Source organism: Saccostrea echinata, unplaced genomic scaffold, assembly GCF_033153115.1.
Source record: "Saccostrea echinata isolate AGI-Se365-2 ecotype Australia unplaced genomic scaffold, CSIRO_AGI_Sech_v1 ptg000054l, whole genome shotgun sequence".
Classification (NCBI taxonomy): Eukaryota; Metazoa; Mollusca; class Bivalvia; order Ostreida; family Ostreidae; genus Saccostrea; species Saccostrea echinata.
In genome coordinates this window covers 7,526,260-7,578,600 of record NW_026889803.1, presented here as the reverse complement: position 1 = coordinate 7,578,600, position 52,341 = coordinate 7,526,260, and the positions used below count along the sequence as shown (strand labels likewise).

The window sequence follows — 52,341 nt, the reverse complement described above, 5'->3', positions numbered from 1 at the left end:
AACAAAGTTATACATAGGGATATAAAATAATTAGAAAAATCTTTAAAACTCTTCTTCTCAAGAACAGCAAAGCCACGATTAGTCATATTAATGTAGAATCATCCTCAGATGTGTAGATTAAAGTTTGTTCAAATCATGACCTTCTGGGGTAGAGTGGGGCCACAATAGGAGTTCATATTTGTACAAGGCAAATATGTAGGAAAGAAATTCCTCTGATAAACCAGAAAGCTATAATGACTCATAATGATATTCATTTGCAAGCATCCTCAGGTAGTTAAAATCCAAGTTTGTTCAGATCAGGGCCCCCGAGAATAGGTTGAGCCTACAATAGTGGATGGAAGTTTTACACAAGAGTATGTAGGAATGAAGCTTTTCAAGAGCAGCAAGACCACACTAAGTCAGACCTAAGTTTTGCTCAACGATACCAAGTCAAATTTTACGCAATGAAATTAAAGATGGGAATTTAAGCCAAAAAAATCTGATGAACAGCAGAGCCATACTGACTCAGGGGAGAGTCGTGACCTATGGGCGTCTTCATTTAAAAAAACAATTTGATAAGAATATAAAATTGCATTCACGCCATTTGTCGAATAAGAATTATTTTTAAAATAGTATTTATTCAAGGATGACATGACTATTTCAAAGTATCAAATGCAGAAATACCCAGACTTGACAAAATATATTTTCTTTAGATCAAGGCTTGTAACTGCATTTATTTTATTAATCTCTGAGAAATTAAAAAAAAAAGAAGAGATATAGATAAAAGTAAAATGAACGTTTTGTGTGATTTTGGTTTACGAAATGTATAAAAATGACTGCATTATCTTGAGTGTTTATCAGTTTCTTTTCTTGCGGATGTTGTTCTTCCCGGACATAGTAACATGTTATATTGTCATGATTGTGTTTATTTTAGTTATCAATTTCATTTGGATTTGCAGAAATATTGTTAATTATGGCATGTCTTTTTCATTAACATCGGGTAGGACATACAGTCTTTTTGTTATCCTCTCCAAACAACATTTGAAAAGCATTTCAAGCTTGAGCATGATCTTCAAGTTGTACCAAACTGTTTTACTCGTATGAAACACAATTAATTCATTTTGCCCAGGCATATGAAAAAAAATACCCATGAAGTTTTAAATCTGAACTACATATTTATAATAACATTTCAACAACATGTATAATTTATTTTATTCAGATACGAGGAAACTGACAATTATCTAGGCATTCATTTCCTACTTTATGCTTAAGATGAGCTTAAGGTAGTGTCGTTTGACTCCAATATTACTCCTCATCTGTTGAAGTTCATGAGTATTTTTTTTCAAAGGAATCTTACAGTTAGAGAAATAGAAATTATGTAATGAAATATGAAGATAACGACCTGTAGTCTATCATGGGAACAGAACAAACACGGACCTCTGAAAACATCAGAGGTGGGATAAGTTGCCATGGAGGAGTAAGCATCCCCTGTTGACCGGTCACACTTACCGTGAGCTCCTTGTCATGGTCGGGCAAACGGGAAAATCCGTATACATTAATTTATGGCCTGATAATTTGTATGAAAAACGTCAATCAACATCTACTTTACGATAGATTGTATTTGCTAACAAGGTCATTGCATCGACCATAGAATTTGCGAAATGTTGACTTTAAACAAGATTGTTGATATCCTTGTTTCATCGACTTATTTGTCAATTATAGCTTGCCTCCTTTTTGAAATTGTTCGTACATAGAACATTCTCTTATGTATCGAATCAACTGGAATACATAAACTCCATATGCAGGTGATACATAAACAGTATTGGTATACATAAATAAGTGAAGTTGACGACAGAAAAGTTGAAGTCATCACGTTTATCATTAAGTTTTGTTGTTAGTTGCCATTAATGTCTGTCTCTAGTAAAATATCCAAACATGAAACATATTTGTCAGACTCTGTGGTGTTTTTTTTTTACTTTGAGTTCAGAGAGATATATCGAATCAACGTAGGAATGAAAACGAATATTATTAATTGAAAAAAATGTCGTCGATACATGTGTATCTAAATGTTGAATTGAAGGCCATAACAAGTGAGTATTTCAATGTAGCCTAGATGTTGCTGAACAAGAAAAGTTACTCATTTTCAAAAAATGCAAAACGTGTATTCTAATATCCAATAACAAATCCAATGTATATAAAGGATATCCTGTGTTTTTTGATTGGACATAATTTTATCTAATGAAATGTATTTTGTACTCTAAAAACTTTTGGAAAGGGATTACATGCGATTAATAATATTATCAAATCACAAAACATGGAGAATCTATCCATCACATTTTTACCTTTTTTTTTATAATGGTTTTATGTCCTTTTAGCTTTATCAAGAACTCGCTAGATGTAATGAACCAATAAAAAATTATTTTAAGATTTTGATAGCATCTTATATTTCATTGTTTTTCTTAACTAAATTTTTTGATTCCATGTTTTAAAATGGTGACAAATTGCTTTGTCGCTGTTTGAGTTAAGAATTTTGGGTATAAAAAATAACATTGCGTAACTCACTGGATAAAGAAGTGAAAAGTTATGAAAATATGAAAAAAAAATTCAAATACTATAAATAATACGCTAGGCATAAATCAAATTTAATCCGCATTTCTTTCCTTACTTTCAATCATTTTAGCTGAAGCTATATGAAGCTGTTCAAAAGTCACCTATGTTGTTAAAAATCTTACCTTTTCTGCTCCTGGTTTCAACATCCCAAGGTAATTCCAGTTACATTGTTTGTTTTTTTTTGTTTTTTGTTTTTTGTTTTTTTGATATTTAAAACTGATACATTTTAATTATTTGTAACTACAAAGATGACTTGAAAATCCAAAAGGTTTTTTTTTTTAATTTGTTAATATTGTGTTCAACAGGAAGTAACAAGTGCACTTCCTGTCAAATATTTCAATTTTTAATATCATTTTATCCGTCTATATGGTTCATGTGACAACATTTAAAAACTTTTTTTTTTTTGCTTTTCTAGGATTTTGGTTTTTCAAAAGCAGAAAAGTTTGTTATACTCACATCGGGTGTTTCAGTAATGCAGCTCCATTTAATAATGTTATGGGACTCCTGCCCGACTCACCTAACAAGATTCAAACAACCTTTATGTTATACACGAGAGAAAACCGGGAAACCCCTCAGATTCTGAGCCCCTACAATTCAAATACCATCTCCCGATCAAATTTTGATGCAAGTCGATTAACAATATTTATCACCCACGGGTTTACTGACACTACGAAAACTGGATGGGCGCTGAAAATGAAAGATGCGCTTCTGGAAGTGGTGGGTTACCTCTATTAAGAATACTCAAATTTGATTGGCTTGTTAGAAGGCCTTTTAACTAAATAATGACTCCAAAAAGTACCGTTTACAGCAATAATGATCTAGGAATCATTGCACATGGGGTATAATGACCCGTTCATTATAAATAATGACCGCTAAAAATTACCTGTTAATCTAAATATTCCATTCAAATTAAAAAAAATTATGCATACAGTAATGATTGTTCATTACAAAAAATGCAGTTATAAAAATATGTATAGTCTTTTTATGATACCATTGCTTTAGATGCGTCATAAAATTTATCGTTTTCATTGAAATTTTCGTTAGACCTACGTCAAATTCAACGAATGCAGACTCGGCTCTTTTGTACAGTAAAAGTCTGCACCAGATTGTCATTGTACTCGGAAATGGTATTTGTGAATTTATAAAAATGTATGTTACTGACAATCACAGAGTGTTTTAATAAATCGGCGGTGCAAAAACTTACAAGACTTGCAGGCGAAAAGTAAACAACTTCACTAGTGAATCCCCATCCCGATGGAACACTGATAATAACAGTTCGTAGGTCTAATACACAATTGATTATTTTAGTAATTAAGCCTACAAAAATTGTCTTAACTTATATCGGTATAATAAAACAATTGATTACCTCTTAAATGAGTTCTACATGGTGAAATAAGGACCCTCGACCTGGCCCACTCGCTGACCTGACCGCTACGCGGCCTCGGTCAGGTCAGGTCACCTCGTGGGCCAGGCCTGGAGGTTATAAAATTTTTGGAGTACATGCTCCATGCTCAAACTCATACTCCGTTCTCCGATACCATAAACATACTCAAAATTTATATACAACTTAGAGTGGAAGTTTGGAGTATATGAGTATGGTTTTGGAGTACGGAGAATGAGTTTGAGCACGGAGTACGTACTCAAAAAGTTTTTATAACCTCCAGGCCAGGTCTCGGGTCCTTATTTCACCATGTTAACCTTATAAGGGGTAATTAATTGTACCCGTTATAATCATAATCTTAGACAAAGGAAGTTATACTGAACAATTTTCGTGATAATATTGTACATGGTTTTGTTTAGGAAATAGAAATTGTACAAGTTACTAATCCTTTTTCTAAACTAATTTTATTACATCAGATACACCTTTGCTTTCTCATCCAATCACCTGATCCGTAGTTTCCTAATAATAGAGTCATGTTTAAATTTGATCCAAATTGATCAATTCTAAATTTAAAAATTAATATTAGATAGTGTTAACTGACACTTTTAGGAAGATGTAAACGTGATACCTGTCGACTGGTCCCCAGGAACTAAGGGCTTCAATTACATGAAATCCAGTGCAAACACGCGCGTGGTTGGAGCTACCATTGGAAACATGCTAAAGGCTTTGTGGGACACAACTAATATACAGCTTAGTCGTGTTCATTTGATTGGTCAGAGTCTTGGGGCCCATATCATGGGGTACGCCGGTGACTGGACGCGTTCAAGCATTAATATTGGTAGTATAGGCAGAATAACAGGTAGCAAATGCTTACTAACGATTAATAGAGTTTTTGTGTATATGAAAAAGTTGATCGTCATTTTGCTAATAAATGACCATTTTCGATTCTAATATGTGTTTGAGTATAATAAGTTGAAAATCAAATGGAGCAGAATCATTCAGAGGAAAAGTCAGTTGACAAAAATAAAGTTTATGGTCAAACACCACTTTTATCGTTCTTGTATTTGTACAGTTGGTTTTAACTTTCCCTTAGTGGCATTGCTTTGGATTTTAGGTTTAGACCCAGCTGGATTACATTTTGAAGGTTTTGACGTCAAAGTGAAATTGGATGTCTCTGATGCCAGCTTTGTCGATGTCATTCACACGGATGCGGCCTCTATTATGAATTTTGGTAAATAAATTATCTTGAATGAATTCATCAAAACCTTTTTTTTTCTTTAATTGTATCAATAAATATATACCTTTTTTCCAGGACTTGGAATCAGCAGTCCTAATGGACACGTCGATTTTTATCCCAACGGAGGTAAAAGACAACCGGGGTGCAACGCTTTGTGGAAGGTAGTGTGTAGTCATATGAGAGTTATTGATTACTTCATAGAGTCCATCACTTCCTCCTGTGAATTTAAGGCGTTTCCATGCCTAGGCTATTGGGATTACTACTTTGGAGGGTGTAGATCGTGTCGCAATGGCTGCAATAGAATGAGTTACCATGTCGATAAAAATGTACACGGCAATTCTATCTGCAAACAAAAGCTGAATATCCCTTTTGTGAGGAATGATAAGTTTGCCTACGTTTTTACCGCAGGAAATATCTTCAGACCTTTGTTGTGGGAGAGAACACAGACGTAGGTCTGCTCAGCAGAGGGATTTGTAGAACTCTGAAATTTTGTAAGAATTCAAGTGTTCTGACTGTCAAAAAGATCTGGATGGTGACTGATTGAAAAGAATATACTTGTCCGAAAAAAGAGAAATCGTATATTCAGTGCAGAAAAAGCAGTGAAAACCCCATTTTAGGCTACTTCTTGCTCAAATGCAAACGTTATACTGTACATTATTTCCATTCGTAAAAATAACGAGAGAAGAATTTTTGGTGCTGATCAATTTGTAAAATTGCGCTGTATAATTATTGTATCATTCACTATTGGATTACTTTTTTATGAACTACATGTAGGGATGTGGGAAATCTTAATAAAAACAGAATTTTTTTTAATTTTATGGTAGGATATGCGTGCATTATAAAATACTCGGTATGTAATTTTCGTAATCAAGTGAATATGGCGATGTAGTCTAATATTTCTTTCCTTTAAATATCCTTATTATAAAAAGATTCAAATGTAAATTATTCTTGCTTTGAATTTTTAAATCAAAAAAAGAAGAAAAACAAACAAACAAACAAACAAACAAAACAGTAATTGACACTTGAACACCACCAATGGAAAAAAAAAAATTTTTTTATGTGTTTTTGTGATTCGATCGTAATGTATTTTAGGTAATCTTTGTCTATTAATAATTTTATTGTTTTAAACTGTAAAATTCATCTCCTTAAATATATGAAAAATAAAAGATGAACAAGGGAACAATATTTTGTTCTTCACTATAACTACTAATGACAGAAGTAAATGTTTGTAATTTTCATCGACGAATATAATTAATTAATTGTTACATAATTTTTTTTCTCATTATACATACTATACCGGATGCAACGGCATGTTATCATATTGTCCGCGTGCTTTGGTTTTCACTGGCTGTTGATACTACAGAAAAATGTAATTAATACCACCTCATCAACATTATCAGGTAGGTCACTTCGTCTGCTTACACATTTATCACTAAACATAATTATAACAATACCCTCAACTTTTATATTCTTTTTAATTTTACATTTCTCCTGTAATGAGCTGTGAACGATCATTTCAATCTGTGAAACTGTGATTTTGGAATTCAGTTCACGTGTTTATTCCCACAATTTTATAAATATTTCTGATCTAAAACTTTCCCTTAAAACATAAAATAAGAATTTATATATTAATATACAGTAATAGGGGATAGTAACAAGGATGTTTTGTTTTTGTCTTTTGTTAAAGAAAAGAAATAACAAAATCAAAACTGAATATGTAGATTGAACTTTAAAACACGGTAAGCATTCTGACACATAAATTATTTAAAGGAAAAAATAAAAAAAAATCACTATAAAAATCGTAAAGAATCTTTTGGGACATACATGTATATAAACATTAAATGTATATCAGAATACAAAAGCTGTTTTGCATTATATCAAAAAAGGTCGATACACAATATCGTAATGGGAGATGGACACGAGAAAGGAAGAAGGAAGGCATAATTATTTAATTGATATATTAATTATCTATCTTTAGAAAGCGAATGTGGTTTGCAAACTACTAATGCGTATATATGACATGGTAACGCACTTTAACTCTATTTTTTTTCAGGTTATAGATTGTTGATCATTGATGAGACCATGTCCATTACGTTAAAAACCTCACTGATTCTGCTCCTGATCTCATTAAATCAAGGTAACAACCATGAAATATATATACTTACTGCAGTAATCAGGACTTCTTTTTTCATGATCAATGCTTTAGAAATTGTTTTTAGTTTTTAATCTTCTTTAGAATTTTTCTTCTTTTTTTTTTTTGTTTTTTTTTTTTTTTTTTTTTTCTTTGTTTTTTTGTTTGTTTGTTTGTTTGTTTTTTTTTTTTTTTTGTTTTTTGTTTTTTGTTTTTGTTTTTGTTTTTTTTTTTTGTTTTTTTTTTTTTTGTTTTTTTTGATATATTGATTATTTTAAATTCTGATGCTTAAAGTTTTGAAATTACAAACTCAATCCTTTGAGGAAATGTATATGAACAAAAGTAAGTCAAAATGCTGCTAATATCTGCATATATTGTCTTTCCGTTTCATTTCCATTTCAAAGATTGATAATCTCTGATTAATTCCCCAGGTTTTTGGTTTTTAAAACCCAAAATTCGACAAGTTTGTTATTCAAACGTCGGATGTTTCAGCAATGCCAAGCCTTTCAATAATGCTAGAGGGATACTGCCCGATTCGCCGGAGAGGATTCGGACGACCTTTAGACTTTACACCAGACAAAGCAAGAAAACTGCCAAGATTCTGAACCCTTATGATTCAAGTACAATTTTAAAGTCCAATCTTGCTGCAAGTCGACTAACCATTTTCATTACCCACGGGTTCAGAAGCACCGCCAAATCTGGATGGGTACTCAAAATGAAAGACAAATTTCTCTGAGAGGTGGGTTAATCAGTTATGTATGCTGTCCATTTTGAACCAAGTTTAATTATAAATATAACACATGTAGATCGATCTATATGTATATATTTTATGAATTTACTATAACGTCTCCTACTTAAATTTTTACCATCCAAGTATATTTATCTCTAGCAATTGGTACATACTGTTCTACTAGTGCCGGTGTCTTTTAATATGTTTATCTTCCTTGTGTTTTACTGCAAATTGGTTATAATTAACTCAAATAATTTTATGTAATTCATATTTTCCCGGAATTTCCCCTAATCTATGATAGACTGTGTTGACAAACTTGTAGGATGATCTCAATATAATAACCGTTGACTGGTCTTATGGTACCAAAGGTCTTATCTATCGGAAATCTGCTGCCAATACTCGCGTGGTAGGGGCCACCATAGGGAACATGGTAAGGGCTTTGTGGGACACAGCCAAAGTAAAACTCGACAGGATTCACTTGGTTGGTCATAGTCTAGGGGCCCATATCATGGGATACGCCGGGGATTGGATACGTCACAAAATCAAAATTGGGAATATTGGCAGAATCAGCGGTACTTAACTTTCAATAAAGGAAACTTTCCGGAAAATAATGACATGATAATGTTTGCATAGTTTACTTTTAAAACTTTTGCTACAATTTATTCCTTAATTTAAAATATAGTCATAGTTGAATTGCTACTAAATTAAATTAAAATGTCTGTAAATTACCTGTCAATTATCTTATGTATTGAATTCTCTTTGGAATATTAGGTCTAGATCCAGCTGGCTTGTATTTTGAAAGCTTTAACATCAAAGTGAAACTGGATCCTTCTGATGCTAACTTTGTGGATGTAATTCACACGAACGCAGATTCTCTTCTCCGACTGGGTATGTAATCTCTTTGATAGCTATTTATTTTGAAAAAATGTTCTCGCGTGAATTGTATTCCAGTTGTTTATGGCCTTTTCAGGGTTTGGAATCGGGACACCCAATGGACACGTTGATTTCTATCCAAACGGAGGTAAACAACAGCCAGGATGTCGCTCGTTAAAAGTAGGTTGCAGTCATAAGAGGGCAGTCCAGTACTTTACAGAGTCTATTAATTCCTCCTGCAAATTCAAAGCGTTTCCGTGTAAGGACTATAAGGCATTTTCTAGTGGAAGGTGTAAGCCGTGTCACAATGGCTGCAACAGAATAGGATATCACGCCAGTAAGGAGATGCCAGGAACATTTTATCTGAAAACGAATTCTTATCATCCCTTCTGTAAAAAAAGTAAAAAATCTCCCCTATCCCCAAAAAATAACACACTCACTCACAGGCATTAAACGAGCAAAGAGGAATTGTATTAACTTGTGCTATCGCATACCATATGTCAAGCAAGCACATTGGATTGAGCGTAACTTAAGTAGTGATTCCTCGACCATTTCTCTTTGAAATTCTAAATTATAAAAATTATCAATCAAGCTAGATATAACTTAATTTTGAAATAGTAATTTATATTTATCAAAATATTAGAATTCCTCAAATGAGTTGTCGTATATCAGTCTGTAGATTCAAATTATTTTGAAAATTAGGATAAAATTTTTTAGATAAAAACTATATTTTGCAATGGAAATCAAGGAAAAAATCATATTAAATGGCCATGGTTATTCACTCTACTTCAACATATTCATTTTCTTTAAAGTGTGAATAAAATGAGTTGAGAGTTACATTCCGAATTTATTCCTCTAACCACTTTACGAACATTTCAAGTGGATTGAAATCCAATTCAGCCAAGGGGTAAATGGGCAACAAGGCTAGCCACAATCACATTGGCACTGCATATCCTGAGAGGTTTTTAGGAAACCTGAGCCGAAGGCTCAAGTGAGCTTTTCTGATCAAAAGAGTGCCCGGTGTCTATCTGTCACCCTCGTCTGTCGTTTGTAAACTTTTCACATATTCGACTTCTTTTCATGAACCACTGGGCCAATTTCAACCAAACTTGCCAGAAAGCATCTTTGGGTGAAGGGAATTTAAGTTTGTTGAGAGGAAGTGCCACACCCTCTTTCAAGGGTATATATTTAAGAATTCATGAAAATTTCGTGGCATCTTTTAAAAATCTTCTTCTCAAGAACCAGTTTTACATAGGAATGTATAGGAAATGTCTTTAAAAATCTTCTCGAGAACAGCAAAGCCATGCATATGATTAGTCTTATTATTATTGAAATATTCTCAGGTAGTGTAGTACCTCTCAGGTAATGTAGATCCAAGTTTGTTCAAATCATGACCACTGGGGGTAGGGTAGGGCCACAACAGTTTACCGTAGGGATATATAGAAAATATTTTTAAAAACCTTCTTCTCAAGAACAGCAAAGTCATTATTAGTCATATTAAAAAAGAAGTATCAAGTAGTATAGATTCAAATTTGTTCAAGTCATGACCCCCGGGGGTAGGACGGGGCCACAACAGTGGGTCAAAGTTTTACATAGGAATATGTAATGGTTAAGGGGCATTTGTGTAAAACGCATTGAAGACTTCAAATAGTGGAATGACCAGACAATCATTGGAATGGACAGGCCAAAGGGTATACAGTGTATAAGGCAAAGCTTTGGGAAAGTCAGGTATTCAGAAGCTAGGAGGAGAATTTGGCAGTTAAATCAGCAATAAAGAAGGGTAAGAGCAAAATAAAAGAATAAAAGTTATAAGCACCAGTGCAAATGTCCTAGGGAAATGATGTTCTGGTTGTAGTAAATCTGAAGAAGATTGAGACACCCGGTTCTTTTCTATCAATAGGAACTTAGGGCAGACACATGGTGCTAGCAGTACATTACCCAGTCCCCATCACTAGATACTAGTAAGAATAAAATTTTTGTACTGTGTGATTTGCCCTCAGACATAGCAGTCTTAATAATCATTCCAGTCATTAACTCAGAAAGAGTAAAAGGAAAACCTGTATATCCCTTTTAAGAATTAACCTGATCATACACGTTACATAGGAAATATATTTGAAAAATAACTAAGCAATTATTTTAGTCATAGTTATACAGAAGCAACCTTAGGTATTGCAAATCAAGTTTGTTCAAATTTTGACCCCCAAGGGGTTAGGGGTACAACGGAAGGCCAAAGTTTTACATAATATATATATATGAATCATCTTGAAAAAATCTTCTGCTCAAGAACAGCAATGCCATGATTAGTCATATTATTATAGAAGCATCCTCATGTCGGACTTTGCCATTGTAATCATATGTAATCATATGGGAGGCGGGGGTATCATTTTGTGAGCTCAGTGCTCACAGTACTTCTAGTTTGTGTCAGGCTTGGTTATGCATAACACAGCTGCTCATTGGTTCTGGTAAATGAAATAACTCGATTAGGTGATACATTAGCTATCAGTTAAAATAAAAATTGATCATTGAACTCACCCAACCTGATTATTCAGTGTGGACAAAATATCTTGGCCACGCAAGCAAGAAAGATAATAAACAGGTATCATTTTAGTAAATATGCTTTCAAGTTACTTCCCTTCGGATTTTGTTGTCATAAATACGGAAAAATAAATAATTATATATGTAACTGGATGTTGAATTTTATTTGAAATATCCATCTACGATCTGACTGACCATGATCGGGAGTGTATGCACTAACTCCCTATTGTGGCTAAGTCAATGGGGTTTCAGACCCATTTTCATGATTTTTCTGTTAAGTCTAAGTTTAAATTTTATATAAATCTGTAAAAATTATATGTCATTGTTAATAATGCTTTTGAGAATTTCAAATTATTAAACGTCACAAAGGTGGCAACACACGACAAACTGTTTTACAGACTTTTTACTCATTGAAGGAGGATGAGACAAGGTATTTTAGTGATGAGAGGATTCTAGAAAGAAATAAGTAATTTAATGTTTAACTGGGCTATCAAAATACTTATTGCATTAATATAAATCTTTCAATTAATATAGATTCTTGAATGACCGATGTGTGTTTACATATATTAATATCTCAAACTGCGCAACCGAATTCGGAAAAGGAATCTTTTTACATAATGTATACCCCCTATATTCCCCTTACCACCTCATGTTACCATGCCTTTCCTTAATTTTGAAATAAAAATGGAAATTTAACAAACTGAATCTAGAAAAAAGTTAAATTGCAAGATAAATGAAGCAAAATGGGTTCACTTAATGGAATATCTATATGTGTCTGCTTGGTTTTATTCCTTCATAGAACCATTAACTTTCCTAAGACGTTGACTTTAATGTAAGACTTCGTTCGGATTTCTTGATAAATGGCCATTTTGTGGAGAAGGATCCGTCTGATTACAATTTCTCAAGCCATAAAATGTTTGATATTTCAGGGGAACACTGTTTAATGCTACTGCAAGTGTAAATTAAAGAAATGAGAGACAGAGAGAGAGAGAGGTTTCAAAATAAAATAAACAAGAATTCGCATCAGAAAAAAATCGTGTTGTACAATCACAATGCCATCTCTCCTTTTCTTTTGAAAGGGAATGCTGCCTTTAGATGTAATCTATGTACGATATCTATAAAATATTGTTCCAGATCACCTTTAGTATGTATGAAGTTTCTGAATGACATCTACTCATTTTGAACATTTTATTATAACAGTGTATTGATACCAGATAATCAACCATTAACCATTCGTTAACTGGAGATTTGACTATGTTGCATTTTGACAGTACATGTATAAATATTTTTAAAAATAAACTAAGGCACCCAAATGGATTAATTTTATCCTTTGCACCAAAATGATTACCTTGGGTAACCTGGCTCAAGTTAAACATACACTATACGTACACTTTGAAAGTCAGTTGTCTTTGGCGAGTTAAGAATAACCAAATTAAGTTGATTGGTTAGTCTTTAAGTATAGGTTATAATTACACTCCTTGAGATTATGCAAAGATTTATCACTAGCCTGTTTTTATTATCAATAATCTATCTGTGTGTGGCTTTGGTGCATTGACTAATGAACTAATGTTATTGTTAATCTTTCGTTATTGTTAATCTAATGTTATTTTAATCAACCTTTCTGCTTTACTGTATTCGAAGAGAAATTCCCAGTGCACCTCACGCATAGCAATAATTACAAAACAAAACCATACAAAAAGTAGACACGCTGATGGAAACACTCGAACTAAGTCGAGCTTCAAAAGATAATGCAGCGAGTTTTTGTTCTGATGTGCAATGCAGAAATAAAACTCTGAGATAATGAAGAGTAGATTATTTGTTTTCACCCAATGGAACTTTTTTACACTGAGAGAATATACAATAAAATTTTAAGCTATTCATGATTTTAACTTGGTTGGTACGTTTTTGACATCGTAATTAATTAGAAAGAAACATTTATTTATTATTTCAACAAAAATTTCAATATATTATACAATATTATTTTCTTGATACATTTATATAATTTTTAATATTACATTATTTTCGGGATATTGGCCATTTACACTCAACACATTGGCAGAACGTATTTTACATCACGACATAAATGGCTTCAAATTCTTAAATTACTTTTAAAAAAATAAATCATGATAAAAAAAAATAAGACAACTAATATATATCATCACAAAGGTGTTTGAAGAGACGCACTGAAGAGCTGAATATACTATATATAGTGACATATTGAATGCACTATCAAAGGATTCTGTTCTTTTCATTAATTTTGATTATCAATGCTTTCTTGTTACAACTTCGCTTATAACTTTATATTTACATTTCCAAATATTTTTCCTTAAGATTCTTTGCAAATAAGAAGAAGTTCATGTTCTCATAAACTATCGTGGGATGAGTAAGAATATTTTCATTTTGACCTAATTGAAGTAAAAAAATAGTGCAAACTTTTTTTTCAAGAATGATAGTTGAATGACAAAATATTTGGCAAATCATCAGAAAAATAACGTAAATTTAAGGAATGAATTTAATTTTTGAGAATTCATGAGGTACATGAACTACAACGCTAACGCGCTTCATGAAATATGCCGGCGTGAAGCGTCGTAGTTCATGTCCTCATGAATTCTCAAAAATTAAATTCATTTCTTAAATGTAAAATTCAAACAAATTTTAAAAGGGTTACGATTAGTCTGTAGTATAGATCATGGAATTAAAGATGAGTAATATTTTAAATAAAAGTAAAAATCTTTGGTCTGCAGCGTAGTCAATCATCTCCTTTATTGTATGATCGAATAATTTCTATTTTTCTGATCCAGCAAAGTAGAAAAAATACTACGTTATACATGTATTCACCAGCACGTGTCCTTCCCGGTGAACATATGGATTTATTTTCTCTACCTTGGTCTAAAAATAGATCGGGAAATTCCAAATTGATACAAATAGTGTTGGAAAGCTATTTCACTTGCTACCGACTTCCACTCAGGTGAACATAGCAAAAAGGAAATATACAATTTGGGGTGGGGGTGGTTGGGGGAATGAACTTGACACCCCTCGGAAAACCATTGTCAACCACCGCTGACGCGTCGGTTGACAATGGTTTTCCTTGGGGTGTCAATTTCAACTGTTACCCTAAAAACATGCACTATTTATATATTATCTCCTATAATTCATTTTCTATTATCTCCTATAATACATTTTCTTTCATCTCCTATAATACATTTTCTATAATATGCCATAATACATTTTCTAACATCTCTATAATACATTTTCTATCATCTCCTATAATACATTTTCTATCATCTCTATAATACATTTTCTATCATCTCCTATAATACATTTTCTATCATCTCTATAATACATTTTCTATCATCTCCTATAATACATTTTCTATCATCTCTATAATACATTTTCTATCATCTCCTATAATACATTTTCTATCATCTCTATAATACATTTTCTATCATCTCCTATAATACATTTTCTATCATCTCTATGATACATTTTCTATCATCTCCTATAATACATTTTCTATCATCTCCTATAATACATTTTCTAACATCTCTATAATACATTTTCTATCATCTCCTATAATACATTTTCTATCATCTCTATAATACATTTTCTATCATCTCTATAATACATTTTCTATCATCTCCTATAATACATTTTCTATCATCTCTATGATACATTTTCTATCATCTCCTATAATACATTTTCTATCATCTCCTATAATACATTTTCAATCATCTCCTATAATACATTTTCTATCATCTCCTATAATACATTTTCTATCATCTCTATAATACATTTTCTATCATCTCCTATAATACATTTTCTATCATCTCCTATAATACATTTTCTATCATCTCTATAATACATTTTCTATCATCTCCTATAATACATTTTCTAACATCTCTATGATACATTTTCTATCATCTCCTATAATACATTTTCTATCATCTCTATAATACATTTTCTATCATCTCCTATAATAAATTTTCGTCAAACATTGATGTTCTGCTGCTGTATGAATTGATGCATAATGATTTGATTCGTTTTGATATAACTTCAAATAATTTCCTGCTTTATTACAGTTTCTCACGCCAAACAACTTTTGATTTTCAAAAAAAAAAACAATTTTAAGCCCTCGTAGTTGAAGATTCGGGGGCAGGTATTTTTTTTATACGTAGCTACATGTATAGCATGTAGCTATCCGTCTGACTGTTTGTCTGTCTATTTGTCCGCAAAAAATTATTTTGTAATTAACCTTTGAATGTTTGTGCTACGGCTTCATATTTCACATGTGTATTTCTTGTGACAAGGTCTTTCTTTGGATATCAACATATTTGATCTCTTGGCCTTCTTTTGCAAAATTTTCCCAAACTTTAACCTTGCCCATAACTTTTGATTGGTTGGTTCTAAAGCTTATATTTCTCATGTGTGTTATTTGTGACTAGACCTTTCCTTGTGTTCCAACATTTTTGACTTTTGATTTTGACCTTGGAATTTGATCTATATCTGAAGAACTTTAACCTTGGTCATAACTTTTGAACGGTTGGTGGCAGGGCTTTCATAATTCACAAGTATATTCCTTGTGAGAAGACCTTTCCTTTGGTTTCAATATTTTTGACCTCTTGACCTTGGAGCATGACCTACTTTTCAAAAACTTAATTTAACGTTGGTCATAATTTCTGAATGGATATTGCTAGGGCTTTCATATTTCACATGTGTATTTCTTATGGCAAGACCTTTCTTTCGGTACCAATTGCAACATTTTGACCTCTTGACTTTTACCTACATTTGAAAAACTTAAATCTTGGCCTTGAGCTGCCATACGCTAGCCTCGGTGTTTTACAAACACATCTTGTCCATATTGAAATGTATGCATGTATGAAAAAAAAATAGTTGAAGCATAAGAGACAGTTGAAGAAATATTATAAAGTAATCAAGTCATAAAAACGCCCGTTTCATTATCTGGCTTCAAAACCTCTACGATATATCCATTAATAGAAGAATCCAAAATTCTGTTTTATATTTCGGCATCTCTTTTTTTCAGCTATACCGCAGGTGGATGTTTGTTATATTATTGTTAACTTTATCCAACCTTAAATTCCACAAAAATTTGGCATCTCTAAAGTTAAATGTAGCTAGCATCCAACAGTAACCTTTTCATCCACAATGACTCCGTGCTTATAAAGCTGTAGGGAGAATGAATGTATAAGAAATAAATTAACGAGGGAAGAAGTTAACTAAGCAATGCCATGTTTATGTAGGTCATTTTGTTTAGAAAAGTATTTAGTATCTTTGCCTTGTAAGTACTGGAAATTATTTTGTAGGTTTAGAACTTGTAATAATAAATTACCGATTGAAGTTGGGAGATGGCAAAATGTACCAAGAGAAAATAGAATTTGTAAGTTATGTTCCAAAAATGAAATTGGTGATGAATATCATTGTACTTATTTAATTGTAATGATCCATTCATTTTGAAATCAAGATTATCATTAATATCAAAGTATTACTATTTATATCCAAATGTTTATAAGTTTGATCATCTTTTTAATACAAAAAATACAGTTAAATTGATAAAACTGTGTAAATTTATAAAAATTATCTTTGAGAGAATTGGCTCTCCTGGTTAGCTCATCGTTAGTTTTTTGACTGTGTACTTTTTTCTGTTTCACGTATGCACATATGTTTAACTATATTTGTAATCTGTCTCCACACGGTACTTAATGTCAGTTTAGGAGAATAAATTCATTGTCATTGTTAAATTATATAGGTGACATATAATTATAAAGAAATTTATTGAACCTGTTTAGTATAGATGGCATATTTATGCCCCCGTATCGAAGATTCGGGGGTATATAGTTTTTGCCCTGTCCGTCCGTCTGTCTGTCTGTCTGTTTGTCCGCAAAAACTTTAACATTGCCCATAACTTTTGATTGGTTGGAGCTATGGCTTTCATATTTCACATGTGTATTCCTTGTGACAAGACCCCTCTTTGGGTACCACTTTATTTGATCTTTTGACCTTGACCTTGGAGTTTGACCCAGTTTTGCAAAATTTTATCCAACTTTAACCTTGGCCATAACTTTTGAACAATTGGAGCTGAGGCTTTCATACTTAACATGTTTAATCCTTGTGACAAGTCCTTCCTTTGGATACCAACAACTTTGACCCTTTGACCTTGACCTTGGAGTTTGACCTACTTTTGAAAAACTTTAACATTGGCCATAACTTTTGAACGATTGGTACTTCAGCTTTCATACTTCACATATGTAATCCTTGTGACAAGACCTTCCTTTGAATACCAACAACTTTGACCCTTTGACCTTGACCTTGGAGTTTGACCTACTTTTGAAAAACTTTAACCTTGGCCATAACTTTTGAACCGTTGGTGCTAGGGCTTTCATACTTCAAATATGTAATCCTTGTGACAGGACCTTACTTTGGAAACCAACAATTGTAATCCATTGACCTTGACCTTGGAGTTTGACCTTCTTTTGAAAAACTTAAACCTTGTTCATAACTTTTGAACGATTGGTGCTTCAGTTTTCATATTTCACCTGTATATTTCTTGTGAGAAGGCCTTTCCTAAGGCACCATTAATTTGGACATTTGACCTTGACCTTGATGTTTGACTTACTTTTGAAAAACTTTAACCTTTTCTATATCTATTCAATGGTTGCTGCTAGGGCTTTTATATTTCACAGGTAAATTCCTCGAGACAAGACCTTACTTTGGGTACCAACATATTTGATTTGCATTTGAGAAAGTTTAACCTTTGCTGTAAGTTACCATACGGGGGCATCAGTGTTTCACAAACACATCTTGTTTTTAACATTCTGCTCTGGTTGCTACATTTTACGAAAATCTGGGTTAACACAATCGAGCAGCAATTGAAGATAAACTGATCTTATACTTTTAAGGATATGTCGATTGCTAATCTCACTATAGTTTAATAATAATTAATCTGGATCAATAGTTATATTGGTTAACTCACGCATGCTACGTTACGTGAAGTCCATTAAACAACAATACACAGACGTAAATACTAGGACTCGAAATTCACAAAGCTATGACATACACACTGTCACTTTTTCCCTCTTTTTTTCTTTTCATCTTGGAGGAAGCAGATATGAGGAACAATAAGTTGTCTATATTTCATTTTATTATGTCTATCCCAAAGACCATTAACATCTCTTCCACTAATGTATTGTTATGATCTCTACGTCTCTCGATAAGGTATACAGAAGAAATGTCTGATGTACATAATGTAATAACTGGTTTATTTTAATGTAATAGCTGTCTTTTTTAATGCAATAACTGATTTATTTTAATGTGCTGTCTATGTAACCTTTCAAGAGAATTGTAGAGAAATTCCCATTGAACTTCCTTTATGTCGGCAGTCCCATGCATAACTATAATTCAAAATTAAAAACAAATGCAGGTTTTTGCTGATAAAAAGTCTTCATCTGAATTTTACTTCAAAGGTAAAACCAGAAGTCTTTGTTCTGATAAAGATTCAAAATAATATAACAGATACCTGCATGTAGGATAATACTGTTTTTTTTTCTTCTTCGATTAGAAAAATTTTAAAAGCAAATTGAAAAGTTATGAAAAATTTGAAATTTCATTTTCTTTTTGATATTGCCTCTCGATGGTGACATATTTCCGCCCCCTACATGCAAGATAAATTATATTAACATGCAACATAATTATGTAGAAATGCAACATATTTATGTCAACATGCAACTTATTTATGTCAACATGCAAGATAATTATGTAGACACGCAACTTATTATGTCAACATGCAAGATAATTATGTTAACATGCGAGTTAATTACGTCAACATGCGAGATATGTATGTTAACATGCAACTTATTATCTTGCATGTTGACATAAATACCTTGCATGTTAAAATATAACTCGCACGTTGACATGAATAAGTTGCATGTTGACATAAATAAGACGCATGTTAACATGAATAAGTTGCATTTTAACATAATTATCTTGCATGTTGACATAAATAAGTCGCATGTCTACATAATTATGTTGCATGTTAACATAAATAAGTCGCATGTTGACATAAATATCTTGCATGTTAACATAATTATCTTGCATGTTAGCATAAATAAGTCGCATGTCAACATAATTCTGTTGCAGCTTGCTTGTATGATATCGTATACTGGCATTAGTAAGTAATTTTACCAACATTAAAATTAGATTCTCAAAAAAGATTGGTAACTTGCATGTCAACATAATTATTTCGCATGTTGACATAATTATCTTGCATGTTGATATACTTTTCTTGCATGTTTACATAATTTATCTTGCATGTAGGGGGCAGAAATATGCCACCATACAGTGCAGGGAACTAATTTCGTTACATAAACCAGCATCAGCATAAGCATTATTAGCATCAGTATCGAGCTAGCATCAGGATCAGCATTTAAAAAACAGCATTACCAGGATCAGCATCAGCAAACAAAGGATAAAACCAGCATTGACCTACATAAAATCAGCATTATCCTACTAGCATCAGAAAATCAATGAGTTTTAATTCAGTAAAAAATTAAAAAAGAGAGAAAGAATATTGGTTAAAGTATTCACATTATTGATACATAGTGAGATATTATGATCAAATAATTGTAAATTCACTTTTATTGCTTTAAACGGCAATGCTGAAATTCATTATCTTCTTCCGGTAGCATGATGCTACTTCCAGTAGCATTGACCTAATTATAAAACAGCATCAGGATAAGGATAACTAGCATTAAATCAGCAAGCAAAGGAAGCATTCAAATCAGCATCGATGCTGTAACAAAATTAGTTTCCTGCACTGTACCTCTCTATGGTTTATAAAAATACTAGTAATTTGCACCCCCCCCCCCCTTCTGAAAGGATGGGTGCAAATTCATACCCCAGCTGCCTGTACTATTAACTATATACGTTATCTGGTTTCTTGAAAATTTTGGAAAAGACAGTTCTAAGAATTTAAATTATATCCCTTGAAAAACTTTATTTTACACATTGCAGGCGCGTGAATTATATAACTTGAGAAATTTGTTTAAAATTTTTTGAAAATATTAAATTTTATACAGTAAAAAAGGGCACCAACAGAAACTTTTCATAGAAATTGCGTAAAAGTCATATTTTATTCCACATATAATAAACATGTAAACTAACTTAAAAAATAATCAAATCAAAAAGAAAAGGACTCATGTATAATTTTTTGGTGGTGTATATCTGTATCGCTGGTCAATTATTTCGTTAATTTGCTGTTCATATTGCACTAAGATACTCCTCATTTCGGATGAATATGGGTCATAATCTGTAACATTCTTCCTAGGTCGTTTAAACCGTCCATTCATATTCTGATAAACACACATCAACTCTTCTTGTGATATATGTATTTGTAGAAAGTTAAGCAAACGTTTAATTTCGTTGATAGGGTCAGCTTTGAGCTGTTCGTATCTCACAATGTGTAAATCGCCGGTGAAATTTAGCCAGTCCTTGGTCATATTTAACCAGTGCCTCGCCGAATTATTGACGTATGGTATCCACTCTGTAACACAATAAGAAAAGATGATTGAATCATAATGTGTGCTTAATTTATATACATAACTAGGAACCAAGATCCAAAATTGCTCTCAGAAAATATATACCGGTACAAGTACGTGTCTTGAAATCAATAATTAACAATTTTCAATTCCTAATGTCTCATTTGTCGAGTACTTACTGACAACTGACTATTTTTAGACACATGTACATGTATATATACATGTATTTATGTTAAAAATCGCACCTTCTTTTACTGCATTTGGTAAAATTCTAATAATTGGGTTTCTTTCTTCATCTCTATTTCACTAATTAATACAAAAACATGTTACATGTACATATTACAGTACGCAGTCAATATTTTTTGGAATATCACCCGTCGTCAAGCAATGTTGACTGTTGCTAAGCTGGAGGGCGTGACTTCATTATTCAACGGGAAATGTTTTTTTAACAAATGTTTCTCGAAGAAACAGATTTTAATAACTGATTTACATGAAAGTATGATATAAATATTCGTTACCCTGTGAATGATGAAACGACGCCCTTTAGCGCGATAGAACTTAGCAACAGTCAACATTGCTTCACGACGGGTGATATTCCGAAAAAAAAATATTGACTGCGCGGAATCTATGCGTGCATGCTTCACCTTTATTTGTATAGAATATTCAGTATAATATAACAATACTGCATCTACATGTACAAGAGGGTAACACATGAAAATTTTAATACCTCTTGGGGATAAAATTTTGAATGCATGTTTTTAGCTTCTTTAAACTCTGGATACGTGTAGTCTCAAGTGGAATAAATTGAAGGTTTATAAATTCGTTTTGTTTTACATTATGAAAGTATATAAATTCATTGTCAGCCAACTTTTTTCGTAAAAAAGGAGGGTATGAATCTACATTAATTTCCAATAGTTGAGGAGATAACACTAGAAGAGGACCTTCAATTCTCAAAACGTTTACAACAATGTTAACTTTACAGAACTTTATGTTGCTTTCTTTATTCACTGAGATCTTTTCTTGCTTTCTTCTTTCCAATCCAATCTTATCGGTTACATATGTTTATATTGATTGCTTGGAATCTTCGAAGAACGAAATTATGGTTTGCTTAAGCACACCACATTAAACTAAGTATTGTTTTATTTACCATGACCTGCGCCAATGCATCGAAATACAAACTGACCAGGCAAAAAAAAAAATACCCTCAAGTGTATTAAAATTAACGAACACATTGTATCTAGGGAAAATTCCTGCTTCAGTTTCAAATTTCTTCATTTTCATGTTTGTGCCAAATTTGTGTACTGTTTTTGTTAATGTACCGCGGTGGCATGCAAGATATCAAATTTGACGGTTTTCGATTTTTCAGTATCCCCCTTGGAATGTCAGAACTGTACCTCACATTCCAGAAAAACTTACTTTGTTTGAAGTCTTCTGTCTTTGCATGACCAATGTGTCCAGCGTTTTTTCTATTAAATTCTGCCAGCAGGGAATCTTTGGGATTTCGGAGGACTAAAATGGCCCTTTGATATTTCTCCCTCTCAGTTACACCCCATTTGTGTGTCTTAATGACCAGCACCGAGGAGTTCTGCACGCCCTCTCCATGAAATCCCAAAACCTTCAGAACATAGTCTCTATAGACACTTCCGGTATTAATACCTGCGAGTCAAAAAGTTATTCAAATTTTTCATCCGTGTTACAGTAACTCTCACGAAGAGAGATGTTTGTCTACCGACCTGGGATTAGTTTACTACAGACATTTTGTGTCATTCATATCTAATTCCATTATCTCCAAAGAAATAGTTTCTACTACAGATAAAAATGGTAAAAGAAATTTGAGTTCAAAATCATAAATGCTCTCTGAAATTCTTTAATTCTAAAATTTGAATATCTGGTTTAATGTTATTTATCTGCAGTCTTACCTGTAGCTTGTTGTAATATATGGCGGACCCATGTATTTCCAGATCCTGGAAAACTCACTAAAGCAGTAAGAGGTAGAGCTTGTTTGGAGAAATGTGGAGTCTTACATTTCCAAGATTTAAAACCCAGATATGCCAGGTAAAGACGGCCTCTGTTGACAGCTACAGATGGTGGTGTGTACGTGGATTTGGTCAAACTATACAATGCCAAACCATTAAACAGCACAATGTAAGTGAAAGCGAGGCAGACGACAACCGAGGACGTGAGCAGGAGGCGCGTGCGACAGCTCATACGTGGTCATCTACGTCACCCACGAAACGTCAGTATCACTTCTGAAATGAATGAAACAGTAATTAACGCAGACATCCTCTCTTTCTCCGACTTCCTACGATATTCCTGTTAGATATTTCTATGAATATTGCTCCTCCAGTCCGGTAATGAAGTTGATCATATCTTATCTAAAGAATTTATTCCACGGTTACCTCATCATCAGACATCATGCTATATTGATTACATGGCTAATGAAATATATCTTACTTGCATCTCTCCCCTCCTAGTCATGTATTTTTTGCATTACCGTTCCTTCTCTGCTATCTCTGATACAAACGAATAATCTTAACCACACTAACTATAATTAGATTACACAAACTATGCAAGTCTATGAACTTAAACAAATAAGACAGAGTGAACGAAATGGGTCTCTTATTTATATCTTTATTATCAAATCCTATTTATCGATCAATTTATGAAGGAAAACTTCATTGAGACTTTTTACAGCTTGATTAATCAATCTTTTGAAGCAACATTTGTAATGTAAAAAATTAATTTTAAACATCTTTATATTGACTTTCTGGCACAAACGTATAAATGCATGCTTGAAAAAAGACGTCATCTCTCAGTATCCTTGCATATATACTCAATATGAACTAGGAAGAATAAATAAAGTATGTGTAATATTTCAATTCCGTTCAATTATACATGCACAGATAGCAGCTGGGTCTCACTGAAAACAGTATAAAGCAGATCAATTTTGTGATGAAAACTAAATACAATTAAATAGATCATGCAGAACAAACAACATTTTACAGAATATATATCAATAGTTGCTCAGATACGTGGGTTTTTTTTTCTGATCCTAGAGGTTGGATTCAAACACAGATATTGGAACCCCTACGGGTAACAATCAATAGCAAATTATATCCAGTTACATGTATATAACAAAACCTCCTATATCGACAAGCCTGTTTATGAATGACAACTGATGAGATATCAAAAGCGATCAGTCAATGATATTCTCTCTTATAAATAGAAGATAACATCCAGTTTGATAGGATTTTACCGCGTGGTAACGAACGATAAAGAGACACTAAATACATACTTCATTAGAAAATAATTGACTTTCTGTAAACTGAAACGAATAAAGATGCAGATTTTGAAGGTTTCGAAATGATGAACATGCAATACTTTTGATGAATAGTTATATTCACTAGAAATCAATAAAATGATGATTTAAGAAGTTTTATTTATCCTACTTCTATTTTTAAATTTGTTCCCCTCCCGTATAACAAGACAATCTCAGTAACATACATAATTATATAAAAAGAGATGTAATTAATTTCATAGACAAGTCTTACAAGAAATGAGTTAATTGATTTCCTAATTTTTTTTTCCTACCAAAATAATTTTGTTGCAGCGAATATGTTCGTGATGTTTGCTTGTTTGCTGAAAACAAATCTAATGCCAATAAATAAAAATAATATCAAAATTTTAAAAACATATTTTCTTAGCTAAAATTAATCAGTAATTAACACAAATATATATATATATATTTTTTAGAGTTTTCATTAAAAAAAACTCCAACAAATAAAATAATGGTGTAGTTGTAATTTTTAAAGAAAAGTTTTATTTTAATTCAATATCAATGAAACATTTTTAAAAAATCCCATAATGTGTCTCTCAAACAAGAAGACAGAAAATAATTCAAAATACAGCTACCTGCATTACTCTCAAAATCACTTGAAACAAATAATTATATTTACTGTGTCGAAGACATTTGATTCATCCATTATGGAATTTATTCCAATGCAAGGAAATATAAGTCCAACTTAACATGTTTTAAAAGATATTGCAAATTCCTAGCCATATCTCCCACTGCATCTCACAACGTTGGCCATGTTAATATGGTCTAGATGTACCGAATTTTCCACTCCAGGAGTTTGAAGCTAATGAAACTGACAGCACTCTACTTGTTGGTTTTGTTTGCATGTATTTCAATCAGGGCGGAAAACTCCTAAAGTTTGGCAATTAATCAATTTTCAACTCAATGTGAAATCAAGTGATCCAGTGTAAAATTATGAACATAATTCCTTAATTGTATCCTAGTACTCCCAGCGCCTTAAGTTCTGTTTGCACTGGTGAACCTTATTTAATGTTTAATTCAAAAAACAGAATTCGTCCTGGGTGGCTTTTAGATTTCTCTCTTTTAACAGCGTTACCAGACAAAGGGATTGATTAACATTCCCTAATGTACTTTTATATGTATCTTGTTTTCTGATAATTCGACAGCAAATAGAAACTAACAAAACAAAAAATGTGTTTCTCGGTTAAATAAAAACACAATGATGGGCATCTCTTAGAAAAGGATAATAAAACATTTTCTCAAACTTTCAAAGTATGGGATTATTTTCTCTTTATTCTCTATTTATGTACATAGTAGATATGGTCAAATCTTTCTTAAACTCTGCATTGTTCAGTGCTCTTTCGGATAAATCGAGGAACAGATGTGGATATTGAGTATTTATTTAAACATTCAGAAACACTTATTATGGGTGCATCATTATTGTAAATATGTCCTTCCAACTCAACAAATGGCGCCAAGTTACTTTTTTCTTCAGAAAAAAAAAATATATCCACAGACATAAACTGCGTATATTGTCTCGTACATTGGATGTTACATGAAACCCCTTTTTCTGTATGCATCACTGATAAAATCCTTATAATATGATACTCATATGAATAGTAGAATTGTAATACGCCACACAGAAATCTGTAAAAATCATTCATCTAAGCTTGTGTGCACCCGATTAAAACAGAGAGAAAAAAGGAAGAGAAAATCTACCCACCATATGTAAATGAATTATTAAGCGAGTAAATATGGCCTGTCCATAAAAATCCATCTTTCAGGTATCCGACATTCTTGACGTACATGTACGTTAAATCCCTTGTAGAACCCTTTATACGCTGAAGTTTACACTGTTATCTTCCGGTCAAGTTGATGGCCTCTCGAACATTAGGTCACTATATACTAGAAGGTTAATTACCGAAAAGGGTCATACACTTCGATCTAAAGTCAATACTTCATCTGGACTCCACTATATAACAATTAACAAGAGCTGCCTGTTTTCACACCTCTTTACTTTGCATTTTCCAGTATGCATTTAGCCAATAATATAAACCGGAAAAATATTGAACGGTAACACTACACTTGCGATAAAGGTAACTCAAATTTATTTATTATATCTTAACGAGCTTAAGGCTGTTTCTACAAACTTCCGCTTCATGGATTTCTTGCATCGATATCTATTCTTCCATCATATACTACATCGAAGAGACAAATATAGATAACCAATTAAAAGTACTGCTAAGTCTTTATCTTGGATAGTTTAAACAACTGTCATTGTCTGAAATGAAGTGGTTAAAAAAACAAAAACAAAACCAAAACAAACAAACAAACAAACAAAAAACAAAACAACAACAACTAAAAAAAAAAAGAAAGAACATATAATGTGACTTGAAATTAAAGGGGTAAAAGACTTTCATATTAAGGAATCCACCTTACCTAACAAAGACACCTTGTTGGTCAATGCAGATGACTAACTCCTTCACTTTTGTGAAACATCAATGAGTACTTAAAAAGGCTGCAATTCACCTGAAGAAATTAAATAAATAAGCCTTGTGTTATTCGGACCAACACTCTTTCGCGTGATATTCATTATGTATATTTGATATATGTATCGTATACCGGTATATATCAGCGAAACATTCAGTGTGTTGAGTACATTAAATATTTATATTAAATCCATCTTGGTTTTTTAATCGGAGTCCGATTTCCTGTTACACTTCACTAAAATCAATTTCAACTGCTTTCAAAATAATGTTTTAATATGAATTTGTTGCAACATGTTCGCAAAGTGCTTTTTTTTTTTCAACAGCACCTACTTGAGAATGATTTTTTTCCCCCATTACATCTAACCTTCATGTTTAAACTTATGTTTTGTGATTTGAAAGGATCATTTTTTATATTTTTACCTGATTTTTGGAACGAATTAATGTATTCGATATTTTAAACAAAAGCAGATTTGAGTATGTAAAGATGCAAGGTCCTCCAGAGTTTTCATTCTGCTTGTTTCCCAGGTAAAACAGGTGGGCAATCCAATTAATTAATTGGCATGAGGGAAAACATTATATAATGTGCACAAATACAAGTTTGATCGTTTGTGCACTGCATGTGTGTGGAAATACATAGCCATTCTGTCGATTCTTTAAACAAATTGATCCGAAATTTGTTTTTAGTACATTCAAATACAATTCATTTTAAATCAAACCAAGCCATATCATGGAACAATTCAAACAAACATAACACTTGAGAGAAAAAGGTATGTTAATTTTATAGTAATTTCTGCATTTTTTTTTCAAGTACCTTAGCAATTCTAAAGTTGCCTGAGTGATGCCTAACTTTGTAATCCGCCAATGCTGTACCAGAATGACTAAGTGACAAGTAACGTGATAAAGAAGGCGATCATCCTGTGCGCCATGTCGGCTAAGGAGAATTGTACGTGAATATGCACATTGATGAAAAAACACTTATCAGTATAACACGGGAATGATAGGAGCTCTCAGGAATTTAGAGAATTTGTGATCCGGTAGCGATAGTAGCTGGTCCTGCATAACTCAAAGGTTTTGCTTTATAAATCACTGAATAATCTGTTAAATGTCTAGAAAGGTAACGACATTACGTATAACTTTTGTAAAAATATTTATTTATTATCTTACAAAAGACTAATGCTGAGCTATATAGTCAGACTTGTTTACTGCTGTAAAAATTAAGACAGAACTACATACCTTAATTAGTTCTATATTCCCAAAATTATTGAATATAATAATTTCCTAGTATAAGAAAATTGTCTCATTCATACAGTCCGAAGTTATCTAACTCTTTTTGGACTTATTTCACAGTCATGCGCTATGGATTGGTTTGACCATACAGAAGTCCGGTCGTATCACATTAACATGTCAACTGTATGGCAAGCCCTTTTACTATTTATTCGTAAAATAATTTTTTCTTTCAATAAGAGAGATATCTCTTTAGCTTAGAGAGATATCTCTTTAGCTTATAGAGATATCTCTTTAACTAAAAGAGATATCTCTTTGACCAAGAGAGATATCTCTTTGACTAAGAGAGATATCTTTATAACCTAGAGAGATATCTCTATAAACAAAAGAGATATCTCTTTTTGCAAGAGAGATATCTCTTTTACTTAGAGAGATATCTTTATAAGCTAGAGAGATATCTCTTAAAGCGAGAGAGATATCTCTTAAAGTTAGAGAGATATCTCTTTAACAACGTTAAAAGAGATATCTTTCTAAATTAGAGAGATATCTCTTTAGATTTTCAAAAAGAGATATCTTTCTAAGTTAAAGAGATATCTCTCTTAATGAAAGAGATATCTCATTTCAAGTTACCCTTAAAATGAAATAATTATTCCTCCCTTATAATACGAAAGCGAGGCTAGACACCACATGGCAGGAAGTGTAATGTTTGGTGATCATACATACGGTAGATCTCTGCCTCTGGAATAGATTCAGCATGCCCAATCCCAGAATGAAGTATGTAGAAAGAAATGCTAAATCCCTTGTTTGAAACAACAAAAGGATAATGACTACTTTGTTGATAAACATGCTAAAGTCTTTATATTCAGGAAAACGAAAGTAGGCTACATGTGTAGCAATAATCTCAACTGCGATGGACCGAATTTTCTCAGCTTTTGAAATAATCAGCTGTTTCTAATTTTAAATCTAGACAACACTGAATTACTTGTCATATTTATTTAAGTTATATTGTAAAATAGGTCAAATTTAAAGACTACTTTAATTAACACCCTCGTCGAAATCATGTTGGAGAAATCGGGTGAGGGTCCATTCCGTTGAACAGTGAACTTTTGCTGAATATTTTTATTGGGCGTAATTAATGTTGTTTTGTGGAAAAAAAAGTGGGGAGATTTGCTCCCAGCCAGCCACCAGCAATTCTACAATTAGCCCCATTAGGTTCTGACACTCATGTTTTAATGCACAGGTGCTTGGGGACAGGACCCCCCTCCCATCAGGCCCGTTGCAACGATTTCAAAAGGCGAAAGGGGCGGGGGGGGGCAACTTCTCTAAAAAACATTAATGGCTCTCTGAATTATATTTTTCATGATTTTTTAAAGCATTTGTTGATGTATAATGCACTATAAAAATTCACAATTGATTCAAAAAGCTATACATGTATATGTATCCAGAGATATATATGTCTCTGGTATCTGATGTATCCCCCCCCCCCCCCCCCCAAAAAAAAAATATAATTAACCTGTCTATTTATATCATTGGTATATTTTTATACATAGCTTATTAATGCATTAATTGTGAATTTTTATAGTGCATTATACATCAACATATATGCTTAAAAAAATAAATCAAAAAATAACTCGGGGAGCCCAAAATTTTAGAGGGTTGGAGTGGGTTGTGTTCCTGTTCCCTTGAAGCACCTGTGGTTTAATTATGTACATTTTGTCTCTTGTCTTTTATACAATAAGCTGAACTCTGATTGATTGCAAAGATCAATAATATGCGCTAGTCATTATCCTTCAATAAATCACACAAAAAATTAACAAATTTAGATAAATTCAGTCTAACTAAAATTAGATCTTTATTCTGCTCCAACAAGATTGCTACACATTGCGATCTAGTTGAGTCTAATTTTAATTTTTTCTGCTCTCATTAAAGGAAAGGGATCAAGACATTCTTTGATTTTGATGCAAATTCTATTGTGGAAATGAAAATTATAATAATGGATTGCCAAGTCATAATTGCAACACTTCTTTTATGGAAATCTATAGCTTGAACTTGTTTTTTTTTTTTTAAAAAAGTTTGAAAATTTGCCTTAGCAGAATAGAAATACTTTCCTTGTCATCTGAAATTTAGGAGAATATAGGTACCCCTTAATCTTCAGAATTTTTAAGCCCCCCCCCCCCCCATAAAATGGTCAGGGGGGGATATAGTGTTACCCTGTTCCATCATTCTGTCATTCTGTCATCATTCATTTGAATTTCTGTTCATCATCTCGGCAACAGTTGTACACATTCAACTCAAATTTGATATATGGATACGTCATAGGAATATGCAGGTCAAGTTTGAATTTGGTCATGGTATTGACAGTTATCCCCTTTGAACTTGGAAAAGATTTAAAAATTCTCAATTTCTAATCATTATCTTGGCTACAAATGTGCAATTTACAATTTGCAATTTGAAATTTTGGCTGTCTGTGGGGGCATTTGTGGTGTTACCACACACATCTAGTTTGTAAAATAAAATCCTTGCCCTTTGGTCTTTGTTTTCATTTCCCAGCAAAATTAATCTATCATGGTACATGTACATTCTCTGACAATTCCTCAGAATTTTTTTTTTATATTTTTGAAATCAAATATTTCTGAAATTAAGCATAGTTTACGGTTCAGTGCAGTCATTTAGGGTACATACCAGTAATATTCCAAATCACTTTTCATTTAATTTTATTTAAATGCAAAAGGTGTAAATAATTTTATGTCAGAAATTGGCTGTTTGGTATTGACAGAAAGCAGTTTCAGTGACTATGGCACAATTCATTGACTATACCTTCCATAAAGTAACCATGACTGGGAGATTTTTTTTTTATCTCTGATATAGTGTAAAACAGGTCACTTCAAATAATTTGTGTGTTGCAGGTTGAAACATCTGAGTTGTGTCCCCTCCTTTGTCATAATGCCAGCTAGTGTAAAGCTGAGATTGATCAATGTACTCTAAGCTAACTTAGGACTGTGCTCTAGACCTGGTGTATTCCTAAGGGAATAGAGAGCCAACAGGTATTTATTCTTACTGATTGCATGACTAAATATTAATACAATATACTAATCATATCTTAATGAATTCCATCTGTTCAACAATCTTTGATTTACCTCATTACTTAAAAAAATGTTACACAGAGGAATTTTCCATTACAGAAAGACAACTATAGTTGTAAGGGTCCAATCACTATGAATCGATTTCATCGAACATTTATATGGGAATGGGATATAACTCAGTCAACAATATTAGTTTTCTTTATAATATCCTTAGCTTTCAAATTTTATACATGTTTGGCCACAGAAGGAAGACACATGTAGTTTATGAGATCACACAAAATAAGTTTGTTTGTTTGTAGACCATTCTGCATCATCACATTTATGGTGATGTGTTAAATACACATAAATAAATACATGTATAACTTTAATTCACTCTGTATTACAAATTAAAACCCTTCAATATTATATACAGAAGTAGTTGATGAAACGTTGACACCTACATACACTGTAAATGAACGTAAAATTTAAGAAATACCAGGTACATCTTCTAAGATTGAATTGTGTGTCTTTCAAGCTTGTTTACTTCCATTATGAATTAATAATTAAACCCTTAGTTTGGCCCTCTCTCACTTTCATATTTTTAGCTCACCTGAGCCGAAGGCTCAAGTGAGCTTTTCTGATCACATTTTGTCTGTAGTCCATCTGTAAACTTTTCACATTTTAGCCGAAGGCTCAAGTGAGCTTTTCTGATCTGTCTGTCTGTAAACTTTTCACATTTTCGACTTCTTCTCCAGAACCACTGGGCCAATTTCAACCAAACTTGCCACAAAGTATCCTTGGGTAAAGGGGATTCAAATTTGTTCAAATGGAGGGCCATGCCTTCTTCCAAGGGGAGATAATTATGAATTCGTGAAAAATTAATGGCATCATTAAAAAATCTTCTTCTCAAGAACCACTGTGCTTGAAAATATGAAACTTATGTGGAAGCATCCTCAGATAGTGTACATTCAAATTTGTTCAAATCATGACCCCCGGGGGTCGGGTGGGGCCGCAATGGGCGATCAAAGTTTTACATAGCAATATATAGGAAAAATCTTTAAAAATCTTCTTTTCAAGAACAGCAAAGCCATGATTGTTCATATATACATGGAAGCATCCTCAGATAGTGTACATTCAAGTTTGTTCAAATCATGACCCCCGGGGGTTGGGTGGGGCCACAATGGGCGATCAAAGTTTTACATAGGAATACATAGTAAAAATCTTTAAAAAAACTATTTCTTAAGAACAGCAAAGCCATGATTGGTCATATTTATATGGAAGCATTCTTAATTCTTAGATTAGTGTAGAATCAAGTTTGTTCAGACATGACCCCTGGGGATCGGGTGCGGCCACAATGGGTGATCAAAGTTTTACATAGGAATACGTAGGAAAAATCTTTAAATATCTTCTACTCAAGAACAGCAAAGCCATGATTGGTCATATTTAAATGGAAGCATCCTCAGGTAATGTAGATTCAATTTTGTTCAATTCATACCCCATCTCCCCCCCGAACCACTTTTATATTCAAACTTTTCAACCTTTCAAGACTAAACTGATTTCTGCTTTTTTTTTCTAGCCATAGTGCTCAGGTGAGCGATATGGTCCCTGGGCTTCTTGTTTTTGATTTTGTATTATCTATTCCTTTATTTGCTTAGCTTGACATTGAATGATCAGTAACATTACTACATTTTGTTATATTTATTTTTGAAATAATAATTTCACAGGTGAATCACAAGAAGCAACTACCTAAACAAAGTTGAGAATCTGAGGGTGTCCTACCAAACCTATCCTGTCCTGTTTGAAGAATTCCAGGCCGAGAAAAGTGATGCACAGACTTCTACACTCTCTGCACATTTACTTGTTTTCAAATGTCTAAAATTGTTAGAAAAAGTTTAATTACTTACTGGTACCGTGTATATGCATGTATCCACATTTCAACAATGACAAAGCAATTTATTCCCAAGTCAATAAAACAATGTATCAGTGTTTTCAATATCTTTATTTGAATTCAAGATAAAAAGGTTACTACATGTACATACCAATACTTGTTTTTTGTGTACTGGTAATACATGCTATGAAAAATTGTAATATCATAAAGTATAGTCGCCCTGATGCTTATACTTATGTGACTTTTTTTATTTAAGAGGTCTTCCCAAGTTAAGTCAGTAAAATCTAAATCTGCAAAAATTCTATTATTAAGGATTCAAAAATACCTTCCAGTTATGGCTGAATTGTCATGGATTCTACCTGCATGTATACTATAATTGAACTATGCCTATATAATTCAATAACTGTGAACAAACTCCAACATTATACCCCCTATACATTTTTTTTTCTGAAAATGCCAATATCAATTTTCTAAATGTGACCTTGAACTTGCCAAAATGATACTGGTTAAGAAAGAAAAGATACATCTTCTATTCATCATAAATCTTTAAATAAAAGGGAGATATTTACTGTTTCTCCATTAAGGCATTATGGACCTGACTTGAGCAATTTTTTTTTTTGCCAATGGCCTTGAACTTGCCACAATATCATGGGTAAAGGTTATGATGTACTTTCAGCTTACAAATAATCTTTGAAGTTTCCAGTTTCAATACTTATCCATGAGGGAGTGATGAAATGAAAACAAATTTCACACATTTACTGCCAGTAATCTTGACATTAGATAAGGTCATGAAACACCATTTAGTCATAAGCAATCTTTGTGTCAAGTATCATTTGCAAATTCTGCATTTGACAAAGGTAATACACTTTTTCTGCCAGTTACCTTGAACTTGCTTAAAAATGACCTTGATTTAAGATCAGTCATAATCGCAGGTCATGCTCAATATTTGCGATAAGTATGAGCCTCTAAATGTTTTCAATTACAAGATATAGTCAAACAGGAATTAAAGATTTTTATAATTTTTTATTTTATAAAATCACCTCAAACTTCATCAAATAACCTTGGGTCAAGGCCATCACACATATGTTCAATTTATGCATGAGGCACAAACTTCCAATGCTTCTTCAACAGGAAATCAGGGTTTGGGCTACAGTCAGCCTTTTCATTCAGCCCTCACTCAAAAAAGTGTAATGTAAATATGAACAACATAAAGAAAAGAAAATGAAAGAAAAGACAAAAATTTTATATTACTTATAGATGAATGAAAAATGAAACCTATACTTGTGTATTGGGAGCTAGAATTGAAAAAAAAACAAAAATCTTAAGTTATAAACTTGACTGCTGTTAAATTGAATGTATTGTGTAAAAATATTATACATGTGAAATATTCTACCACTCTCTACTATTGGCCCATACATGTCTGAGAGTGGAACAAATGACAACTCTGCATAGGAGATTGATATCCTACAAGTTTAAATAAGGTCCACAGTATCAGTAACATAATAAAAAACTATACTAACATCACATGTATTTTTTTTCTGTAGCCAGAAGATTAATAATAGGGCAATAATTTCTTCTTGGGTTGCAGTTTTGTTGAAGTGTGTACAGTGAGTTGTTAAATTATGGTCACTTGACATAGGTGGAGTAAAACCTCTCTTATTGATAAAACTTGGATATTTCAGAGTTCCACAGATCCATATAGGGCATTCAGGTGGGTTCAATTTCTGGTGGCCAGATAGTTAAATTGATAGAGCAAATGACTACTGATTAAGGGGGCCCTGACTTGAATCCTGGTCTGGTCCATACACCCCATTGCTTATCTCTTTTCTGTCTATGCAAAGAACTTGACGATGCAAACTTTCCCTCAATGATAGAAGTGCTTGTCTCTGCAGACCGTACTTGTGACCTACACATACACAAGGAAAAATCTTTTAAGACTTTAAGAGAAAATAGTGTCTTTTTGAATTGATCTATTTCACGTTTCAATGTTGTTAACAGCATATTTCTAAGTTATAATAAAAAAATACATACACATGTAAAAATTAACTCGCACTTTTTCAGGTAATCATATTGACTTGTTACAATCACTGGAATCTTGGACATCCTTCGCATTCAAAGACAAGCGTCACAGAAAGTGTGTTGGACATACCCTTGTTGCACTTCATATCTGAAACAATGACAGAAAAAATTTGTAGGGGATGTTTCATTAATCATTACATGTAACTGATCTTTTCAAATTAAATACAGTGGTCTGCAACTGCACTAGAAAAACATGAAATCAAAATACCCATGGCCACAATGATCACCTTAGTCACTATGGCCATGTTGTTCTTTATAAGCAGATTTCCCCTCCCCCCCCCCCCCATCTTCCAAAGTAAAACTTGATTGTTTTGCCTGTTCTAGCTGGCTCAACCCTAGCCCCTGGAGACATGAGGATCCCAGCTTCCTTAGAAATATTACTTATCTTTTTATTGTTCTTGAGAAGAGATTTTTAAAGATTTGTTTCCATATATATTCCTTTGTAAAACTTTAATTGCTCATAATGGCCCCACCATACCCCCATGTCATAATTTGAACAAATTTGATTGAATGTACAACACACAACCTAATGCTTCCATGTAAATACAGTTGAACTTCAGTATCGAGAACACTGATATCTCGAATACCATGGATATGTCGAAGTCCCAATTGCTTATTGTTTAAGTAATATACCCTTGATATCTTGAATCCTCAGATATCTCAAAGTTTTTTCTTGGTCCAATCGAGTTTGAGATAATGAGATTTTACTGTATGAACAATTATGCCTTAGCTTGATTGAGAAGATCCTATAAAAAATTCCTACATATTCTAATGTAAAACTTGATCACCCAATTGTTGCCCCATACTACCCTACAGGGTCAATTAAGCTATGAATGATCAATAATAAAGCTTGCACATAAGTTTCAACTCACCTGGCCCAGTGGTTCTTGAGAAAGATTTATATTTATCAAATATGTCATAAATTTTCACTAATTATCTATTATCTCCTATTGAAAGAGAGCAGGACCTTAATTTGAATATCTTTCATTAGATCCACAAATTTAGATCAGAATTCAAAGCTCAATTGAGCCTTCAGCACAGGAAAGCTAAATATGTTTCAAAATTAAGGGAACAATCATTTCATTCTAAGAAGGGGGGATAGAGGGCTATTTTTTCAAGTCAGCTTATTTCTTTCCATACCAGTGAAGGACAAACTAACTATTTTCAAGATGATAAATACAGAAAATTATATATATTTTTCTTCACTTATAACATTTTACCCCCCCCCCCCCTTACACACACACACAAAATGGGGGGGGGGGGGGGGGAGGAGGACAAATTATTTGTTTTCAACATTTTGAGGTTCAGATTATTTATTTCCAAAATCTGCAAGTCACTTCCCCCTTTCAGAATAAAATGGTCTACTCGCTTTCCACATGCACTTGTTTCTGTAATACTTTTTTTAACCCATAGTATGATAGTATATTAATAACATAAGGTATCCAACTCGTATGCAGGTAACGATCACAGGGGGTGCTTCCGGAATGTAAACAATGTTAATAAAGAGAAAGAAATATTTGTAGATCTACTAAATTGTATCAGTCATCACGATGGGTTTTAAAATATATATATTTTTTAAATTTATATTGTTTACATTTCGGGAGCAAGCCCCTGTGATACGTTTACGATGTTTCATGATCGGCTAAGTTTCTTACTCTGAACTTCTTTCCATTAAATCAGTTGATCAAGCACTTGTAGAAGGACAGCTCCCTTTTTGTGTCGTATCTTGGGGTCATTGTTACACCTGCAAGTCAGTAGTTTGCTCGCAAATACCATAAAACACCACATGTTCTACTTTCCCGTCTCTACTTTCGTTTTGATTTTTAAAATGCATTTCCGTGAATATAAAGCTTACTTCCGGTAAAGGGAGAAGTCATTAAAAATGCTTTTTAAATAAAAATAATGTAGAGAGATATCTCTTTACAGTAAAGAGATATCTCTTTTTGCTTGAGAGATATCTCTTTTGGACACTTTTGAAAGATATCTCTTTCACTTTGAGAGATATCTCTTAAGATAAATTTAGAGAGATATCTCTTTTACTTTGAGAGATATCTCTTTAACTTGGAAAGATATCTCTCAAAGTAAAAGAGATATCTTTCTGGTTGAAAGAGATATCTCTCTAAGTGAAAGAGATATCTCTTTAACGCTAAGAGATATCTCTCTTAACGAAAGAGATATCTCTCAAATGAAAAGAGATATCTCTTTAAGTGGAAGAGATATCTCTCTAAGTGAAAGAGATATCTCTCTAAGTGAAAGAGATATCTCTCTTAGTGTAAGAGATATCTCTCTAAGTGAAAGAGATATCTCTTTCTTAGAGAGATATCTCTTTAAGTTGAGAGATATCTCTGTTTTTTAAGAGATATCTCTCTAAAATAAGAGATATCTCTGTAATTTTGAGTGAAAATTTATTTTACGAATAAATAGTAAAAGGGCTTGCCATACAACTGACAGATAATCTGACAAAGTTGGAACCACGCGCTTTGTATTCTTTGTATTTTCTTTGGCTGTTGTACATGGATTGACACACCTTGTTAAAGTGTGTTATTTCTTTATTTCCTGTCTCCAGCCTTGAGTGGATAACATGATTGTATAAATTTTTTTACTTAAATTAGTGTTGTGGTTTCCCGTCTTTCGCTGGTAAAAGGTGTTTCCTTTTTTTCTTTTTGAAATTATTTGCTTCCTTATAAAGTAAGTATGCCTCGTTGATTAACACTTTATGGCATAAGTAGACTTTTTTCTTTGCATGTAAAGATGTAAAGTCTTCCATGGTTTTCAGTATCTCGTTTTCCCGAGAAAAGAAAATGAACAACTAATTAATTTATTATTTATTAATATCGACATGGGTCTTTCTATTGCTTATTTGTACCTTATTATTGATGAATAAATGAATTTCTTCGGAAAACATTATTTAATGTGTTGAAAGTTCGATACTTGAAACAGGATATCCTAATATATGCACGTATACTACAGCTTGCAATATATCAATAATTAAAGATATTGATTAAATTTTAATGATTTGATAAATTTAATATAAATATATGTTGTTAACAATGAAATGAACTTAATTCTCACAACTTTAAAAAAACAGTGTAGAGAAAGACAAGTGTACAAGGTGAACAACCAATATTAAATATTATATGCATGAAGAAGAGAGATAACTCTCTCAATTTTTTTAAAGATGGAATTTAGATTTGATTGATAATATTAGAGCATATTCAAGGAATATGCAATTTTATCTCAGGAAAAGGCTATTGTTAATATTGCGTATGTACTTCCCGGAACAATCCAGGTTGCGCATACTGGATTCTTGAAATTGGAACATCTCTGGTGGCTATTTCATATCTTGCAACACCTTCGAAACATTCATTGCATTGCTGATTAGTAAGAAAACAAGCATATGACACTATTTTTTGGACAATTTTATTTTTGCAGAAAGGGCAGACACAACTCATTGCCAAATTTGAAGATATAAAAATCATGTTCAAGGAGATGGGTGAACATGACGAGCGATAAGCCTATAGTGTGACAATCATTAAGATGAAAAATTAAATTTCAATTATATCAAAATTTTCCTTCATATTTCGTCTAACATTAAAATATACTTTATGTAAAATCTCAACAATTTGCAAAAATCCCTCAAAGATTGAAATTATTTGCCTGTGAAAAATAAGACACACACTAAAGCGGGCAAAAAGAGTCATTTTCGCATACTATAACACTATTTTTCGATATGAGTGGGTCTTCGCTCCACTTTTTTAAAAGTTAATTATCAAAGTTTGCATAAAAATATACATTTTTTGGTTACCAAAAATATGGAGCAATGACCCACTATACCTTTAAAATATACTTTTATGACATAATATTCGCATCTTTTCGAGAAATACTTGAAGTCCATTAAGTCAAGAGTCATATCACAAACATGATTTAAATGCCACTCTTCATCAGGACTTGTGTAGTCTAGTGGTTAGCGGGCTAGTCTCGAAAGAAAATGATACTCGGGATTTTTATTGCTAGGGTTCGTACCCCACGAATACCACTTTAATTTTTTTAATAAAAGAATAAATTTTGCCGAGAAAATTTTCCTCAGAAAAGTTTTGTTTATCGTAATTTCATAAATTTCAATAATGAAAAACTTTACTCTAAATACTAAATTCACAAACTGAACATGATTTTATATATCTGAAGCTATAGGCTTTTGTGAATTAAGTATTTAGAGTAAAGTTCATATTATTGAAATTTATGAATTTATGACAAATAAAACTTTTCTGTTGAAAATTTTCTCGGCAAAAATTATTTTATCATTAACAAAAATAATAAGGTATTCTTGGGTTTCGAACCTTAGCAATAAAACAAGAGATTTTGGGAAACACTTAGTAAACATGTATGCCCCCCCCCCATTAATTGGAAATTTTCTAAGTCCAAGGGGCATAACTCTGTCAAAAATTGCTCAATGGTGCCCAAAACAGAACTTGGCCTAGATATTTTTATGATAAATCTGTATACCAAATTTCATTTCAGTATGTGCAATCTCTGCAAAGAAAATGAACGGAAACTGCAAATAATTGGAATTTTCCAAAGTCCAAGGGGCATAACTCTGTCAAAAATTGCTCGATGGTATCCAAAACAGAACTTGGCCTAGATATTCTCGTGATCAATCTGTATACAATATTTCATTTCAGTACGTGCAACCTCTGCGAAGAAAATGAACGGAAACTGTTGGTGGACCGACAGACAGACAGACCGACCGACAGACAGCAGCAAAGCAATATGCCCTCCCTTCTTCGATGGGGGGGGGGGGGAGAAAAATCTGAGTATTAGTTTTTTCTTTGAGTATAACGCGCTAACCACTACGCTACACAACTCATGACAACGAGCGGGATTTAAATCATGTTTGTGTTTGTTTGTGTGTTTGTATGTTGTTTAACGTCTCTCGAGAGAATTTTTCACTGGTATGGAGACGCCACCACTTGCCGGTGGAGAGCTGCAAATTTTTGTCCTATACTCGGCACTTACGGCCATTGAGCAGTGAGGGATCTTTTTCGTGCCAGCACCTACTGCGACACGGGACCTCGGTTTATACGGTCTCATCCGAAGGACCGGTCTCCACGTCCCACAGTGGGATTCGAACCCGCGACGTAAGGATCAACTCCTTACGCCGCGACTCTAGAGCAGACGCTCTAACCACTGCGCCACGCGGGCGACTCATATTTGTGATAAGGCCCTTGACTAGATGGACTTAAGTATTTCTCGGAAATATACGAATGCTGTGTCATAAAATTGTGCTTTTAAGGTAAAGTTGGTCTTTGCTCCATGATTTTGCTAACCAAAAAAGTTGAAATATATTAGTGTTGTCAACGATTACTCGGTTAACCGGTTAATCGTCGAATGATGCGAATATCGGTTAGTAAAACAGCTACTCGGTTACTCGGATACATTATACCAAAAAAGAACAAAAAATATATTAATATTCCTAAATGAAATATTATTTACACATGCAACCGTTATTTAAAATTAGATTTGATCTAGAGTTTCACAAATACGATCAATTTGTTTTGATTACAGTTGGTTTCTAAGTCCATCGATTAATAGCTTTGATTACCAAGGGGTATACAAATTTCGAAGACATGAGTTAATTATAATGATACCTAATTAAACCGTGCTATAGTCCGCAGTACAGGATTAAACAAGAAGCCGCAACAACCATCAAAAGCATAAAATGTAAAGGACACCCTGCAAAATTAGCCATCTGTTAGGGGATATTCGAAAATGAATTTATTTAGAAGCTTTTGTAATTATAAATACCGGTAAATAGATAAAGTGAAAATAAAGCGCACTTATGGGTTTGTGGTTTTTTTTGATTAATGATGAATATAGAAACTGTGACAACGTTACATATGTTAGTTATTATTGAAAATATGCCTTATACCACGAGCAAGGATGTTCAGATGTCCAAAGAAAAACCATCCGAGTAACCGGGTACTTGATCGTACAAGTAAGGAACCGGTTACTAAAAATCGTCTGATTTGACAACGCTAATATATATATATATATATATATATATATATATATATATATATATATATATATATATATATATATATATATATATATATTGAGAATAAACTTTCGAAAAAAAATGGAGCGAAGACTCACTCATATATATGGACAAATTATATTATGAGAAAATTATCCTTTTTACCCTCTTAAATTGGTGTATGCTATTTCATAGACAAACAAGATGTGTTTGTGAAACACTGTGCTCCCGATGGTAACACAAGTGGGACGTAGACTACACTACAGTGCAATATTTATGGCCAATGTAAAAGTTTTTCAAATGTAGGTCAAAGGTCACAGTTGAGGTCACATGATCAAAATTTCTGTACCAATGGAAAGGTCTTGTCATAATGAACACTCATGTTAAATATTAAAGCCTTACCCTTGACAGCGCAATAGTTATGGACTAAGTTAAAGTTGACAACAGACAGACAGGACAAAAACAATATACCCCCGGGATCTTTCGATCCAGGGGCATAATTTCAATCTTTATGAGATGTTTGCATAAAGTATACTTTGTTGTTAGATGAAGTAACAAAGTAAATTTTGTCATAATTGATTTAATTTTTCACCTTCTTATTTGTCGTACCGTAGGCATTTCGCCCGTCTTGTTCGCCCATCTTCTTTTAGTACACACCGCCACGGTAGTTCAGTTGGTAGAGCGCTCGGATCGGATCGGAAGGTCGTGTGTTCGAATCATGGCCGCGACTGACCTAAGTCGATAAAAATTAGGTAGCAACTGTTCCTTCGCCAAGCGCTCGGCACTTTAAAGTGAAAGTTGCGGGTCCTTCGGATGAGACCTTAAAAACCGAGGAATCGTGTCTAGGTAGGCGTTGGCACGATTAAAGAACCCTCACTGCTCAATAGCCCTAAGTGCCGAGTAAAGGTCTAAATTGAAGTCCTTCACCGGTGTATGGTGACGTCTCTAAATGAGTGAAAAATTCTCAAACGGGACGTAAAACAATATAAAATCAATCAATCTCTTAGTGCACAGATTCCATAATCGGTTTTGAAATGGTCATTCCCCTGAACCTGAAAACAAACCCTAGGACCCACTTAATAATATATATCTCAAGGCACAATAAATTCCTGGTAACCATAATCATAATGCCATAGCTGCTGCAATATTCAATATTTTGTCAACAATTTGGTAGATTCTGGGACCTAGCTAATTCTTAATTACCTCCCCTTGAAAGAAGAAGCTCCAATAGGAGACCAGCGATCCAGGCAATTCCAGCTCCCTTCTACAACTCCCTCTACAATTTTACTGATAAAACCAATTCTTTAAGTCAACATTAACATGAAACAAATCATAAGTTTTATACAGTGGTTTACAAGCTTGTAATCAATTAAGTTCAGCACAAAGGTGGATATATTAATTTGATACAAATACCTATCTCTTGAATTCTTAGACACAAAGTGGAGCATCCCCTTCGCAAAAGAACACACTTGTAAGAGGCCTGTTTCTTACTCCACTCTCACCACTCACATCAAAACAAAAGCAAACAGCTGTTTGTTAAAGATATCATATAAAATTTTTAACAGCTGTCATTGATTACTGATTCAATCCAATATTACACCGCTGCATGGGGTCGAGGAGATATTTGCTTCGACTTGCAAAAGCAGTGTTTCTTGTATTGTTTTGATTTTAGTTTTGGCTTTAAAAAAAAATCTATTTGAAGAACTACTCGATTCAAATACTCACAAAATAGCATGTGGAACCTATCAATGACATAAAGTTTTGAATTTTCTCACACACTCTTTGTAAAAAGGATCGTCTCTAAATGAGTGAAAAATTCTCAAACGGGACGTAAAACAATATAAAATCAATCAATCTCTTAGTGCACAGATTCCATAATCGGTTTTGAAATGGTCATTCCCCTGAACCTGAAAACAAACCCTAGGACCCACTTAATAATATATATCTCAAGGCACAATAAATTCCTGGTAACCATAATCATAATGCCATAGCTGCTGCAATATTCAATATTTTGTCAACAATTTGGTAGATTCTGGGACCTAGCTAATTCTTAATTACCTCCCCTTGAAAGAAGAAGCTCCAACAGGAGACCAGCGATCCAGGCAATTCCAGCTCCCTTCTACAACTCCCTCTACAATTTTACTGATAAAACCAATTCTTTAAGTCAACATTAACATGAAACAAATCATAAGTTTTATACAGTGGTTTACAAGCTTGTAATCAATTAAGTTCAGCACAAAGGTGGATATATTAATTTGATACAAATACCTATCTCTTGAATTCTTAGACACAAAGTGGAGCATCCCCTTCGCAAAAGAACACACTTGTAAGAGGCCTGTTTCTTACTCCACTCTCACCACTCACATCAAAACAAAAGCAAACAGCTGTTTGTTAAAGATATCATATAAAATTTTTAACAGCTGTCATTGATTACTGATTCAATCCAATATTACACCGCTGCATGGGGTCGAGGAGATATTTGCTTCGACTTGCAAAAGCAGTGTTTCTTGTATTGTTTTGATTTTAGTTTTGGCTTTAAAAAAAAATCTATTTGAAGAACTACTCGATTCAAATACTCACAAAATAGCATGTGGAACCTATCAATGACATAAAGTTTTGAATTTTCTCACACACTCTTTGTAAAAAGGATCGTCTCTAAATGAGTGAAAAATTCTCAAACGGGACGTAAAACAATATAAAATCAATCAATCTCTTAGTGCACAGATTCCATAATCGGTTTTGAAATGGTCATTCCCCTGAACCTGAAAACAAACCCTAGGACCCACTTAATAATATATATCTCAAGGCACAATAAATTCCTGGTAACCATAATCATAATGCCATAGCTGCTGCAATATTCAATATTTTGTCAACAATTTGGTAGATTCTGGGACCTAGCTAATTCTTAATTACCTCCCCTTGAAAGAAGAAGCTCCAACAGGAGACCAGCGATCCAGGCAATTCCAGCTCCCTTCTACAACTCCCTCTACAATTTTACTGATAAAACCAATTCTTTAAGTCAACATTAACATGAAACAAATCATAAGTTTTATACAGTGGTTTACAAGCTTGTAATCAATTAAGTTCAGCACAAAGGTGGATATATTAATTTGATACAAATACCTATCTCTTGAATTCTTAGACACAAAGTGGAGCATCCCCTTCGCAAAAGAACACACTTGTAAGAGGCCTGTTTCTTACTCCACTCTCACCACTCACATCAAAACAAAAGCAAACAGCTGTTTGTTAAAGATATCATATAAAATTTTTAACAGCTGTCATTGATTACTGATTCAATCCAATATTACACCGCTGCATGGGGTCGAGGAGATATTTGCTTCGACTTGCAAAAGCAGTGTTTCTTGTATTGTTTTGATTTTAGTTTTGGCTTTAAAAAAAAATCTATTTGAAGAACTACTCGATTCAAATACTCACAAAATAGCATGTGGAACCTATCAATGACATAAAGTTTTGAATTTTCTCACACACTCTTTGTAAAAAGGATCGATCCATAGATGAAATACTGAGCCTTACATGGCAAACAAATTATCAAATCACTAAAGGTGACATTATATAATTGAAATTACCTGTACTTTTGCTTACTTAAATGGGGAAAATATATTCAAATAAAGTTTCCATCTATTTTTAATTCTTAGAATACCCTGGTATTTAAATTGATAAATAATATTGTCATACACTGTAGAATTCCAGTTTCCATATGAAAGGACTTAAAAAATATACTAGTATTCTTGCATTTTTGTCAAGAACAGTTTAGTTGTATGTAGATTTGGCCTTGGGATCAGCCCCATCCCCCTTTGAAAATCTCAATTATAAAATCCTTGTCTGTTGTATATTTTCTTCCCCATTAAACTTCACTCATGGGTAGAGGGTGTTCAGTGACCTTGAACCAATTTTCTAGATGAAAGGTCAAGGTCGGAAAATCTCTTTGCATAAGAAAACCTTGTTCAGTGTATGTTTTCTCTCCCCATGGCCTTACCTTGCTCAAACTTTACCCATAGAGTACCCATTGGTTGAGGATGTTGAGAGACCTTGAACCAATTTTTTCAAGCAAAGGTCAAGGACCAAAAATCTCCTAGTGTAAAATCCTTCTTCAAAACATATTTTCTAACCCCCTTGGCTTCGTTGGACTCATATTTCACTCAAAGAATGTTTATGGGGTGGGGGTGTGCAGTGACCTTGAACTAATTTTTATAGATGAAAGGTAAAGGCCAGAAAACCTCTGTGTAAATTTCCTTGTCCAGGGTATATTTTCTCTCCTCCTGACCCTACCTGGATCAAACTTTAAGATTCTAGGTTGGTGGTCAAGTTTATAGCAAACCTTGATCATTTTTTCTTCCCATCCAAGTCACAAAGAAACTACAAGTGAGTTCCCGACTTAAATCCATTAGGAAATACAAGACTGTTTTTCATATTTTGAGTATGCAGAAATAAACTAAATTATGTTTGAAAACTCATCACGTGGACTCTCACCTGACTGTTGCAGAGGGGTAAACATACCCCTCAGAGTATAATTATACTTTATTTTTTTTTTTAAATTATACTTAAATTATAATAATATAATCATACATGGGCCTGTACAAAATTGGACTGGTCAGGATTAAAATGTCAATTTAATCCAGAATCTCTGGCAAACTTAGAATTATGGATGTCAATTTATAAGATATGGGGAATGTTTTCTAGCTTAAGAGTTACATGGCATTTTTGAAATGCAGTTCCGTTGTTTGAAAGAAGAAACACCTCTTAAAAAATGAAAATTGTATGTTAACATGATGATTTTATATCAAAATTTTAATAAGTAACATAACACTTTAAACATCTAAAATACAAGTCTGCACTTTTTCCGTTACCCGTATTTCAACCTTTCATATATGTGGAATAATATTCTGGCTCCTTGCATTCCTGGGAAGAGTTAAATTAGCTTATGTAATTAGGGTCAGATGACATGTTCCTCAATAATATATATTTTTTCCCAAGGATCTGTGATTGAAGTATTGCTACTTTAAGAAGTTTCCTCGCAAAAAATTGAGGTACATTACCAAGCATTTGTGCAGTCAACATTCTACTTAACGATAGATTGTATTTGCTAACAAGTCATTGTATCGACCAAACACTTTGAGAAATGTTGACTTTAAACGAGAATGTTGATATCCTTGTATAATCAACTTATTTGTCAATAGCTTGTTTCGTTTTAGAATCTGTTCTTACATAGAACATGCTGTTGCGTATCAAGTCAATTGGCATACATAAACATACGCAAGTGATGATGGATTATTGCTAGATAAATAAGGGAAGTTGAAAAGTTGAAGTCAACACTTTTTCCATAAAGTTTAGTTGTTAGTTTGCAATCAATGTCTTCTCTAGTAAAATATCTAAATATCAAACAGATGTGTCAGACTTTGTGATGTCACTATTTCGAGCTCAAAGTGATATATCGTTTCAACTTAAGGGATGAAATCAAAATACTGTTAATTGATGATACTTTTTCGATATAACTAAATGTTTAATTAAATGGTTTAAAAAAGTACCCGAAGTTCTATTGCTACATAAATAAGGGAAGTTGAATATAGAAAAGTTTAAGTCATCACGTTTATCACAAAATTTAGTTGTTAGTTTGCCATAAATATCTTTCTCCAGTAAAATATCTAAATATAAACCAGATGTGTCTGACTCTGTGGTGTCATTTATGTCGAGTTCAAAGGGATATATCGAATCAAAATAGGAATGAAAATGAATATTGTTAATCGATAAAACGTCCTCGATATATCCAAATGTCTTATTAAAAGCCAAACAAGAGACGTCTACAAAAACAAGTCTGTTAATAACGGACCGCATACTCAAAGAAATTCCAACAGGTTGTTGGAAAACCTGGTTTCTGAAAGCTACATAGATATTGTCAATCAGAGCTCAAGCATCTTTTTTTTTAAAATATCAACCTCGAACTTCTTGTGTGTAGAATCAAAAGGATTTTAGCAATTAAATAAGTTGCAGATTATCAATGCCAAGGTATGCAAAGAGCTAGGTTCACTTTATGTATAAAATGGCCCTCAATTAATTGACTATCACCCTCTGTCCCATTTCATATTCAAAATAAAGTAGAGACTTAGTGCTCTCATTTCCTATAATAAAATTTATTTTTGAGAATCCAAGTATTGGAAAACAGGCTTTGAGATAATGCAATGTTCTTGAATTTTGCAGAAAACATGGGTATTTGACTACCTTCAGCAAAGAATTAAAATATGAGCACAGCCCACGATCCAAAAATTAAAACATGTTTTGTAATCTTCAGAAACAGATCTTTCATTAGGTAATTGCATATTTTGGATCAGAGGTTGTGCTCTATATGAAATATTGAAAAAATACCTCAACTTTTGGCCATTTTTAAGGGAATTTACAGGATATGGGGAAAATGACGCATTTTATGACGTCATAATGCATTGACTAGAGAGAAAATTACGTCATGTTCAATAGATACACGATCACCAAGGGTCCAAGTTATAAATACTGCATTTTCATCCAAAACTTAGCAGTTTTGATTTTTCAGAAATTCTTAGGGCCAAAAAAGGCCCTAAGTGGCTCTTGCTCTTTAAGAATTCCATTTCTATCAAGGAGCAGTTGTGACTGATGTCAAAAAGCTTGATCTTTAATTTATCATGGGGAATAGCTGTATAAAGTGTTGAAAAGTCGTACTATTATAGGCTTTTGATTTTGGTACAATTTTATGACATCAAAATTTTCTAATGTTCCTTAGAGATTTTAAGTATCCATATCTGATTAACACCACCTCTCGAATAAGTTGTTGGCTTGGCAGAACATTAATTAGAACCACCTATGTACCTTTGTTTGAAAGTTTAAGAATCCAGCATAAGTTTGGAAATTCAAATTTAATTTTATTGTTGGGAATATTAAAAAAAGAATTTAAAAATGACATATGATTTTGAAGAATTTTTTTCCATAAATAGGGAACTATGAATATATGTTGGTTTACCACTTGCAGAATTAAAACAAGTTCCTTTAAAATGCAATTGTAATAATAAGCCTTACAAACAAAAGACAATGTTGTCACCTTATTTGTTAGCTGGGACCAATACATATTGATCGTGTAATCTATTTTGTATGGATATTTGTGAGAAATACCAGGACTTCAACTTGAAATATGGTGGAATACAAGAATGGACCCTTTTGTGATTAAGAATATTTCTGATGTTTACTGCATGCGTCAATTCCTCTGTTGGCAAATTTAAGGAACAGATGGATTTCTTGGGAATTCTTGTCTTCCGTAAAACATGGTGTTTTAAAAAGCCTATGATTGGCAACATCCATATTCAAAGAATCCAACTTGTATTCTAGATTTTAGGAATCACAGTAATTATAAATTTTCTTTGTCCTTTTCATAAAGTTCGTATAAACTTTCAAAGGAATAAAGTATGGTGCAGATGGGATGCAGACCTTACTGTTTATCGAGGTGAGGAAGAAGTCAGTAGAGACACCATGCTTATTAGGTTTTGTAAGACCGATGTCCATGACATCGCTTACATCTATGTGTTTTGTTAAAAAGTCTCATCACATTCACGCTGCTATACTGTAGACTTGAAAGATTCCCAAAACTGTCTACCGGTACATTGTCATTACAACCATATGGCCATATGCCAGTATTCTTCTCGGGCTATTACACAGCTAATTGTGCCACGTACCTGTAAAGTATGGTAGCACGTACCATATGTTACACGTATGTGAAACATACGTAACACATACATGTATTCCAACCGCACGTTACACGTACGTGGTATAACGTATGGATAACATGCGTGTGACAACATACGTTTCACATAACGTACGTGAAACGTACGGTTGGAATACACATACGTGTTACGTACGTTTCACGTACGTGTTACATATGGTATGTGCTACCACACGTTACACGTACGTTTATAAATGCATGGTTTACATGTGTATTGTCAACCACACGTTACACATACGTTAATGAACACGTGGTTTACATATGTATTGTCAACCATACGTTACACATACGTTAATAAACGCACGGTTTACATGTGTATTATAAACCACACATTACACATATTTCACACATAGGGTTTACATTTATTATCAACCACACGTTACACATACGTTAATATATGCATGGTTTACATGTATTAAAAACCACACATTACATGTACGTTAATAACAAGTATGAGTGTTATCAGCTATGTTACATGTAGGTTAATAAAAATTGTTTTACATGTGTGTGAAAAGCTGGCTGTGTTTGAGAAGGCTGTATATTTTCTATATTAATGGTACTTTTACATACATGTACGATAAATGTAGGTCAACTGTCATTAAATTCAATCCTTTTTATTTTTTAATTTCAATTTCGTTTAATTAATTACTAAAATTATTATTTAATTTTTGTCAGTAAGTGAAAAAAATCCCTAAAAGTTTTATTGTTGCTGGGACTATATAATATTCTTAAATTGGTGACATGTTCAAATACTGTAACAGGAACTTTTTGTACAAAAGTACACCTCAGACCAAATACTTTTTTTTACTTAATAGTTCAGAGTGAATTTGGAGAACTAATCAAGATAATCTTTAACAATCAACATAAAGCTTAAAATAGCTATATAGCTTTATTAAGCTATTCAAAATAGCTTGATAAAGCTATTTATGTGCAGGTTTTCACAAAAATGTTATTTGTACAAAATAGACAAAAAGTCGCAAGTATTTGACTATTCATATATGTAATATGGGTTATCAAATCAACAACCCAAATCAAAGATAGTTCTAACATTGCAGCATTTGAATACTTTTAAGCAAAAGATGAATTTCCATTATTTGGGTAACTGTACACTACCTTGTGTGAGTTGAGGCATGGATAAGTATGATTGCTTCTCATTGTACTGAATTATTACCAATCAATTATCTTGTTGACCATAATTGGCCTCCTTTATAATTTCATTGAAGAGGTAACTGTATCAATTGCTTTATATAGCCCCCAAAACTTTTAGAACTTTGAGTACAAAGTCTCTTAAGGAGACGCAATTTGATGAGTGATTTTTACATGCATTATTTTCATAAGAGTTCAAGGTTGAATATCATCACTGCACCAAGGTGCGACTTTTTGTACATACTTGGAAAATAACAATTTGAGAAAAAAGTGTGATAAAATAGCTAAATCAAGCTCTTCTGAATAGCTTAATAAAGCTATATAGCTAAATCAAGCTAAATAGCTTAATCAAGAGATTGTGCCGGACCTGATCAATAACCTGTAATTCATGAAACAGAGTATTGCGACCAACTTGGTCCAAGAATAAAATCCCTCTTAAAACGGGACCCTAGATCATAAGCTGTGTGGATTTTAATCATTATACCGTAATATATTTTTAAGATTTAACTATTTTTTTTTCAAAAAAAATAATATCATATCATGATCTATGATAATGATGATTAAAACCCAATCACCTCTGAAAGCTCACAGGTGTGTGCATTGTTGACTTGTTGTGCGTGTTTTGCGTCTTTAATGTTCCAATTTATTTCACATTGTTTACCTTACGTCCACTTGCATGTCTGACATGGAGTAATCAGTTCGCATTGGTGTATAATTTACTCTCAGAGCAGTAAAACATAGTCTACATACAAGTTCACCAATCTCGTAATGTGTATATCGGATATCGGTAGAGGCACATAAAATTGAACTCGATCATCGGTAGATATAATCATTCCGAATTCAGGAGCAAAAGCTGAATTTGAAAAAAAAGAAAATCACGATAATTTCACAACAGAACTCAAATGGAATTCACCTAAATAGATATTACATAATTATACAGTTGGTAGCGTCCGTATAACAAAATGTACGTTCCGTATAACAAAATGTACGTTCCGGAATTTTCACCTCCGATTATTATTTACGTTAACGGGTGACGTCACTGGTAAGAAGTCTGACGTCTGCAAGACTGGAGTTAGGCTAGGAATAACGGTGAGGAATAGAATCTATACATAACATCAAGTTATTTATTTACTTTATATTTCAGACTGTGTTGCATGTAAACTAACGGGTGTGTTTCTTTTATTTTAGTGTATAACATAATGTAAACTTAGTTTACCAAATAAGTAAGAAAATATTGACGCAGTCAACTGTCTTGGTCAGCACCCCAGCCCATGTGTGAATCAACACTGGCACATTATATCAAAATTAAGGTGAGGTATAAAACATACTGTTATAAAAAAATATTTATTGTAAGATTTTTTTTAGCCTACCAATAAGATGCAATAAAACTCTTGATGGAAAAAGTTCCACTCACCCAATGTATTTCTTTACAAAACATGTTGAGGAAATATAAATTATCTTTTAGGGCAATAAGGGTGTAACACTTATTTTTCAGATGTCTTTTTCATACAGTACGTCCTTATGAATATAAATAATGTATTTTGAGATTGTGATTTTTTTTATGTGATTTTAAATGTACACTCCAGGATGGTGGCTGAAGCTCATCTCCTATGTAAACACCTAAATGCCAAGTCTGGACTTCAAAAACAGATTCTGAAAGTTTAATCAGCATTATGGTAATACTCTTAAAGGTGCATAGACACAGATTTGAAGTTAATATTTTCTCAAATTTTCTGTATAATATCACGACTTATATATTGAAATAGCATTTCACACGAAAATATAATTAAAAACTTATTTTATCTGGAAATTATTGGAACTACGAATTCCTGGACGCGTTTGGTTAACACATCCTTGCACTTTCACAAATTTTATCTTTATCCTTAATATTTAAGAAAAGAAGCTATTTTTTAGTGTATTAATGAAAAACATTACATCTATAATCCAGAAAATTCAGAGTAGAAATGTGCGAAAGCAAACCCCCTCACTAATATCGTCAGCCCGTGCTCAGTGTTGTGTACAGAGTTTAACAAATTGAATACATCCGTGAAACATAAACTGTTTTTGTAAACAGGGCATGAGCTCTGTTATTGTTAATGTTTACGATTCACCGGGTGTGTTCAATTTTTAAAGTCTGCACACACCACTGAGCACGGACTGACAATACTGTGAGTGGATTTTGCTTTTGAACATTTCTACTCTGAATTTTTCTGGATTATAGTTTTAATATTTTTCATTAATACACAACAAAATTGCCACTTTTTTTAAGTATTAAGAATAGAATTAAAATTTGTGAAAGTGCAAGGATGTGTCAATCAAA

General features: G+C 33.0%; 2 protein-coding genes, 2 long non-coding RNA genes and 1 pseudogene across 5 annotated transcripts; 4 read left to right on the top strand and 1 right to left on the bottom strand.

Annotated features, from left to right (window-relative positions):
* Positions 1-3,010: 3,010 nt before the first annotated feature.
* LOC133172446 (inactive pancreatic lipase-related protein 1-like) lies at positions 3,011-5,659 on the top strand. Its single transcript, XM_061307328.1, has 4 exons — positions 3,011-3,306; positions 4,580-4,829; positions 5,085-5,201; positions 5,283-5,659. The coding sequence occupies exons 1-4, from the start codon at positions 3,085-3,087 to the stop codon at positions 5,657-5,659; spliced, it is 966 nt and encodes a 321-aa protein (XP_061163312.1). The 5' UTR covers positions 3,011-3,084.
* Positions 5,660-7,289: 1,630 nt separating this feature from the next.
* LOC133172445 (pancreatic lipase-related protein 2-like) lies at positions 7,290-9,394 on the top strand (annotated as a pseudogene).
* An 11,206-nt stretch (positions 9,395-20,600) lies between these two features.
* LOC133172515 (WSCD family member CG9164-like) lies at positions 20,601-26,861 on the bottom strand. Of its 2 annotated transcripts, none has more exons than XM_061307414.1 (4): positions 26,780-26,861; positions 22,944-23,273; positions 22,441-22,680; positions 20,601-21,029 (listed from the first exon to the last, which is right to left on the bottom strand). In XM_061307414.1, exons 2-4 carry the CDS (start codon positions 23,230-23,232, stop codon positions 20,683-20,685), a joined length of 876 nt encoding a protein of 291 aa, XP_061163398.1. In that variant the 5' UTR covers positions 23,233-23,273; positions 26,780-26,861; the 3' UTR covers positions 20,601-20,682. The 2 variants fall into 2 exon arrangements, with proteins under 2 accessions (XP_061163398.1, XP_061163399.1); XM_061307415.1 differs by lacking the exon at positions 26,780-26,861 and adding an exon at positions 24,981-25,092.
* A 1,890-nt stretch (positions 26,862-28,751) lies between these two features.
* Positions 28,752-33,101, top strand: LOC133171766 (uncharacterized). Its single transcript, XR_009718863.1, has 3 exons — positions 28,752-28,827; positions 30,960-31,097; positions 32,840-33,101. It is a non-coding gene; the product is annotated as an uncharacterized LOC133171766 (long non-coding RNA).
* A 17,985-nt stretch (positions 33,102-51,086) lies between these two features.
* On the top strand, positions 51,087-51,692 carry LOC133205278 (uncharacterized). The gene is made up of 3 exons (XR_009723603.1): positions 51,087-51,110; positions 51,210-51,331; positions 51,608-51,692. It is a non-coding gene; the product is annotated as an uncharacterized LOC133205278 (long non-coding RNA).
* Positions 51,693-52,341: the final 649 nt, after the last annotated feature.

What these genes read in the sequence shown, in the direction of transcription:
- LOC133172446 (XM_061307328.1), top strand. Translation starts at nt 3,085, where the DNA reads ATGGGACTCCTGCCCGACTCACCTAACAAGATTCAAACAACCTTTATG. An exon ending in AAGATGCGCTTCTGGAAGTG is followed by an intron (nt 3,307 to 4,579) that starts GTGGGTTACCTC and finishes TGACACTTTTAG; the next exon opens with GAAGATGTAAACGTGATACC. An exon ending in GGCCTCTATTATGAATTTTG is followed by an intron (nt 5,202 to 5,282) that starts GTAAATAAATTA and finishes CCTTTTTTCCAG; the next exon opens with GACTTGGAATCAGCAGTCCT.
- LOC133172515 (XM_061307414.1), bottom strand. Translation starts at nt 23,232, where the DNA reads ATGAGCTGTCGCACGCGCCTCCTGCTCACGTCCTCGGTTGTCGTCTGC. An exon ending in TATATTACAACAAGCTACAG is followed by an intron (nt 22,681 to 22,943) that starts GTAAGACTGCAG and finishes TTTGACTCGCAG; the next exon opens with GTATTAATACCGGAAGTGTC. An exon ending in GACAGAAGACTTCAAACAAA is followed by an intron (nt 21,030 to 22,440) that starts GTAAGTTTTTCT and finishes ATTGTGTTACAG; the next exon opens with AGTGGATACCATACGTCAAT.